Genomic DNA, 72,089 nt, shown 5'->3' with positions numbered 1-72,089 from the left:
TCATAATCCAACCCCTTCAGCTCTGGGATTAACCTAGTGAATCTCCTCTGCACACCCTCCAGCGCCAGTACGTCCTTTCTCAAGTAAGGAGACCAAAACTGAACACAATACTCCAGGTGTGGCCGCACTAACACCTTATACAATTGCAACATAACCTCCCTAGTCTTAAACTCCATCCCTCTAGCAATGAAGGACAAAATTCCATTTGCCTTCTTAATCACCTGTTGCACTTGTAAACCAACCTTCTGTGACTCATGCACTAGCACACCCAAGTCTCTCTGAACAGCGGCATGCTTTAATATTTTATCGTTTAAATAATAATCCCGTTTGCTGTTATTCCTACCAAAATGGATGACCTCACATTTGTCAACATTGTATTCCATCTGCCAGACCCGAGCCCATTCACTTAACCTATCCAAATCCCTCTGCAGACTTCCAGTATCCTCTGCACTTTTCGCTTTACCACTCATCTTAGTGTCACCTGCAAACTTGGACACATTGCCCTTGGTCCCCAACTCCAAATCATCAATGTAAATTGTGAACAATTGTGGGCCCAACACGGATCCCTGAGGGACACCACTAGCTACTGATTGCCAACCAGAGAAACACCCATTTATCCCAACTCTTTGCTTTCTATTAATTAACCAATCCTCTATCCATGCTACTACTTTACCCTTAATGCCATGCATCTTTATCTTATGCAGCAACCTTTTGTGTGGCACCTTGTCAAAGGCTTTCTGGAAATCCAGATATACCACATCCATCGGCTCCCCGTTATCTACTGCACTGGTAATGTCCTCAAAAAATTCCACTAAATTAGTTAGGCACGACCTGCCTTTTACGAACCCATGCTGCGTCTGCCCAATGGGACAATTTCTATCCAGATGCCTCGCAATTTCTTCCTTGATGATAGATTCCAGCATCTTCCCTATTACCGAAGTTAAACTCACTGGCCTATAATTTCCTGCTTTCTGCCTACCTCCTTTTTTAAACAGTGGTGTCACGTTTGCTAATTTCCAATCCACCGGGACCACCCCAGAGTCTAGTGAATTTCGGTAAATTATCACTAGTGCATCTGCAATTTCCCTAGCCATCTCTTTTAGCACTCTGGGATGCATTCCATCAGGGCCAGGAGACTTGTCTACCTTTAGCCCCATTAGCTTGCCCATCACTCCCTCCTTAGTGATAACAATCCTCTCAAGGTCCTCACCTGTCATAGCCTCATTTCTATCAGTCGCTGGCATGTTATTTGTGTCTTCCACTGTGAAGACCGACCCAAAAAACCTGTTCAGTTCCTCAGCCATTTCCTCATTTCCCATTATTAAAACTCCCTTCTCATCCTCTAAAGGACCAATATTTACCTTAGCCACTCTTTTTTGTCTTATATATTTGTAAAAACTTTTACTGTCTGTTTTTATATTCTATATTCTGAGCAACTGAGCACTTAATTGTGATATTCATCAAATACCTTTCTTTTTCGATGAGTACTCAGTTCTGGGTCCTGTGACATTCTTCTCACTCACTTCCTAAACCTACAGCCCTCTTGCACTGTGTGTTACACCTTCAGTAACACCTGTCCGGATTCTCCGGTCCCCCAGGCGGGGGTTCCTCGGTGACACGCCGTTTGCTGGCAGTGGGATTCTCCACTCTTGCCACTTGTCTTTGGCATTTCCCATTGAAATCACCCCACGCTGCCAGGAAACCCGAGGGCAAGGGTGCGCTATTGGCAGGAACAGGGAATCCCCATGGCCGATGAATTCTGATCACCATCTAACAGCTCCCATGTACAAAATTTCACCTGGTAGCTGGGATTGCATTAACAATTGCCACGGGAGACGAGTTGGCAGGGTTTGGGGCAAAGGAACAGAGGGTAAGAAATATCTGGAGGAACTTTGCCCCAAAGATGAGAATCCCACCCGAGATTTCCAATCAGAATGAAATACGTGAGCGATCTGTCGATTTATTTGTGGGAATTCTTGCATGATGAATTCAACAAACAAACCTGAGTGCAAGTAACCTCACACCTGTCAATTAGCATGTTCCTCCAAAATATTCTTTGATGTTTTGCCAATCATTGAACTACCTCAATAAAATTTCAAATTGTGTTAATTGTTCGTAATATCTGACAGTAGCTCAAACCTTAATAACTCCTGGATTATCAAAAATGCTATTCCTTTTGAAAGGAGGTGATAGAGAGGACAGTGCAGTTATAGAGTGCAGAGACTAATGTTAGTTGAGTGAAGATTGTAGATCACTAGAATACTGTTTACTATAGGAGTAAGTGATCGAGCTTTAACAAGTAGTGTAAATAAATGATAGCTTTGTTAATGAACTTAGTTTCTGTGGTCTTTGTGAACAGTACAACATCCATCCTGATAACAAGAATCACAAAGAACACCACACTCTGACATGAGGTGAATGTCCAAACTCCACACAGACAGTTACCTAAGGTTGGAATTGAACCCGGGTCCCTGGCACTGTGAGGCTGCAGTGCTAACCACTATGCCACCCTGCCGCTCCCATGATTTAGTAAATTTTTAAAATATATATATTTTATTCAGGTATTTCCATAAAAAGAAACTGAAGGAAAAGCAAAATTATACAACATTATAAATAGCCAACACTGACTCCCTACCCTGTTCCCTACTCTCGCCACCTTCTCCCGACTTGCCTTCCCCATTTTAACCCCCTTACCCCCTCCCCGCTGCCCCCTCAATCCTCCTTAAAGAAGTCAATGAATGGCTTCCACCTCCGGGCAAACCCATCAACTGAGCCCCTCAGAACGAACTTCACCTCCTCCAGCCTCAGGAATTCTGCCAGGTCACTCACTCATACCCCCGCTTTCGGCGGCTCCGAGTCCCTCCATCCAAGTAAGATCCATCTCCAGGCTATCAGGGAGGCAAAGGCCAAGACATCGGCCTCTCTCGCCCCTTGGACTCCCTGATCTATCGACACGCCGAATGCCGCTACCTCTGGACTGAGGGCCAATTTCACCCCCAACCCCTCGGACATTATGTCTGCAAACACCTGCCAGAACCCCTTTAGCTTCAGATATGCCGAGAACATGTGGAAGTGATTCGCGGGACTACCCGCTCACTGCCCACACCTGTGGGGCTGGTTTAGCTCACTTGGCTAAATCGCTGGCTTTTAAAGCAGACCAAGCAGGCCAGCAGCACGGTTCGATTCCCGTACCAGCCTCCCCGGACAGGCGCCGGAATGTGGCGACTAGGGGCTTTTCACAGTAACTTCATTGAAGCCTACTCGTGACAATAAGCGATTTTCATTTTTCATTTCATCTACCCCCTCAAAAAAAAAATCCCTCAAAAAAACCTACTCATCTGCACTACCGTCATAGGTGTTCTATGAAGTACTTTAAACTGAATGAGACTTAGCCTCGCACACGATGAGGAAGTATTTTTCCTCCGCAGTCCTCAGCCCACGTCCCAGTCACCACCATCCCCTCCCAATTCCTCCTCACACTTACGTTTTATATCTCACACCGGGGCCCCCTCCCAATCCATCAGCTCCTTGTAGATCTCGGACTCCTCCCCTCCCCTATCTCCTCCTCCGACAGCACCTTGTCTTGCAACCCCAAGGGCGCTAACTCAGGAAAAGACGGTACCTCTCTCTTCACAAAATCCCGAACCTGCAGCAATCTGAAACTGTTCCCCCTGGGAAGCTCATATTTTTCCTCCAGGTCCTCCAATTTCACGAAACTGCCGCCTCCAAATAGGTCACCGTATCGCTCAATCCCCGCTATTCCCGAAACCTTGCATCCAGCCCCCCCGGTGCAAACCTATGATTACCACAGATCGGTGCCCACACTGAGATGCACCCCAGTCCCAAATACTGCTTCCACTTCTCCCACACCCTCAAGGCCAACACCACCACTGGGCTCACGGAGTACCTGGCCAGAGAGAATGGCGGAGCGCTGTTCACAATGCCCTTGAGCTCGTTCCCCTACAAGAAGCCGCCTCCATCCGCCCCCATGCCGACCCTCCCCCCACTACCTATTTCCTAATCATGGCAATGTTCCCCGGCCAGTAGTAGTTCGTTATATTTGGCAATGCTAGCCTTCCTGGCCCTGCTCCTCCCTTCCTGGCCCTGCTCCAAAAAAAGCCCTTTTAACCCGTGGGGTCTTCCCTGCCCAAACAAACTCAGTGATCAACGCGTCAACCTTTTAAAAGAACAACTTCGGGACAAAGATCGGGAGGTTCTGAAATCCGAACAGGAACCTTGGCAGCACCGTCATTTTCACTGCCTGCACCCATCCCGCCAATGACAGTGGCAGCACATCCCATCTCTTCAAGTCCCCCTTCATCTGCTCCACCAACTGAGACAAATTTAACTTGTGCAGCTGCGCCAACCCCACATCGCCTGGACGCCCAGGTATCTGAAACTCGCCCCACTATCTTAAACGTAACCACCCTAATCTCATCTCCTGCCCTCTGGTCTCAATCGTGAACACCGCGCTCTTTCCCATGTTCTACTTGTATCCAGAGAACCGGCAAAAGTCCTCCAGAATTCCCATAATGCCCCCAATGCCACAAAGTGGGTCTGAGATATGTAACAGGTCATCCGCGTACCGCGAAACCCTGTGTTCGATGCCCCCCTGCACAGTCCCTCTCCAATCCCTCAACGCTCTAAGCGCCATTGCCAGTGGCCCCATAGCCAAGGCAAAGAGCAACAGGGAGAGCAGTTCTTCCGCACACGTACGACCGGTGCCTTGTACAATAACCGGAGCCAGTCCACAAACCCCTGCCTGAACCCGAACCACCCCAGCACCTCCCACAGATATTCTTGCTCCACTCAGTCAATAGCCTTCTCCGCATCCAACGTCACTGTCACCTCCACCTCCTGCCCCTACGGGGGCATCATAATTACTTTAATCAGCCTCCTCACATTCGCTGCCAACTGTTTCCTTTTCACAAACCTCGTTTGGCCCTTGCCTATCAGCCCCCGGGACGCAGCCCTCAATTTGTGGAGCCAAAACCTTTGGCAGCAACTTGGCGTCTACATTCAATAGCGATGGTAGGACCCACACTGCTTCAGATTCTTGTCCTTTTTCAATTTCAAAGCGATGGATGCCTGCGATAGAGTAGGGGGGAGTACACCCCCCCCCCCTCTCCCTAGCCTCATTATATGTCCTCACCAGGAGTGGCCCCGGTCCTCCCCCATTTAGTACATATTTAAAAAATGAAACAAAAACATTATTTTGTGCAGTCAGGATCATCAAAATCAGATGGAAAATATTTAACAAAATGGTTCCATATGAAACGGTTGATGAATGTTTGTGTTTACTGTGAAAATAAATGTCAGGTAATTCCCTAGTAAATTCCCGAGTAAAGTTTCTTTGAAAGAGCTCTGCCCAGGTTCTATTAAAATCTTTTGATAGTTGAGAATCTTAGGTACAAGTGCCATAGTGACTCCTCAATGTGAATAATTATTTAAGTACCCGAACACTATCAGTACCCAGTTCTTCTGACAAAATAAGTGCCCATAATTGAGCTGAAGACACTTCCAACCCAAGAGTGAAGGAAGCCTCAATTTGCCTAAAACATGAACACTAAGGGTAAATAACATTTACCAATGTAACTGAGACAAAGGGCAGTACGGTGGCGCAATGGTTAGCACTGTTGTCTCATGGCACCGAGGTCCCAGGTTCGATCCCAGCTCTGGGTCACTGCACGTGTGCAGTTTGCACATTCTTCCCATGTTTGCATTGGTTTCGCCCCCACAACCCAAAGATGTGCAGGTTAGGTGGATTGGCCATGCTAAATTGCCCCTTAATTGGAAAAAAATAATTGGGTACTCTAAATTTATTTTTAAAAATGTACCTAAGACACGATTCTAAACTTACAAATGTAGTTACTTTCTTTTCTTTTTCCTATCACCATTTTCTCCTATTTTCTTTTCCAATCACCATTTTCTCCTATTTCCTCTCCTGAAGACAATGGGGTGATATTCAATTTTGGTTGGTCCACAATGCAGGAAGCAACAGATCAATTATCCACTAAACTACTTATGTGTGTATTCACCATGAGTCAATCTTGACTTGGGCTACCATACTAAAGTTGCGTAATTAATGATCTTTAAGTTTATTATTTTCAGGTTGCACACACATTGGCAATGAGTATTAATGAATATTAATGGTACCAGCATACATACTCTCATTTAAGGGAAGACATCTTCAGAATTTTTCTTATATTAACAGATTTAATCAACACATGTCAGCCCTTTAGATTTATTTAGCAAATGGTGGGTGACCTATGCAAGGAGTTGAAAGATTTGAAGCGTCAAACTCACATAAATCACATTGTTCTTCTTAAATGATAAATCTGTTTTACATTTCCGTGGGGAAACTTCCCATTCCTCCTGTTATGTGGCACAGTTCTGATCAGCAGCACTCAAACCATTGAGGTGACCTATTGAGACCGGTGTCACCAGATAGTTGGAAGACACGATGCATTCCAGTGTCTGGCTACAGCTTTAGTTGGTTATTTAGTACCAGATGTTGCTAGCTAGCTCCACATTCATTCTACAAAGGCTTTCATAACCTCTGCCAGAATACTGCATTTCACTATTCCCTTAGAGCGAAAGCAAGATTATCAAATATTTAAGAAACTTCACAGACAATACTTGACCATGAAGATCAAACGCTTCCTGTTGAAGGCAACCATTTTGTGAACCCATTTGTCAGAAATGAAATAAATGATAATAAATAATCTGTGATTTATAGTGAACTCAGTTGAGGGAGGAATGTTTGTCACCACCCCACATGAACACCTAGCTATTCTTCAAATAGCACCATTGATCTAACGCACATCTAAATCACCAGAATAGGCAGATGAGGCCTTGTTTGACTTCCCACCTGAGAAGCACAGCATCTACAATAATGCAGCACTCTCAGTGCTGAACTGAAATGCCAGCAGATTATGTATTAAAGTTCTTGAATGGAACTTGACCCCATGAACTTATTGATTTATCGGCAAGAGTTTTACTAATTGAGTCAAACTATATCCCTCATCCAATCTCTCAAATTCTCAGATATTCTAACTTTCTTCATGCATGGCAAATCTTCCTCCTAATATTGGACTATTGTGCCCATGGGACGGGAAGTGGTACGAGTGGAGTGCAACAGGGGGTGGGGGTGCAGGCAGGCCCGCTGTGAAGATTGACGTGACAGAGTCTCCACATTTATCAAATGTTACATGTTTTAATAGTGAACATTTGATATTTCCATTCTCCCCAGCTACAAATAATGACTCCCTGTGCCCATTCAGTGCTCATCAATCTTTTGTTGTTTTGTGGTCTTCTGCTACGTCTAGGTGTGTCTGCAGGATGCACATCAGAGGTGGAGGCAGCCTGCTGCTTTCCGTGCCCTGTGGCCTTGATGACCTTGGCAGATGTCCTCTGGAGTGCCTGGAGCCAGAGGGTGCCAGCAGAATTACCAGTGCTACAGGCGTCGCCTGCTGCCCTTGAGATGTGCCAGTGCCAGGAGGAGGAGGGGGGGGGGGGGGGGGATGCAGAAGAACTGGAGACTGCTTTAGTCTCCTTTGTTGGAGGCCCCATTTTGGCATCCAGCGCTTCTTCCTCCATGACGGGGACTCCATGAGATGGAGGAGCAGCTCAAGTGAGCTCCAGAGGCCTCGAGTCATCGACCTCTGCCAGTCCTGGCAGCTCCCCATTGTTTGCATCATGCTGCCGACGCCCTCAGTGATGCTCCTCTGTGACTGGGTTATGCTCTGGAGTGCCTCAGCAATGTCCATCTGCATCTGGGACACGTCCCTCAGCGACTGGCACATGCTCTGCAGTGCCTCGGTAATGTCACCTGCATCTGGGATATGTCCTGCAGCAATTGAAATGAAATGAAAATCGCTTATTGTCACGAGTAGACTTCAAATGAAGTTACTGTGAAAAGCCCCTAGTCTCCACATTCTGGCGCCTGTTCGGGGAGGCTGTTACGGGAATTGGGGGATGATGTTGAGGTCCTCAGCCACGGTCATTACAGACTGAGCCAAGCCTTGGGCACCACCACTCAAGACTCGGACGTTGTTGCCCAGGTTCTCATTGCAGTTGCTACCCTAGCATTGTTGGCCTCAGCATGGGCAGCAACATCTCCTGCGAGCAAAGCCTTTGGGCCTCCTCCAATCTGCTACGTAGTCAAAGGAATGCACCTGATATCCCCTCCTGAATGTCACTGATCTGGGAATACTGATGGTCAGTGTGCTGTGTCTGTTCCTATTTAAGATCCATGCCCATTAATTCCCTATATGTTCTGGTCGAAGAGACAGACAGCTGTTTTTGTGTTGCATGTCAACCCTTCTCCCATAGAAGAACATTGTATCGCTCCAGCTTCTTTTGAAGGGCCATTTCCCCATAATCTGCTATTTATTCGATGACTAGAGTCCCCCTTTAGTTCAACGACTACAGTTCTCTGTCGCCTTGGGGTGGCACAGTTGTCAGCACTGCTGCCCCACAGCGCCAGGGACCCACGTTCAAATCCGGTCTTGGGTAACTGTGTGGAGTTTGCACTTTCTCCCCGTATCTGGGCGTTTCCTCCTAAGATCTGGTTTCCTTCCACAGTCCAAAGATGTGCAGGTTAGATAGATTGGCCATGATAAATTGCCCCTTTGTGTCCAGGGATGTACAGGTTAGGTGGGGTTACGGAGATAGGGTGGTTGAATGGGCCTAGGTAAGGTCCTCTTTCAGAGGCTCACTGCAGACTCAATGGGCAGAATGGCCTCACTCTGCACTGTAGAGATTCTATGATTCATTGGAGCTTCATATTGAGAAAACAGAGATAACATTTCCTGTTGCATTCCAATCTTAGCTGTGAAAGACAGAAAGCACTAATTAAAGGTAGCAACATTTCCTGGTTGTATAAGGGAAAAATTATTAAAGTGCCAGCACAATAATATATCTCCTGTTGATGTAAGTCAGAAAGCAGGCTAGTGGCAAAGAGATACAGGACCCAACTGGTACCTGATTTATAGAATGTTGAAACTGTATTTTATGGCATTTAATGGATCCCTGGGCTCTCAACCAAGCTTCATTATGTATGCCTGGCTGAGCACCCAGGTAGTTATTTCACTTGTTGAAACACACGCACCACTGGAAAACATTATTTGTTTGACAGCTCAGGTTCTCTGATCTCTGCTATCAATTTCACAATGTTTATTTACATAATGTTTAGTGGTTTTAAGGGTTTTTGATTTTTATTATTGATACTTTAAAGGTCTGAATGATCAACACTTTTATGGGCTATAGCTTGCAATATATGGCAACATCCATTTGCCTTCTGAATCACTTGTTGTACCTATATACTAACGTTTTGCGATTCATGCATCAGGGCACACAGATCCCTCGGTACCTCAGAGTTCTGCAATCTCTCTCCATCTAAGTAATATGCTGCTATTTTATTCTTCCTGCCAAAGTGGACAAGTTCACAGTTTCCCACATTATACTGCATCAACTAAAATTGTTCCCCTCACTTAACCTATTTATACCCTTTTGCAAATTCCTTATGGCCTCTTCCTACCTATCTTTATGTCATCAATCACTATCTTTGTGTCATCAGCAAATTTGGCAATCATACATTTGGTCCTGTCATCCAAGTCATAACGTAGATTTAAATAGTTGAGGCCCCAGCACTGATTCCTATAGCATTCCAAGTGATACATCTTACCAACCTGAAAATGACTCATTTATGCCTACTCTCTATTTTCTGTTGGCTAACCAATTCTCTATCCATGCTCACATGCCACCACTTGGCCAACATCATGAGCTCTTAATTTATGCAGTAACCTTTGATGTGGCATCTTGCAACACCTTCTGGAAATCCAAGAAACCACATCCATAGGTTCCCCTTTATCCATGTTGCTTGTTACATCTTCAAAAAACTTGAATAAATTAAACACAATTTCCCTTTCACAAAACCATGCGGACTCTGCCTGTTTGTATTGAGATTTTCTAAGTGCCCCACGACAACCTCCTTAGTAATAGATTCCAGCATTTTCTCCATGGCATCGGTTCGGATAATTAGCCTGCAGTTTTCTGCTTTCTGTCTTCCACCTATCGTGAACAGATTTTCCATTCTGACAGGGCCTTTCCAGAATCTAGGAAATTTTAGAAAATTAAAACCAATGCATCAACTATCTCAGCAGCCACTTCTTTTAAGACCCTATGATGAAGCCCTTCAGTATCTGGGGACTTGTAAATTATAGTTCCAACAATGTTTTCAGTGTTATTTCCCTGTTGATAGCAATTGTTTCAGGGTCTTCCCTCAGAGTTTTACAGCACAAACGCTGGCCCTTCAGTCCATCATGGCTGTGTCGGCCATCGAGCACCTATCTATTCTAATCCCATTTTTCAACACTTGGGGCAGGATTCTCCGGCCGCACCTGCCTGGAGACCAGAAATTTGCGCCCAAGGTCAATGGGCCTTTACATAATTCTAACAATAATCTTTATTGTCACAAGTAGGCTTAAATTAACACTGCAATTAAGTTACTATGAAAATTCCCTAGTCACTTAATTCTGGCACCTATTCGGTACACTGAGGGAGAATTCAAAATGTCCAAATTACCTAACAGCACGCCTTTCGGAACTTGTGGGAGGAAACCGGAGCTCATGGAGGAAACCCACACAGACACAGAGAGAACATTCAGTGCACAGACAGTGACCCAAGCGGGAATCTAACCCGGGACCCTGGCACTGTGAAGCAACAGTGCTACCGTGCCGTCCAATACTGAGCATGTGTGTAAAGAGCTTTTTCACAGTGATGCCACTCACTGGCAGAAGATGAGTATAAAGCATTTCAAAAACAAACCCCAGCTATGTCTTGGTCTTATTTAACTTTTATAAATAATTAGCACTTAAATAAATGTTTTTGAACAATAGACCATTGTCTCCAGCAAGATCTCTTCTGAGTAAGAAGCCAGCAAATCCCAAAGTAAACCCGCAATAACAGATTCATGAAAAACAGGTGCGTGTGTGCAAGAGGAAGGAATCTGCCCTGAAGAGGATGCCAAGATCAAATGCACAATGAGAATAGGGACCAGAAACTGGCCTGATCTTGAGGAGCATGTATTGGAATTGTTGTCAATTTAATGGAATACTATAATAATGGTGCTATTTAGAGTCGCCAATATGATACTGAGGCTCTTTTTATGATATGATGTTATGTCCCAATCGCCAATACTGTGGGTGTTTCTATTTCTCTTACTTAACCACAAGGCTTTCCCATATATCGGTCAAATGACCACACAACCAGTTAGTCAGTTCAAGTTCAAAGTATTTACACACAAGGGTTACTTCGACATGCAAGCACAATATGAAAATGAATGAAATGAAAATCGCTTATTGTCACGAGTAGGCTTCAATGAAGTTACTGTGAAAAGCCCCTGTTATGCTTCTTGAAAGAATGCTCGAAGTCGTCTTTAGGTTAAGGATGATTTATTGTGTCCCACAATAAATTACAGATTACACTTGATAAAAGGCTGCTCTTCAATGTTCTGCAACTAGGCCCCAAACAGACTAGCACCCTCCAGCTTCTTGCACCTCTTGCCACTCCAACCCCTCCGGTTCCAAGTGGCGGAGGCGGGCCTTTGGCGTTCCTTTTATGGGTGTCCCCGCGCTGCCCCCTGGTGACTCAGGCGAGGATCACCACATCCCCCTTCTTCACTTTTTTTTTTTTTTTTTTTTTTTTCGTAGTTGCAGAGCTGTAGTAAAACACAAAAGTAAAGAGTTAGGTTTATATATGTATATACACAGAACAGGGCAGGGCGATGCATTTGTCAGTCCATGTTCACAGGTTCAGACGGTCAGGTGCACGTCTGATCCGTGTAGACCTCCTGAGTGGGCTTGGAGATCCAGGGTCGTTTGTGTCCGTGCAGACATCTGCTGCTGGGGTGTCAGGAAGATGTATGACCGTGTCCTGTGGATCCAGTGTGTCCTGCAGATCGAGTGTCGGAAGGACCCGTGGACGAGGTGTGACCTTCAGAAGGTCTCGCCGATTTCGTCGAGCCATTGTTCCATCATCCGACTGCACGACGTAGGACCGTGGCGATGTTAGGCGGAGGACCACCGCCATTTTGGACCAACCCCCAGCTGGGTTTCGCAGCCTCACTGTGTCGCCGATGGCCAACGGTGGCAGTACCTTGGCCTGCTTGTCATAGTGCTGCTTTTGCGCTTGGCGCTGTTGACGCATTTGATCCAGGACAGGCGAGTGATCAGGATTGGTGAAGTGTAGCGCTGGTAAAGTTGTCCGCACATCCCTGTTGAAAAGCATCTGAGCTGGTGATAGTCCCGAGCTCAAAGGTGACGAACGGTACGATAGGAGGGCCAAGTGTACGTCAGATTTGGAGTCCGCAGCCTTGCTGATGAGTTGCTTGACTATGTGGACACCTTTCTCCACCCTGCCATTCGATTGCGGAAAGTGGGGACTCGACGTTATGTGCTGGAAATTGTAAATCTTGGCGAAGTCCGTCCACTCCCAGCTGGCAAAACAAGGACCATTGTCGGACATGACCGTCCGTGGGATGCCATGCCTGGAGAAAGTTTCTCTGCAGGCCTTGATGACGGCTGCTGCTGTGAGATCCGGGAGTTGCAGGACTTCCGGGAAGTTGGAGAAGTAGTCAATGATCAGGACATAGTTGCGGCCCATGGAGTGGAACAAATCAATGCCCACTTTGTCCCATGGTGACGTGGCCATCTCATGCTGCTGCAGTGGCTCCTTGCATTGTGCCGGTCGATGTCTTTGGCACGTGTCACAGGAGAGCACCATGTTGGTGATGTCCTCGTTAATCCCTGGCCAGTAAACAGATTGGCGCGCTCTCCTTTTGCATTTTTCGGCACCAAGGTGCCCTTCGTGAATCCTGTGGAGGATGTCCGCCCGGAGAGCCATTGGAATGACGATCCTGTCGTTCCGCAGTATAATGCCATCGACCACGGATAGTTCAGTCTTGACATTCTGGAACTGTGGGCACCGCCCCTTTGGCCAGCCATGCTGCAGGTTGTGTAGGACTTGAAGGAGGGTGGCGTCCTCCTGTGTCGCCTGACGAATTTGCTGCAGCTTCTCATCCGTTGCCGGGAGCGTCTCCTTGCACCACTGTGCATGAGCTTCCACATCATTGATGGACGCCAGTGGCGGGTTGTCAGCGTCCATGGCTCGTGATAACGTGTCAGCTATCACAAGGTCCTTGCCAGGGGTGTAGACCAGCGTGAAGTCGTACCTGCGCAACTTCATCATCATGCGCTGTAGGCGCGGCGTCATATCATTGAGGTCCTTGTCAATGATATTGACCAGCGGCCTATGATCCGTTTCCACGATGAAAGTGGGGAGACCGTACACATAGTGGTGGAATTTGGTCACTCCTGTTATTAGCCCTAGGCACTCCTTTTCTATCTGTGCATACCTGCACTCTGTGGCGGTCATCGCCCGTGAAGCGTAAGCCACTGGAACCCAGTCCAACTGGTCATCCTGTTGCAGTAGCACAGCACCAATCCCATGTTGACTGGCGTCAGTGGAGATCTTGGTAGGTTTCACCGGGTCAAAAAATGCAAGCGTTGGAGCTGCCATCAGCTGGTATCTTAGATCATCCCATTCAGCCTGGTGAGCCTGGGTCCAGGCAAACTCCGTGTCCTTCCGTGTCACGTTCCTCAACGCCTTTGTCCGTGCTGCCAGGTTGGGTATGAATTTACCAAGGAAGTTGACGAATCCCAGGAACCTTAGAACCGCTTTCTTGTCCTGTGGTCGCTGCATGCTCTGAATTGCAGCGATCTTCTCAGCGTCCGGCTTCACCCCGTGCTCTGAGATTGTGTCGCCCAGGAATGTCAGAGAGGACTGTGCGAAAGTGCACTTGGCCCGGTTGAGCTTGAGTCCAAAGTGGTGTATCCTCTGGAAGACTTGCTTCACCCTCGCAATATGGTCTTTCTCCGTCGCCGACCATATGATGATGTCATCCACATAGACACGTACGCCTTCGATGCCTTCTACCATCTGCTCCATGATTCTGTGGAAGATTTCGGATGCAGATATAATGCCGAAGGGCATCCGATTATAGCAGTACCTTCCAAACGGCGTGTTGAAGGTGCATAGCAGGCGGCTGGACTCATCGAGCTGCATTTGCCAGAAACCCTGTGAGGCATCAAGCTTGGTGAAGATGCGAGCGTTTGCCATTTCGCTCGTGATTTCCTCGCGCTTGGGGATCGGGTAGTGTTCCCTGCGAATGTTCTTATTCAGGTCTTTGGGATCTAGACAGATCCGAAGTTCACCAGACGGCTTCTTGACGCACACCAGCGAGCTGACCCAGTCGGTCGGCTGTGTGACTCTTGAGATGACGCCTTGAGTCTGGAGACGCTGAAGTTCGGCTTTTAGCTTGTCCCGCAATGGAGCCGGGACCCTCCGTGGGGCATGAACAACCGGTATGGCTGTCTCTTTGAGCAAGATTCTGTACGTGTAGGGCAGTGTACCCATGCCCGAGAAAACGTCGGGGTAGTCGGTGAGTAGCAGCTGTATGTCCTCGTAAATGCGTGATGATGCAGCCGTGTGCATGAAAATCCGCTGAATGAGCTGCAAATCCTTGCAGGCTTGAGCGCCGAGCAGCGAGGACCTGTTGTCTTCCACAATCTCAAAGCGTAGGCCTGTTACGACAGTTTTGTTGGCAACTTGTAGGTGGCAGGATCCCTTGGAGATGATCGGGTTGCCGTTGTAGTCAGTGAGCTTGCATGCTGCAGGTAACACCTCGTGCGTCCCTGGGACCGATGCGAGATCTTTGCTCGTTAGCAAGTTTGCTGAGGCTCCCGTGTCCAGTTTGAACGTGATGGGGAAGTCCTGTACGTGCACCGTGGCAGTCCATTCACTTGCAGAGTTGATGGCATGCACGTGTCGAGGTTGTGTCGTCAGCTCCTGTGGTCCCGCTGTGGCATTAATAATGCCAATGCTGTACGTGTGCTCCCAGGAGTTGAATTCTTCATGGTCGGAAAAATTGTCGCCGGGAGCCTGAGTGTTCGTGACATCAACCGTGCGGACTTTCAGGTTGCCATGCCGTTGAGTGGACGAGTGAAATTTAGCTGTGGATTGACATTGGGAGGCAAAGTGATTCATTTTTGAACACTTTCTGCACCTTTTTCCTTGGGCAGGACATTGCCCTTTTAAGTGGGAGGAGCCGCAGTAATGACACGTCATGACGTCATGCGTATGCTGCGTTCGCGCATGCGCATTGCGGTTTTCAGACCAGGGCCGGTATTGCGAGTAGTGCGCATGCGCGGACCGATCACTTCCGGGATCGCGTCTTTCAGGACGGTGCGCATGCGCAGACGGGCCAGAGAACGGAAGAGACGGCCTGGAAAACGGAAGAGACGACCTGTGAGGGGAATTCACCATCTTTATATCGTCCTCGTGGTGGATGTTTTGTAAGGAATGTTTTTCAAATAGCTCCTGTACCTGCTGCATTTTCTGCTCCTGTAACAAGCATTTTTCTATGGTAGTTTTTAGTGTTAAATCGTTTTGCAGTAATAGTGAGTCTCTTAGTTTTTTGTCAGCAAGACCATAGATTAGCTGATCTCTGATGAGTGAGTTTGTTAAATCACCAAAGTTGCAGCCTTGTGCCAGCAAGCGTAACTCTGTGACCAAGTGGGTGATAGTCTCCCCTTGTTTTTGGAGTCTGTGACGGAGGGTGAATCTTTCAATGATTTCATTGGATTGAGACTTATAGTGTTCATCCAATTTTGCCATTATCACTTGAAACTTAGTTTTGTCTTCAGTATCCGCATATGTGAACGAGTTATATGTGTCTACCAGTTGCTGGCCACACGATGTGATTAAAAGTGCAATTTTCTTTCCATCGGTGGCTGTATGTAAGTCCTGAGCTAACAAGTACATTTCAAATTGTTGTTTGAACATTTTCCAATTATAATTTAAATTACCTGTAGCTCTCATTGGCGCTGGAAGTAGCGTGTGTTCCATTGTTGCAGAAAGTCGTCTGAAGTTGAGAGGCTGCAAAGTCTGGTGGCCTGCCTGTTGCTGGTGCTTCTTCTTTGTCTGCTGTCTTTGTCTTTCTTTGTCTTGCTGGTAGCGCTGGTTCCCTCTGTTCAGAGAATCCACTCCTGTACCATGTTATGCTTCTTGAAAGAATGCTCGAAGTCGTCTTTAGGTTAAGGATGATTTATTGTGTCCCACAATAAATTACAGATTACACTTGATAAAAGGCTGCTCTTCAATGTTCTGCAACTAGGCCCCAAACAGACTAGCACCCTCCAGCTTCTTGCACCTCTTGCCACTCCAACCCCTCCGGTTCCAAGTGGCGGAGGCGGGCCTTCGGCGTTCCTTTTATGGGTGTCCCCGCGCTGCCCCCTGGTGACTCAGGCGAGGATCACCACAGCCCCTAGTCGCCACATTCCGGCGCCTGTCCGGGGAGGCTGGTACGGGAATCAAACCGTGCTGCTGGCCTGCTTGGTCTGCTTTAAAAGCCAGCGATTTAGCCCAGTGAGCTAAACCAGCCCCAATATACTACGAGTTAAACTACACCTACCAGCTACAATAACCTATACTTAACTTCAGGCGACCGGCACTGTGCAAGTGGATAAGGCCTTTATCTGGATCACGTGGCTGGTTTGAAGAAGTGGCTCTGTCTCTGCTGGGCTCATCCGTCAGGTAGCGATCGTTGGTCTTGAACTTGGCTGCCTGGTCGTTATGCTGCAGTTGGGCTGGCACAGGCCGGATTCAAAGAGGGCTGGCACAGGCCGGGTCCAAAAGAGGCTGAACACATGGCTGTGTCCCTTTTTATCCTTCTGAGTTTCGCGCTCTTTAGGGCGTTCCTTAATCTTGGACCCAATAATTCGACAGGCTTCGATCACTGCCTTCGATTTTGGCCAATAAAGGGGCGGGTGCCTTGGTGGCTGGGAGGGTCCTTAGCGGTCATTTCCTTGGCAGTTGGGCTTTCTGAGTAAAGGGAGTGGTGCCGATCAGTCTGTGGCTGTATCGGTTTCTTGAGTGCAGTCCTATTGCTCTGGGGAAATGGGCCATTAGAATGCAAACGAGCGGGGGTTTTGATCAGGTCTAGCTATCTGGGTTGCAAATATACACAAGCTCTGTATCTGTCTGAGTCCTGGTTGGCCATAATTCCCATGGTCCTTTGCAGGTGGCCATCTCAGATGGCTACAGAATCGGTCCTCAAAATCATCAGAATGGTTACATTGCCACCAGAAATATAGGGCTGGATTTCCTGTTTGGGAGACTATGGTCCGACCCCTGTAATAGGAGTCCCCCCAGGAACAACTATAATAGGGGGACCCCCCCATAGGGATACCCTACCTAAAGGGCCCTCCGACAGCTCCCCCCCCTCCAGAAAAGAGACCACGTCAGGAAGTTGGAGAGTAGTCCAAACGGGGCAGTGAAAGAAATTACAGCTGTAGCACTTACCTTGAAGTTGCACCTGTAAGTTCCTCCAAGGAGAACAGCTGTGACCTGTGCCTAGTTCCCACAGATCCATTAGCTGCATTCTAATCACTCAAGCGTGTGATTTCACTGCACTTATCTCTCTTTGATGTGGTCAATGTTTACAAACATTGGGGTTTCGTCACTTTAACCACTGAACTGTGAAGGGAGATGAATCAATCAAAGCTGCAGATCAATTGTAGAAACTGTCAATCACAGACAACTACTAGAAAGTTATGAATGGCTTGCAGATAATGGACCTGCAGCTAATGAGGCAGGTCATAGCTGTTATTCTCCTCACTGCACCTGCCCGGACTGCTCCCTAGCTTCCAGTCAGGGATACCTTTTCTGGGGGGGTGGGGCTGGTTTCACTTTAGGCATGGGGTCTCTGTGGGAGCCCCCCTATTACAGGGGTCCCAGGAGGGGGGAGTGGCTCTGGTAGTGGAGGTGTGAGCAGGCAATGCATTATTGGGGGTGGGGGTGACCCTCGGGTGGGCTGGGATGCTCTCTACCAGCGTGGCCATGGTGTAGTGGACCTCGCGGTGGGCCTAGGGGGCTACCAGTGTGTAGTGACCATAGCTTTATAAAACACAATGGTCTGGTATTGCAAAAGAAGATTACGATTGCTCAGAGACGACCAAGAGATTGCGATGACATAATGACCAATTTCCAATGGTTCAGCTTCACAGTGGCAAATGTCAGACACTTTGAGCAATTATTCTGTATCTGTTTTCACAAGAACCATTCCAAGAACAATGGAAAAGCAGGGGGTGGGGGGGGAAGGAGGGAGGAACTTCAAATATCATGATCAATAGCGAAAAAGTACCAGTTAGCTGAAAAGTCCCCATGACCTGACAGCCTGCATCCTAGGGTCTGAAAAGAAGTGGCTGCAGAGAGAGTGGATGCATTTGTTATCAGTCACGATCTATCGGCCACATCTCACCACGCGGTTGGTAGATGCCAGGAGAAACCTCCCGCGGGCTTGCCAGAAGCCAGAACTCCGCAGGAGATCTATACAGACCTTGCTAGGTGCCGCGATCAGTATCCTGCACACAATGGGCGTCACCAAGTCTCAAACGCCTAAATAGGTTTTAAACCCACTTACGTGTGCTCACCTGGGATCTACCGGGCTCCCAGCATCTAATGGCCTGCCCAGAGCATCCCGAACTTGACGCCTATCAACAAATATGGACCAGCCGGAACAGCACCCAGGGGGTCTCCAGGGGCATCAGCCCCCTGGCCCTCCACCTGGAACGTGGGTACCTTGGCTCTGCCAGGCTGGCACCTTGCCATTGTCACCCTGGCACTGCCAAGGTGCCTGGGTGGCACTGAGAAGCTGGCAAGAGCACTGCCAGGGTACCAGGCTAGCAGTTCCAGGATACCTGGGTGGCACCACCCAGAGTCAGGGCCGGGGTGAGTCTTACCTATGAAAGGAGGGTGGAGGGAGTATGATGGATGAGGGGGTTGCAGGATGGACTTGAATGGGCCTCTGGAAGGTTGAGGCGAAGGATGGGGGTCCTGGAAGGAGGAGGGGGAGAAAAGGGGTGTAGGAAGGCCTGAGAAGGGGGGCCTTTCAGCAACCCATAGTGGGGTGTCAGCTCTTGGGTGCGTGCGGGGTAATGTCCATGTAAGGGCAGCATGGTGGTGCAGTGGATAGGACTGCTGTTTCATGACGCCAAGGACCCAGGTTCAATCCCGGCCCCGGGTCACTGTCCGTGTGGAGTTTGCACATTCTCCCCGTGTCTGTGTTGGTCTCACCTCCACAACCCAAAAGGATGTGCAGGCTAGGTGGATTGGCCACGCTAAATTGCCCCTTGATTGGAAACAAAGAATTGGGCACGCAAAATGTATTTAAAAAAAGTAATGCCCATGCGTGTGTGGGGCGACATTTCCCATGGGTTGGGGTTTGGGGACCTACAAGTGATCGGCGCACACCTTCAAAATGGTGGCCCAATCTCTGAGTGGCCAGTCTAACCAGTGAGTTCAGCTCCACAGTGATAAAAATAATTCTAAGTGTGGGCTTGACCAGGGAAAAACTCCCCATGGACCAAAAAAGTGACCAAGTGTCATTGAATAGTAGTGGAAAACTCGCCGATAGAGCCTGCGGGAAATTCCCAGCAAAACCCACCGCAAATGACACTTAGAAACTTTTCCGTTATATCGTGCCTGTAATCTTCAACATTCTAGGTTCTGGAGAAGGTCCAGCAGACTGGAAAACTGAAAATGTAACTGCTGTTAAAGAAAGGAGATAAAAAGCAGGGAACTATAGACCAGTTAGTCCAACATGTGTCATTGGGAAAACACAAGAATACATTTTTACGAGACAATGGAAAGACATTTAGGAAATTATCACAATCAGGCTGCATCAACATGGCAAAAGGGAAATCATGTTTGACAAATTTCTTGGAGTTCTTTGAGGATGCAACAAGCAGGTGGGGAACCGGTAAATGTAGTGTCTTGGACTTCCAAAAGGCATTTGAAAAGGTGTCACATAAAAGGTTGTTGCACAAAGAAAGAACTCATGGTGTTGTCAGTGAAAAGAGGAGTGAGAAACAGGTTAAATGGGTCATTTCTAGATGGACAAGCTGAAGCAACTGGAGCATCAGTGCTGCGGCCTATGTGCAACCTAAATTAATTTCTTGATGAAGTGACTGACTGTCCTGTAGCCAAATTTGCTGATGACATGAGGATGCAAAGAAACTGCAAAAGGATGTAGACAGGCTAAGTAAGTGGGCAGAAAAAACGTTCCACATGGTGTACAATGTGGGAAAACATAAGGTTCACCACTTTAGCGGGAAGAATAGAAAAGCAGAATATTATTTAAATAGAGAGAGACTGCGGAATGCTGCAGTACAGAGGGATCTAGGTGCCCTTGTACATAAACCACAAAAAGTCAGCATACAGGTACAGCAAGTAGTCAGGCAAATCGAATGTTGGCCTTTATTGCCAGAGAGGGTATAAATGTAGGGCAGTCTTGCCATAACTGTCCAGGGCATTGGTGAGACCACATCTAGAGTATTATGGACAGTTTCTGTCTCCTTTCTCCAGGAGGGATATTCTTGCAGTGGAGGCAATTCAGAGAAGATTCACTAGGTTTATTCTTCGGGTTTAACCTTATGAAGAAAGGTTGAATAGATTGGACTCATATTCCCTGGAGCTTATATCTGATTGAAACATGTACAATTCTGGCAGGGTTTGACAGGGTAGATGCTGGGAGGATCTTTCACCTCATTGGGAACATTTTCTTATTCATTCATGGGATCTGGACATTGCTGGCTTGGCCAGATTTATTGTCCATCCCTAATTACCCTTGAGAAGGTAGTGGCATTGTCAACCATTGCTGTCCCTGTGCTGTAGGTACACCCACAGGGCTGTTGGGTAGGGAGTTCCAGGATTTGGCCTAGCGATGGTGAAGAAATATTGATACATTAACCTTAGGTCAGGATGGTGAGTGGCTTGGAGGGGGACCTCCAGATGGCAGTGTTCCCAAGTGGCTGCTGCCCTCGTCCTTCTAGATAGTGGTGTTTGTGAGTTTGAAAGATGCTGCCTAAGGAGCCTTGGTGAGATCCTGCAGTGCATCTTGTAGATGGTACACACTGCTGCTAATGTGCACTAGTGGTGAAGGGAGTGAATGTTTATGGATGGGGTGTCAATCAAGCGGGCTACTTTGTCCTGAATGGTGTCAAATTTCTTGAGTGTTGTTGGAGCTGCACTCATCCAGGAAGCAAAATAGGAGGTACAGTTTAAAAATAAAGGGGTCTCCCATTTAAGATGGAGATGAGGAGGAATCGCTTCTGTTAGAAGGCTATTACTCTTCCACAGGGAGCAGTGGAGGCTGGGTCACAGAATATATTCAAAGCTGTGGTGAACAGATTTTTGATTGACAAGGGAGTTAAGGGATATAGGGGACAAGCAGGCAAATGGAATCGAAGCTAAAATCAGATCAGCCCACGCCATTGCAATTTTTTTACATGTCAGCCCGAGACTGGTGCCAAGTGAGAAGCCCAGCAGCTTTCATGGCTCAGGCTGTGGGAAAAGGAGGAGGTTACCTTCTTTACAGGCATTTTTGGAGGCAATTCTCACTCCTGGCTCGTCTACCTTAGCCCCCCCCCCCCACCACCCTAACCCTTGTCAGAGCCTGATGATGTCCTCCACTCCCCATTTAGCTTGGTGTCTGGCTCGTGAAGATTGCTGTTGGAGACTAGATACAATCTCAGCAATGGCCACTGTTCCTGGTGATGGTGCTGTGGCCAAAGGGCTGCTGTCCATTTAATTGCCTGGCAGCTTTCAGAGGTGGGACATCCTACCTAGATAGGGGAGCAGAAGTCTCACCTCCAGTTAATTAATGGCTTGCTGATTGTTAAATTACAGTGGTAGAAGCTGCCAGCGCGGGCACGAGGTGGTATGTGCTCAGCGTTGACATTTAAGCCATGGCCGGGGGAGCAGGGGCCCTACCCAACCATAAAATTCCACTATGGGCTAGACTTTCTGCTCCTTGCTGGTAGGGGATAGAGGGGTCTTTCAATTCCAGCATGTGGTCTTCCAGAAACCTACTGCCCATCCAGACCTTAATGAAATTTTAGTCGAGGCGATCCACCTGCCCCTGGTCCTATTAAAGCCTTTAAAGGGACAAATAATGGCCACTTGAAGGCTTCATTCCACCCCTACCGCTATTTTACCCATGGCAGGGGTAAGCACACATCAAACATGTAGCCTGGCATCTTTAGTTGCACGGGCTGGTGTCAGGCAAAGATTGGGATCTCCTTTGTGAGTTTCCTGTGCCATGGGAGGTTCCTCCCAAGATCATACTTCCCCCAGACACACCCCGTCCTCCCAACCCGGCCTCTCAAACCCAGTCTTCCAGCCCCCATCCGGTACCGGGCCTGCCTGTTTGACCCTGGCGAAATCCCCACATTTACCTTGGTGTGTGGTGGCCCCAACAACGATCTCCATTGATGACTGCCTGTAGTCTCAGCCGTGGCCACCATTCCCACCTGGCATTCCTGGGAATTCAGAGCTGCTGGCTATCTGATTGGTCGGCAGCTCCTCTCTGAGGCGGGACTTCCTGTCCTGAGAGCAGCAAATCTTGCCTCCAGTCTATTGGGACCATTGTGCCCCATGAAATCCACCCCAATGAAATGGTTCAGTATAGTTTTTTTAAAAGTCATTTTCAGTTATTTTAAATCAAGTTATTCACAAGCGGAGCTCTGGACTCCTTATTAAAATGCTTATGATTGGTGATAAACTCATTTTCAGCTGTATTAATAAATTTGCACCAAGTTACCCTTCTTAATACAAGAAGGAATACATTTTAATCGCAAGAGAGAAAAGGAAATAATTAAATTCTATTCCACTGCCCAATCATGCTGGTTTGAAGGTTGTGATTATGCAAATTAACTTGCCTGAAGCTCGAGTTGTAATTCAACCAGTACAATTTTTGACTAATTTTAAATGCAATTTCCCAGTTGAGCCCATTGCAAAAACTCTACTCTGGTGTTTTAATGTATTATATGTTCTGTTAGGATAGACACTATGAGGTCTATACCTTCTTCAATTTCCAAAGACCAGGTGGATTATTTTTAAATTCTGCCTGCCATGTGATTTTAGTCAGGTCCCTGAAGTGGGCAGTTATTTTTTTATTTTTTTAAATAATTTTTATTAAGGTTTTCACAAAATATAAACAACAAAACAATATTAACAAACAGCCATGGTAAAAACCCAAGAACAACACCCACCCAACTACAAAAGCAACTACAAAAACAAAAAAAAGCAAACATGAAGTGGGCAGTTATTATAATACAGTATTAAAGTATGTATACTAAGGCCATGTGCTGGGTGTAGACCCCCAGTATCATGAATGTTCCTTAGTTCCACAAAAATGTTTGGGCCCAACTAATGGCCTCCCGCTGCTTTTTTCTCACCACTGGCTTAACTTTGGCTGGATTCCATGGAGGAGCCACTAGATCTTTTGCCAGCTACCTCTGTCGTCCCATGAATCATCACCATAAACGGTTCCAGAGTGGGTTTAATATAGACCACAGGAAGCAAGGCTTCCATGAACTTTCAAACATTTATTAACTATATCCAGCTATGTACAGGAATTGATCCTCATGAGGCTCCTACCAGAAGCATCTCTCTCTGAGTTACAGTGTCACGTGATCGAACATTGAGATCAAAAAGGAGGTGGTGTTGAGTGTCTTGATAAACACTAGGGTAGATAAGTCCCGATGGCTTGGTGCAACCTGCCACAGAATACTGAGGGAGGCAAGGGAGGAAATTTCTGGGGCCTTGACATATATCTTTGTATCCTCACTGGCTACAGGTGAGGTCCCAGAGGAATGGAGAATAGCTAATGTTGTTCCTTTGTTTAAGAAGGATAGCAAACCCTGAGTAGGGTAAATTCGACCGCGACATGTGCTAGGCTCGGGCTGATCCAATTTAAGGTCGTTCACCGGGCCCATATGACGGTGGCTCGGATGAGCAAATTTTTCGGGATAGAGGACAAATGCGCTATGTGCGCGGGAGGACCAGCGAACCATGTTCACATGTTTTGGGCATGCCCTGAGCTGAGGGGGTACTGGGAGGGATTTGCGGGGGTCATGTCCCAGGTGCTAAAAACAAGGGTGGTGATGAATCCAGGGGTGGCAATTTTTGGGGTTTCGGAAGACCCGGGGGTCCAGGGGGAGAAAGAGGCCGATGTGCTGGCCTTTGCTTCCCTGATAGCCCGGCGACGAATATTATTGGCGTGGAGGGACTCAAAGCCCCCGAAGACGGAGTGGTGGTTTGCGGACATGTCGAGTTTCCTGGGGATGGAAAAAATTAAGTTCGCCTTGAGGGGATTTGTGCAGGGGTTCACCCAGAGGTGGCAACCATTTATTGACTTCTTTGCGGGAGAGTGAGCGTCAGCAGGGGGGTGGGGGGAGGGGGGTGGGGGGTAGAGTAGAGTAGGAGGGAAAATATGGCGGGTAGTACCGGTGGGAGGGGAGCGGGCTTGTGCAATATGTTACGATGGAAGTATTGAAAGTACGTGGATGTTTGCACATTTTTGCCTTTTTTGCTTCCTTTCTGATGATGTCTGTAACTGTTTATAAAGCCAAAAACTACCTCAATAAAACTGTTTATTAAAAAAAAAGAAGGATAGCAAAGATAATCCAGCAAATTACAGCCGGTGAGCCTTATGTCAGTGGTAGGGAAATTCCACAGGGATCAGTGCTGGGACTCTTGCTGTTTGTATTATATATAAATGATTTGGAGGAAAATGTAACTGGTCTGATTGGTAAGTTTTTTTTTTAAATTTAGAGTACCCAATTATTTTTTCCAATTAAGGGGCAATTTAGTGCGGCCAATCCACCTAACCTGCACATCTTTTGGGATGTGGGGGTGAAACCCACGCAGACACGGGGAGAATGTGCAAACTCCTCACGGACAGTGACCCAGTGCCGGGATTCGAACCCGGGTCCTCAGCGCCGTAGGCAGCAATGCTAACCACTGTGCCACCGTGCTGCCCCGTCTGATTGGCAAGTTTGCAGACGACACAAAGGTTGGTGGAATTGCGGATAGCGATGAGGACTGTCAGAGGATACAGCAGGGTATTGATTAGTTGCAGATTTGGGCGAAGAAATGGCAGATGGATTTTAACCAGACAAATGTAGGTTAATGCATTTTGGAAGGTTTAATACAGGTGAGAAGTATACAGTAAATGGAAGAACCCTTAAGAGCATTGACAGGCAGAGGGATCTGAGTGTACAGGTCCACAGGTGACTGAAAGTGGCAACACAGGTGGAGAAGGTAGTCAAGAAGGCATACGGCATGCTTGCCTTCATCAGTTGGGGCATTGAGTATAAAAATTGGCAAGTCATGGTACAGCTGTATAGAACCTTAGTTAGGCCACATTTGGAATTTAGGACGGAATTCTCCAACCCCCCCGCAGGGTCGGGGAATCGTCCGGGGCTGGCGTAAATCCCACCCCCGCTGTGGCCGGAATTCTCCGCCACCTCGGAACTGGCGGGAGCGGGAATTGTGCCCCGCCGATCGGCGTGCCCCCCACGGCGATTCTCCGGCCCACGACGGGCCGAAGTCCCGCCGCTGTCAGGCCTTTCCCGCCGACGTGATTTAAACCACCTCTGTGCCGGCTGGATTGGCGGTGCGAGGGGGCCCCCGTGGTCCTGAGGGGGTGCCCCCACGGTGGCCTGGCCCGCGATCGGGGCCTACCGATCGGCGGGCGGGCCAGTGCCGTCGGCGCTCTCTTCTTCTGCCGCCTCCACGGCCTCCACCATGGCGGAGGCGGAAGTGACCCCCTCCACCGCGCATGTGCCGGTGGTGGCGTCAGCAGCTGCTGACGCTCCGGCGCATGCGTGGACTCACGCCGACCGGCAAATGCCTTTTGGCCAGCGCCGACGCCGGCCGGCGTAGCGCCAAAGGCCGTTGGCATCAGTTTTGGCGCCAGTTGGCAGAGCAGGAGTCACTCCGGCGCGGGCTTAGCCCCTAAAGATGCAGAGAATTCCGCACCTTTGGAGAAGGCCCGATGCCGGAGTGGTTGCCGCCACTCCACTACACTAGGACCCCCCGCCCTGCCGGGTAGGGGAGAATTTCACCCATAGTGTTCAATTCTATTCACCACACTACCAGAAGGATGTGGAGGCTTTGGAGAGGGTACAGAAGAGGTTGACCAGGATGTTGCTTGGCAGGAGGGCATTAGTTATGAGGAGAGGTTAGATTGAGTTCATTCTTTAGAGCCCCATGCTCGCAACTAACAGCCAAATTATACCGATCACTGATGAAAAAGTTAATACTTTCTTTGGGTTCCTGAGTGCATCTGTTAAACCTCACCTCGTCTATAATAATGTTCCTTTGAAGATTGAGACACAAATCAGATGCCTTAATACACTTTTTATACGTTGCTGTGTCCACATTAACACCCTGCCTTATGAAAATGTAATCTGCAGTCCTGCCAATAGAATAGAGGAATGTGCTAATCTGTTCTTTATCAGACTTCTATGCCAACCCTGATGTACCTGTTGAATCTGCAATGTCAGATTTGCCATTGTGCTTCTCAGGATTTGGGTAGTGTCATGATATGCAAACATGCAGCTAATGAACACATAGAATACGACACGACCAATGAGCAGTCAGGACACTCAGGGGTGGTATCTCACGATAGAAGGAATGAAGCACTCACACCCCACCTCTTTCCACAGACCAACATCTACAGAGTGAGACAGGATGTATCCTCAGCATCACACCCCAGCACGTGGCTTAGAGCAAGGCTGGTTCAGTTCGACTGAGTTACTACATTTAGATTAGCAGAGAGTCGAACTCATTGAGAACTGTGTGGATAGTTCAATAAACACATTGAACTCACTTCAAATTCTGGAGAATCTTTTACTCAAAACTGCATCAAGTGGCAGCTAGTGTTATTCCAAATTACATAACACAACAGGTAAAGATAGGAATTTTTCAATGATTGTCTGTTAATTTTATTCATCTGTCTTGGGACCCTATTGGTACATTTCCTTCAGATTCTCTGCCACAGTTGTTCCCTGGTTCATTTAAGAACATAGAACATACAGTGCAGAAGGAGGCCATTCAGCCCATCGAGTCTGCACCAACCCATTTAAGCCCTCACTTCCACCCTATCCCCGGAACCCAATAACCCCATCTAACCTTTTTTTTGGTCACTAAGGGCAATTTATCATGGCCAATCCACCTAACCTGCACGTCTTTGGACTGTGGGAGGAAACCGGAGCACCTGGAGGAAACCCACGCAGACACGGGGAGAACGTGCAAACTCCTCACAGACAATGACTCAGCGGGGAATTTATTATGATAGCTTTCACTTTCTCCCATCAGTTTGGTCAGGGATTCTTATCATTCAGCTGGGTTTACTGCTGTCACCATGAAGTGCCATCATAAATGGTCCCAGGGTGTGCTTAATATAGATAACTGGAAACAAGGCCTCCAGGAACTTTCAATAATTTATTAACTATATACAGCTATGTGCAAGGATAGATAAGCATGAGACTCCTTCCAGAAGTATCATTCTCTGTGTTCCAGTGACACCTGATGTTGTGTATGAGCTATTAGCATAATAGCTATTAACCATTTATACTACATCCCCCACCATAAACCCCCCAAAAAATATTAAATTGAAGCCCAACCTTTAAACTAGTTTGTGCTTCATTTAAATTATGGGACAGACATATCAGGTCTTCGAATCACCACTCACCCAATGCCCAGTTGAAAGTAGCACCCCACTTTCCAAATTCTCCTGAACAGGTCTCTGTCTCATTGTAATATGTTAAAACATGGGGATTTTGCATCCTGATATTATTCATGAGTTTTGCTTTTAAACAAGGGGGTGTTGAGGCTGTGTTATCTGTGTTATCTGACACATAGCAATTCTTTCCCGCTGTTCATCCTCTCTTTAACCACTGTATGTATAGTCATTTGCATAACCCTGGAATTTTAATTTCTAATGCCTTACTACTTCCTTTTCAACACTTCCGTCAGCACAGCTTCTTTTTCACAGGCAGACACAACTTTCCATCATGGGGCACATATGTCCAATGCTGCAATATTGCAGCAATATTCAAGCATGACTTTAAATAATTGAATTCTTAACCCAACTCCTGCCAGATCATTTTAACTCTTGAAGTGATGCATCCTCCTCAGCCGACTTGGGACAGCCTAACCTGGTGTTGTAAGACTTCTTACTGTACTTGGGACAGGTCCCTGCACACCAATAACATTATTTGATGTACTATTGCAGCAGCCACAAGATCTTGCAATGTATCATTGGCAAAGATGCCATTCCTTTTCCTCCCCTAGTCATTCCCGGTCACAAATCTGCATTCCACAACTGCAAAAATAAGATCATGTTGGCTAAGTGGGACCTCAGTTGCTTGAGATGACCATCACTGTCAATGCATGATGATAATCTGATATCTCTTGCAAACGTAGTAATATTGAGCCCGCAGTTCATAAATTATTCCTTCCTGATGGGTTCCTTACCACAATAACATAATCCCGTGTTTCAAAATTGAACAGCTATTTTCCATTAAAAGTTTGAAGCACATGGAATTTTCAGTGGTCCTTGGAAATTGATTGCACCTCTCTGCTTGTCTTCGCCACATTGTGAGTTGCTCAGAATGGCAGAGGTCAGACACTCTCCGCAGAGTGAGATCCTGACCTCAGCAAAAACTGCTGCAGGGGGGGGTGCTGATCGAAGACCTGTGCTTCCCAATGGGATGGGACCTGGAATCAACACACAAACATTTATGCACTTCCCCCACTGGCAGGTTAGAGAGCGCCTGAGAGCGGGCCATTACCTTGTCCCTCGGTGAAGTGGTCCTGTGGCACGAGCACTGGAGTGACTCACGCAGCTCCAGCTGCCGATACCGGCGTCAAATAAATGTATGGAAGGGGTGGGAGGTGAGGAGGGGGAACTTAAAAAACAAGGGGCAGCCCAAGGTAACCACAAGGAATAGACAACCCCGCATGTCCTTACTCTCACGGTGGCCAGTATTGGGGCGCCCATTTGCTGAGGCTGTTACCTGCGATGGAGCTAAAACTAAAGATGACGCTAGCCTCATACCTAATCTGCCTTCTCACTTCCCACCCCATTATCCTACACTCCCCGCTGGTTTACAAAATGCAGATGATATCAGCCCGCACCTGTTCTTTCCTCCACCCTCCCCTCCCCCATCCCACACCATCCATGCGCCACAACCTTCAACCTGTGTCTTTCTCTGTCAGATACCCAGGGTGTGCAGCCTGACCAGGCACTGGATGAACAGCAAGAAGAGGGATGAAAAATATGCACCAACACTTAGGGCGGGATTTACTGGCTGTTCCCGCCAGCAGGAAATTCTGCACCCACACCGGACATGGATTTCCCGGTGATAAGGGGTGCAGTCAACGGGAAATCCCATTGACAACGGTGGGACCGATGGATCCCGTTGGCGGGCTGACTCCGCTGCCGAAAAACATGCGGCGAGGTGGGCGGTAAATCCCGCCCTTAATACCCCACCGGCAGTGATTTGTTCAGAAACTGACACTGTGGTTAATTTAGAGGATAACACAGAGATGGGATCTGTAAGTAAGACTATAAGAAATAGGAGCAGGGATAGGCCATTTGGGGTAGCTGATCTGATCCTTAACTCCACTTCCCTGCCTCCACCCCACCCCCCCCCACCCCCCATAATTCTGGACCCCCTTCTTGATCAAAAATCTGAATGCTCTACAGAAAGGGCAAGGGACAAGTATAATACACGTGCCAGCTCACTGGAGGGTGTGATTGCACACACCTTCTGCTGCAGAACACTTCAGTGGGGATGCGGACAGACAAGATCATTGATGGGCCTGCAGAGTGAAGTGTTTGATGCATTGGGAAGTCTGCCTACACGTCTGAGGTCAATGTGAAGGAATATGGAGGTGTTCAGCACCAACTTGGCATTTGGCTTTGCGCAGAGCATGAAGCCCATTTTCCCGCCATTGAAGTGACTGCCAACTTGGCTCACACACTTGTGAACCTGAACGTGATGCATCCTCTGATGGTCAATAGCATAGCTTCCATTGCTGCACACACAGCAGCCGTCCAATGGCCAAGTGCTACAGCAGAAGTTCAGACTGCATCTCATTAGGGGCTTGCAAGGGTCCTCCGCCAGCTAACTATGTTTGCGATGGAAGGGCTCATGGGAATAGCGATGCTCCTTTTTTTGAAAAATATTTTATTGAGGCATTTATATATTAACACAACAGACATAATCACAAATCACAAAGCCAACAGGGCTGCAAATAACCAACTCAACAAAATACCCCATAAATAGCGTTGCTTCGAGGGCAGTACGGTATCACAACGGTCAGCACAGTTGCTTCACAGCGCTAGGGTCCCAGGTTCGATTCCCGGCTTGGGTCACTGTCTGTGTGGAGTCTGCACGTTCTCCCCGTGTGTGCGTGGGTTTCCTCTGGGTGCTCCAGTTTTCTCCCACAGTCCAAAGATGTGCAGGTTAGGTGGATTGACCATGCTAAATTGCCCTTAGTACCAGAAACGTTAGGTGGGGTCCGGGAATTGGGTGGAAGCGTGGGCTTAAATAGGGTGCTCTTTCCAAGGGCTGGTGCAGACTCGATGGGCCGAATTGCCTCCTTCTGCACTGTAAATTCTATGATTCTACGATCTATGATTCTATGAAGCTCGAAACTACTGTCCTGTCTCAGTAAGACAGCATTAATTCTCCACTACTGCCACTCTGTCAATGCACTTCCTGATGCCTCTCAGTCAGCTGGTGCAGAATGTGTAGTCTGCAGTGGGAGATTCTGGGTACAGAGCTGCTGGAGGGCATCCTCAAAGGCCATCTGCAATATCCTCCACTGAAGGTCAGCAGCCTTCCACCAGCCACTGGGTAGCAGTAGTGCATTGGTACAAAAGGCCAGGCAAAGATACATAGATGACATGCAGCAAGAGAATGCACAAGGGTGATAAGCTGACCTTTACATGCAATATGGATTGATTTAATTTAGAAGAGTGGTGTGGAATGTTTATTTTGTGAAGGTATTTAGTTTTGCATTGTGGCCAAGTGGGCACTGTGATGGTTGTGACAGAAGGTAAGGTCCAGGACTATTGGTGAATGAGGAATTGAAGTTGTGGTTACCAACATCACATTTGGGTGAGTTCTTCACAGACAGCCCAAACATAAAGGAACTGTCTAGGCTGCCTTATCCCTTCTTCTTCTTCCTCCTCCTCTTCCTCATGTTCCAACTCCTCAGCTGCAAGTCTAGCTGGTGGGAAGGGCTGTCAGATGAACATAGGGGTAGGTCATTTGGCCCTTTGTGCCTGCTCCACCATTCAATAAATCATGGCTGATCTGGTTGTGGTCTCAGCTTCATTTTTCTGTCTGCCCTCCTTAACCCTTAACTCCCTTGTCCAACAAAAATCTGTCTAACTTTGCCTTGAATAAATTCAAAGACCCGGGCCAGGATTCTCTAATCCTGCAGCCAAGTTCTGACGCCGGTGTGAAAAGCAGCGTGAACCACTCCGGCATCAACGGTCCTCAATTGTCCGGTATGCCCCCCTTCCTAAGGGGCGTGGTTGACGCCAGAGTGGGCCCCGCAGCTCCAGCTGGCACGGATTCGCGCATGCGTGCTACGGCTGCCGTGATTCCGCGCATGCTCGCTGTGGCCAGCGTAATTCCGCGCATGGGTTCCCGTCTCCACACCGGCCTCACGGGCAATATGGCGGAGCCCTACAGGGGCCCGGCGGGGAGAAACATATGCCCCCACAGAACCAGCCCGCCCGCCAATCGGTAGGACCCGATTGCGGGCCAGGCCACCGTGGAGGCCCCCCCCCTCCGGGGGTCGGATCCCCCTGCTCCCCCCCACTATGACGGCCCCTGCAGACACGACTTCCAGGTCCCGCCGTGTGGGACCATATGTGACCCACGCCTGTGGGACTCGGCCGAACTCGGCGAGCACTTGGCCCTTCGTAGCCCAGAAAATCGCCGGGGTGGGACGCTTTCAACGGTCTCCGACCAGCGCGGCAGCGATCCCATGGGCGCCCGAGAATCGGCGAACCGGCGTCGGGGCGGCGTGGCACAATTCTCATGCCCCCACCGGGGATTCTCCTACCTGGCACGGGGTCGGAGAATTCCAGCCCCAGTCTACACTACTTTCTGGGAAAGACAATTCCCACCTACCAGTGACCCTTTTGGAAAAACATATTTCTCCTCATCTCTCGCTTGAAAGGGAGATCTCTTCTTTTTAAACGGTGTCCCCTAGTTTTAGTCCCTCCCACACGAGGAAACATCCTGGGTAGCCAAGCTATCAAGTCCCCTCAAGATCTTATGGGGGCGATTCTCCCATGCCGCGCCATCTGGCAGAATCGCTGTGCGCCCACACCACTTTGTTTGGGGGGGGGGGGGGGGGGGGAGGGGTTTTTTTGGGGGGGAGGGGGTTTTGCGGGGAGGGGATTTCGGGAGAAGGGGAGGGAGTGTTTGGTGGGAGAGGGGGTTTGGTGGGGAGGATGTGTGTGGTGATCTCTACCACTGTATATATGTGTGTGCTTGCATTAGGGGATGTATGACAGTACCTGTATTACAGGTTTTCCGGTAAGCCCCTGCCGACTAGCTCCGCCCACAGGGAGCAGTATAAATATTCATAAGTTTCCCTGAGAAGCCATTCTACAGCTGCAGCCGAAGGAATAGCGGGCGAGATTCTCCGCAAATGCGGAGAGTCGTAAAGGCAGCCGTGAAACTGGCTGTGTTTCACGGCAGCCTTCACGCCCGTTCCTGGGACCCGATTCTCCCCCCCCCATCGGGACTAGGAGCGGGACCCCGGGAATTACGACCGTCGTTAAGGCCGCGCGCCAAGCCGGCTCCAACCCACGCAGGCGCGGGTGACGTCATCATGCCATTGACGGAACCCGAGCATGCGCGGTTCCGCATTTCTCCACCGCCGCCCGACAAGATGTGGCGGCTTGATCTTGTCGGTGGCAGAGGGGAAATAGTGCGTCCCTTTTGGACGCAGGCCCGACGATCGGTGGTGTGTTTTCTGCCATGAAAAAACGGGCGTAAAGGCACGGCCGCTCGGCCCATCTGCCGCGGAGAATCACCGCTCGCTGTAAAAAACGGCGAGCGGCGATTCGTGACGTGGGTCGGGCGAGGGTGGGGGGAGAGAATAGCGGGAGGGCATGAAAAATGTCGGGAGGCCCTCCCGCTATTCTCCCAACCGGCGTGGGCAGCGGAGAATCGCGCCCAGCATCTCACTGTAATAAAGCCTCTCTTGTACCGTATCAAGTCTTTTGTGTGCAATTGTTAGCGCCACAATGTGTTTGCGGGGGGGGAGGGTTTTTTGGGGGAAGGGTTTTTGGGGACGGTGTGTTTGGGGGGGTGTCGGGGGAGGGGTGGTTGAAAGGGTGAGGACAGCGCTAAAGGGGATGGGGTGCTGAAAGAAGTAGAGGGAAGGGGAGGGGGAAGGGGGAGGGGTGGGGAAATGGGGTGGGGAAATGAGAAGGGGGAAGGAGGAGGGGCTGGTGCAAATGATGCCACCATCCTGTGGGGTGGGGGTGGCCCTCCACGGTTACCCGCGGGACCGAGACCCCTAGCTGGAGTGCCATGGCAGGAAGATGGCAAAGACACCCTCCCAATTCGAGGGCATGGTGATGGGCTGTGGCCGCTGGCGCTGCAATGAAGAGGGACGCGGTGAACTGTGCGGGAAACGGATACCGTGGGCTGGTTAACGGTGCGTGCGTGAATGAACCGTGACCAGGCAGCCGGGACACCCATTCATCGAAATGCCCTGGCTGCCTACGTGCCAAAGCGTCCTCCAAACAAATGTTGTTGCCTCTCCCTCCCAAACCTCCCCCCCCCTTCAAGTTCCTGATGTTTTCACAACAGCCATCGATGTTCACCGCCTTGGCGGCAGCGGCTGCCATGCAGATTGTCATTCGGCGCTGGCAAGCCGGGGGCATAGTGAGGGTGCTGCAGAGGCAGATGCAGCAAAGGGAGTGGCTGCGGAGGGCCCCGTGCCAGGTGCTCCTGCTGCAGGCCATCACACCCGACAGGTCCAACAGGAGGCGGAGTGTGAAAATGACCCCCACGTTGTCGGCCAGGAAGAGGTCGACGACTCAGATCCTGATGGGGCAGCAGGGGAGGAGCATGAGCAGGTGGTCGTGCCAAGGCGGCGGAGGCGTCCCATGTGTCATCCTGTCTACCGGGACCGCATTTCTTTCGAGGACCTCAGGGAAGCGGCATGCAGGTGGAGACTCAGATTGAGCCATGAGACGGTGGGCCATATATGCGCACCTGGCACCACGTGGAACGGGGGGAGGACATGCCATTCCTGTGAGAGTGAAGGTCGCGGTCGACCTAAATTTTTTCGCGAACAGCTCCTTCCAGGCGCCGAGCGGGGACCTATGTGGATTCTCTCAGGCACCGGTGCATCCAGGCCGTTACCGATGGTCTGTATGCCGTCGCGGGACAATACGTATATTTCCCGGAGGACCACGCACACCAGGCTGCCAGGGCAGCGCAATTCACCTCAGTGGCCGGGATCCCGATGGTCCAAGGTGTCGTTGATGGGGTGCACGTCAACCTGCGTGCACCGTCGTGGAATGGGGACGTCTTCCTGAACAGGAAGGGAAACTACTCAATGAACGTCCAGGTGGTCTGCGACCACCGAATGCGAATAATGCACGTATGTGCCCAATACCCGGGCAGCATGCATGACGCCTTTATACTGGCGCAGTCCTTCATACCCACTATTTTCGAGGGTCACCCGCCCCCCCCCCCAGATGAGGGGCTGGTTGCTGGGCGACAGCGGTTATCCTTTGCGGCCGTAGCTGATGACGCCTATACGGAGGCCACAGACCAACGCGGAGGTCCGCTACAATGAGGCCCATGCTGCAACCAGGGGTGTCATGGAGAGGTGCTTCAGCCTCCTTGAAATGAGATTCCGATGCCTAGACCGCTCTGGAGGCACTCTGCAGTATGACCCCGATAGGGTTGGAAGAATCGTAGTCGTATGCTGCGTCTTGCACAACAATGCCCAACAGAGGGGCGATGTCATGGAGGAGGATGAAGCAGGTGAGCCCAATGAGGGTGATGCCTCTGAACATGAGGATGAGGAGGAGGAGGATGAGGATGAGGAGGAGGATGAGGAGGATGAGGAGGAGATTGAGGATGAGGAGGGTGAGGATGGGAGGGCGGCGGGGCACAGACACCACCGGGGTGCGGGATATGGCGGGGAGGCCACACGACGCCACCGGCTGGGACAGCAAGCACGCGTGGCGTTGGTCGCCGCACGTTTTCCACACTAGGGGGAGGGCATCGTTGTGCAGGGCGCTTGCACCATTGATCGTGCGCAGAGGCACTGCCACCCCCACCTCCTGCACCATCGCACAACCCTACCACACATGGCACCACTCTCACGCAACCCTACAGCTGTGGCACCTGGTTATTCTTGTTACACTTTTACTTCCGTAAGCGGGTGTGAACAGTGCAATGTTGGATGATGACAACCCGCTCTGTGATGAGCTGTGAGCTACAGATTGTCATAATATACACAGAGGTATATGATGGTGCACAGACAGGCAGTGATTGACACACAGGATGACCAGTGAACACCCAGAACACAGCAGCCACTCACCAGAGAGGACACGACCACTATAAAGGCAGAGGGCACTAGGTTTCCCGCTCCCTTGGGATCCAGCCTCTGAGACAGTCAGAGCCCGTGAGCAACAACTAGAACATACACCATGTGGTAGTCAGTTAGTCTGGTCAGGTTAGCCTCAGGTCTCCAGTCAACTCAGCATAGTGTCAACCCACAGTTAAAGCATGTATGATAGTTAAGAGTTCAATAAAATAGAGTTGCATTTTTCAAGTGTTGGAAGCCTGTCTCTCTCACTGCTGCAGCAAACACAGTCCTCGCAGACCCAGCTTACCCAACACATCATGGTACCAGTGAGTCATGCTCGAGTTTGACGGACCTACCGTGAGATAGCCAACTCTCACTGCTGGCACACTGTCTCAGCTGACGTGCAAAACATAGTGAAGGGAGAACTGATGAACATGACACCAATTGGGTAGAGTCTTCCCTGACAAAGGTGATGGCCAGGGTGGAAGGATTCCATGTGGCTCAAATGACCATCATGCTCTGGACCAAAGGGGTGGCATGGTGGCGCAGTGGTTAGCACTGTTGCCTCATGGCGCCGAGGTCCCGGGTTCGATCCCGGGCCCGGGTCATTGTCTGTGTGGAGTTTTCACATTATCCCTGTGTCTGGATGGGTCCCACTTCCACAACCCAAAGATGTGCAGGGCCCACCCCTACAACCCAAAGGTGTGCAGGGTAGGTGGATTGGCCACGTTAAATTGCCCCTTAATTGGATTAAAAAAATGTTTTAAATTAACACAAAATGTTCTGGACCAAAGACACACCACACGTATATTGTATGGACTATGGTTGTAGGTATGGATAAAATAGCAAGGGTAGAAAGGCCCTTCAAGCCTTGGTCAGCAACCATTTCAGAGAGGGAAACTCTGAATCCAAACCTATAGCCTGAGGACCTCACAGTTACCATACTATTTCGCTGGGCCACATTACATGAGCTTCAGACTTAAAGGGTGGGGCCAGTCAGTGCAGACTATTCCAACTTAAAGCTCCACTGTACAGGCAGAAGAGGAAAAATGTCCACCCTAACTGCTATCTGACAAGAAAGGCCTGTAGCGATGGGGAAGGGGTTGAAACAGCAGGTGTAAGATGGCAATTGCAGCCACAGTTCCAATCCTGCATTCAGGCGGCTCAGGATATTGTTTGCTTTGATGGTGATCCAGAGATGACATCATTAGCGCCCCGAGCGACCAAACAGCCTTTTTGAAGGACTGTACGGTTGTTCCTGAATTGGAGAGGAGCCTAGAAAAAGTGGCCTAAACAAATGCCCGCCGCCCTGCCACGCAGTTGGCTTCCTGCGGTCAACAGGCAGCTTTTAATGTGGCAAAACTGTGGCAGGGAAGGAAATGCGTACTCCAAACCTCACTTCAAAAGATGGGAAAAGAAAAGATTCTAAAACCAGCCTGCTGGAATGCGAGAACGATGGTCGATTCTGGTGATCTCCCAGCAGCGACTACATCTTCACTTGCACCTGCTGTCGGAGAATTTGCCGGTTGCTCATAGGCCTGACTCACCATCAGCAGGCCTGCAATGATTGAGAATAGAAATACAACCTTCCGAGCAATCTTCATCTGCAAAGAAATGCCAAAAATCCATTGAATGCAGAGTATCAGTGGCTCCCTTACACTCCAGGGAATGACAGACTGCAATATCTTCAGCTCCAGCCTGGAAAGACATTCATTGCCACAATCACCTTCACAGCCATTGGCAATGCTGTCCTTGCCCTGCTCGAATTTTGCAGTTGTGGCAGCAGTTAGTGGCAGTTCTCCGTGAGGACGTCCTTGTTGAAGCACATATGTTAGACTCATGGCTTCTTGCTGAAGGTCGGGCAGGGGAAATCGCTCCTACCACGGGTGGAACTGCCCTCCTGCTGAGAATCCTTACTCTTCCCCCCCCCCCCCCCCCCCCTCCACCCCCTTCCAGCAGCATTTCCATGTTCTGACTATCTGCCTCCGTCATTCTCTAATCGTATTCCAAGGGGAATGCCTGCTCGTACACCCATGAAGGAACAGGTTTGTGCGGAAGTCAGCAAACATTTCTTCAGCAACAGCCACATCACTCAGATTTTCACAATTTCAAACAACTATGGAAAGCAGCAAATGCATGAAGAGGTTAAATAGCACTGTTGGGGGTCTCCTTCTTGCTGCCGAACTTGTGTCCAGCCATATAAAGTTGAGAGACAACGCTAGCTGTAGCCTTGAGCTCTAAAATGACATAGCTGACCTCAGATCAGTGTTCCCAGCTGATTGATGGCATGATCTGCCTGCTCTCCCGAGTTCTGTATTCACTGCACACACACACTAATGCTGACACTAATATGCCTTTGATTTTTCCCAGAAATGTACAGCCTGTTTCTTTTTAGCTCATAGTGCCCCAGAAAGAGGTGCGACCAAGTCCAATGTTTGCCAACCGTGCGCAACCGTCTACACTGTAAAACAACATAGATAGTTTTGCTGGCTGACTGTGCTCTTGTCTCCAACAAATAAAAGGAAAGATTCTTAGATGCAATGTGAGCACAGAGTGGAGACTCCCCAGAGATCCTAAAAGAGAGGAAACAGAAAGGAAGGAAATCCCTATTTTCATAATGAAGGAAACAGAGGTGCCTTGAGAATAACATCAAGAGTTGGCAAAACTTGATACATGTGAAATTCAATCTGATGGCTAATGCTCTTTGAATGTGGAAATTCACAATTTATACCACCTGTGGGGATAATATAAACAAGCTGAGGTAACTACAGCACAAGCCAGACCTTAAGACTACAGAGAAGGTTCGAGCTTATATTTTCCAATTACACCTTAGAGAATCTGGATTTCATTCCAGGGTATCTAATGTGTATTTCAACTTTTCCATTCTCTCACTCCATATGTAACATAAATGTCAGGGTTGATGTACATTGGCATATTGTCACAATAAATTATAGCTTTGTCACATGCAAGTATTACCCACTTTCTACCAGCAAGAATCTAAAAGTTTCTTTGGAAACATATTTAATTTGACAGTGTGACGTGTCGGAATGTTGCAGCCTGGACTGGGAGGATGCAATTTTCACCATTGCAGAAATACATATGCAGCAAGTTCCCGACCTAAGCCAATTTACAAAACATATCGGGATGGCCTGTAACTTCCTCAGAGTGGCAATCTCCGGCAAATTGCCACTCTTGATGGGTCTACCCATATTGAAATTGCAAAACCCTTGTCTCACCCAGTCTGGATCACGGGGCGGGGGGACGATTGTGGGTCAGACTGGAGGGGTGTGGGTAGGTCAGACCAGAAGAGGGGTGCGGGTCGTACCAGTCAGGAATCTGGTTCTGAGTGTTTGAATAGTTACTCTGGAGTTCCAACTGTTTTTTTTCTTTCTAACTCTTTCAGAGTATCCATCAGGGTAAAACTGGCAGAGCCATCCAAAGTTAATGACTTAAATTGCTTCAGTCGGATGGGGAAGTTAGCACTTCTGGACAATAGCCAGGTAAACCTATGTGTGGGAACTTCCGAGAGGAATTCCCAAGCGAATCAGTGGGATACCTCCCAAACATGACGCTGGGGAACCAGGAAGCTATGGGCCGATTAAGTAGAAGCACGGTGCTTGCTAAGAAAGTGCTACAAGGGAGCAAGCCATTCTTAGATGTCTTTTACAAACTGGCTCAGAATACCATTGGCAGGGGACCCAGTACCTGCCACTTGTCTGACAAAGACCTTCAGAAAATATTGCATGAGGAGGGAAAAGGAATTGGGCAGGATTTTCCGGACCTTCCCCCTCGTGGGATCTTCCAGAGGCATCCACCCTGTGGAGATTTGGAGAGGGGGATTTGGAAGACTGCTGGCGTACGCGTATCCAGACCTGTTCCACCTTCTCCTGCTTGTCCCATGCAGATTCAGTGCACTCAACCGCCCACCCACCTGGCAGTGGCGGAAAGCCCGGTGAATCTCTCGAGAGCCTCTCTGGCTATAGATGTGGTGCCTGTAGACTGCAAGAAGACAGCTAATATCTATTACTTCATAATGGAGAAAAGAATAGACCAAATAGTTACAGGTCAGTTTGAAATTCTGAAAGGCAGGATAAATCTTTATTTTGGAAAAAAAAGAACGAATCAAAGACAGTCAGCACAGATTTGTTGTCTGACGAAGATGATCACATTTTTTGAGCAGGTAACAAGGAGGGTCGTTGAGGGTATTGAATTTAATGTAGTCTCAATGGATTGTAGCAAGGCTTTCGTTATGGACCTGCCTGGCAGACTGGTCATAAAAGTAAGTCTCCCCGCGGGATCCAAGGGGAAGTGTCTAGCTGGATCTAAAATTGGCTCAGAAGAAGTAAAGAGTAAAGGTCGATGGGTGCTTTTCTGACTGGAAGTCTATTTCCAGTGGGGTTCTGAAAACCCACTCCTAGATTCCCTGTCTTTGTGGTCTATTGAAGTGATTTGGCCTTGAATGTCGGGGTTATGATTATGAAGTTTGCAGATGATACAAAAATTGGGAAAAATATGGTTGTTAAAGAAGAAAACTATATACTGTGGGAAGATAGCAATGGACTAATAATTGGGAGGAAAGGTGACAGAGATCCATGCCAGGTTGGTTTAAGAAGTTGTGCTCATTGTCATCGGAGTGCTCACTTTACTTGCATTTCCTCAGCTGGAGATCCAGGTATGAGTGACAGACCCTCCCAGGCCTGTCCACCATCCCTGATGTTAAAGCTGCCTAAGGCAGTCACAGTCTGATACTAAGCTCTGATGAATACTGGAGTACCTTGCCTTTAATAAAAAATCCCCCATCGACAAAATGGCATGTGATCCTGCCTCCGCTCAACCCCCCCCACCCAAACCTTGATTGGTGGGTCGCCCAGGGGTAGATTCTTAATTGGTTTGCTCCAGGAAAGAGCAAGCAAGAGGCCTGAAACTGTAGCAAACGGTTTGCGACCCAGAAATGGTCCTGACGACTGGGAGAAAATGGTATTGTGGGAACACTCAATCCATAAGGCCCGAAATATGCTGATGCATGAACCCATTCCTTACTCTTCAACAATGTTCCCTCTAACATTTCTTTGTTACGCACCACCTGTTTGTTGCGCTGCGCAGATCCTTTAAGATTATTGCATGGCCGCACTCAAGAACACTCAAGGGCAGCACGGTAGCATGGTGGTTAGCATCAATGCTTCACAGCTCCAGGGTCCCAGGTTCGATTCCCGGCTGGGTCACTGTCTGTGCGGAGTCTGCACGTCCTCCCCGTGTGTGCGTGGGTTTCCTCCGGGTGCTCCGGTTTCCTCCCACAGTCCAAAGATGTGCGGGTTAGGTGGATTGGCCATGGTAAATTGCCCGTAGTGTCCTAAAAAGTAAGGTTGGGGGGGGGGGGGGGTTGTTGGGTTACGGGTATAGGGTGGATACGTGGGTTTGAGTAGGGTGATCATTGCTCGGCACAACATCGAGGGCCGAAGGGCCTGTTCTGTGCTGTACTGTTCTATGTTCTATGTTCTATCACCTTAAAGGGAACGTTGGTTAATGCGCAGCTTGTTTACACTGTGCCCTACATTGCGGATTGCTGGTCAGCCACACACCCTGGCAGCTTGGAAGGAACATTGTACTTTACCCGGCAGCTGTCGGTGCTGGGGGATAACGAGGTCAACAGGGTAACTGCTGGGGATCATGGGTGAATTATGGGGCCAATTGTCTACCTCACTATCCAATGAAATTTAAGGATAGAGAAAAGAACAGGACTGAGGACGAAATATGAATTATAGTCAAATCAGACGCAGGAAGAAAATAATGGGAGTAAGAAAGAAATTGGATTGAGAGAAAAGTGAAAGGAAATGTAATTAAAAAAAATTAAATTAAAAATTTTTATATTTTGCAATACATATCACTTTCTCCCCGTCAATTTCTGAGTTCTTTACAGACTAATAATGCAGTATGCATTATTTAATGCCATTATTTTCTTTGTAAATTCTGGGCCAATATGAACTGTAATAACCTTGGTATACTCCTCAACTCTCACGTTGTTAAACACAGATTATCTGTGGATTCAATACTGATGAGTCCGTACGTTTATGGTGGAATCTCTCTGCCTCCAGCCACTTTTCCAGGGACCTCCCATGTGGAGCTGAAGTGTCTGCCTGTTTCAGACACTAGGCATCTTTTAGTAAGCACATTTGTTTTTCTACGTAACACAGAACTGCTTGGGGAATGGACCAATTTCACAGGGGATAGAGTAAAATACATTTTAGATGATCTTTGGACAGCCAGGAGAAGCAGACTTCCTCCAGGCTCCTCAAAAATTATTTAGACTATTGCAAGCACCGGCCCCTGGAACTCACCCCTCTTCTACAATTGAGAGGTTGTTCATTGGATCTAACATCATCCGTAAGTTTATGGAATGAAGAGAGATTGGTTCGACTGGGCCTGTATTCACTCGAGTTTAGAATGACGAAAGGAGATTTGACAGAAACGTATAAAATTATATCAGGTCTGGGCAGACTAAATGCAGGTAGGGGGCGGGATTCTGTGATCCTGAGGCTAAGTGTTGACGGCGTCAGAAAAGTCGTCGCGTTTCTCGACGGCGTCAACACGGCCTCAGGATCAGCAATTCTGGCCCCTGCAGGGGGCCAGCACGGCACTGGAGCAGTTCAAGCCGTTCCAGCTGTTGATCCTGGCGTGAACTGGGCGCCGCGGGATCCGCGCATGTGCAGTGGCTTCCTTCAACGCGCGGCCCCGACGCAACATAAGAACATAAGAACTAGGAGCAGGAGTAGGCCATCTGGCCCCTCGAGCCTGCTCCGCCATTCAATTAGATCATGGCTGATCTTTTGTGGACTCAGCTCCACTTTCCGGCCCGAACACCATAACCCTTAATCCCTTTATTCTTCAAAAAACTATCTATCTTTACCTTAAAAACATGTAATGAAGGAGCCTCAACTGCTTCACTGGGCAAGGAATTCCATAGATTCACAACCCTTTGGGTTAAGAAGTTCCTCCTAAACTCAGTCCTAAATCTACTTGCCCTTATTTTGAGGCTATGCCCCCTAGTTCTGCTGTCACCCGCCAGTGGAAACAACCTGCCCGCATCTATCCTATCTATTCCCTTCATAATTTTAAATGTTTCTATAAGATCCCCCCTCATCCTTCTAAATTCCAACGAGTACAGTCCCAGTCTACTCAACCTCTCCTCATAATCCAACCCCTTCAGCTCTGGGATTAACCTAGTGAATCTCCTCTGCACACCCTCCAGCGCCAGTATGTCCTTTCTCAAGTAAGGAGACCAAAACTGAACACAATACTCCAGGTGTGGGCGCACTAACACCTTATACAATTGCAACATAACCTCCCTAGTCTTAAACTCCATCCCTCTAGCAATGAAGGACAACATTCCATTTGCCTTCTTAATCACCTGTTGCACTTGTAAACCAACCTTCTGTGACTCATGCACTAGCACACCCAAGTCTCTCTGAACAGCGGCATGCTTTAATATTTTATCGTTTAAATAATAATCCCGTTTGCTGTTATTCCTACCAAAATGGATAACCTCACATTTGTCAACATTGTATTCCATCTGCCAGACCCGAGCCCATTCACTTAACCTATCCAAATCCCTCTGCAGACTTCCAGTATCCTCTGCACTTTTCGCTTTACCACTCATCTTAGTGTCATCTGCAAACTTGGACACATTGCCCTTGGTCCCCAACTCCAAATCATCAATGTAAATTGTGAACAATTGTGGGCCCAACACGGATCCCTGAGGGACACCACTAGCTACTGATTGCCAACCAGAGAAACCCCCATTTATCCCAACTCTTTGCTTTCTATTAATTAACCAATCCTCTATCCATGCTACTACTTTACCCTTAATGCCATGCATCTTTATCTTATGCAGCAACCTTTTGTGTGGCACCTTGTCAAAGGCTTTCTGGAAATCCAGATATACCACATCCATCGGCTCCCCGTTATCCACTGCACTGGTAATGTCCTCAAAAAATTCCACTAAATTAGTTAGGCATGACCTGCCTTTAACGAACCCATGCTGCGTCTGCCCAATGGGACAATTTCTATCCAGATGCCTCGCAATTTCTTCCTTGATGATAGATTCCAGCATCTTCCCTATTACCGAAGTTAAACTCACTGGCCTATAATTTCCTGCTTTCTGCCTACCTCCTTTTTTAAACAGTGGTGTCACGTTTGCTAATTTCCAATCCACCGGGACCACCCCAGAGACTAGTGAATTTCGGTAAATTATCACTAGTGCATCTGCAATTTCCCTAGCCATCTCTTTTAGCACTCTGGGATGCATTCCATCAGGGCCAGGAGACTTGTCTACCTTTAGCCCCATTAGCTTGCCCATCACTCCCTCCTTAGTGATAACAATCCTCTCAAGGTCCTCACCTGTCATAGCCTCATTTCTATCAGTCGCTGGCATGTTATTTGTGTCTTCCACTGTGAAGACCGACCCAAAAAACCTGTTCAGTTCCTCAGCCATTTCCTCATTTCCCATTATTAAAACTCCCTTCTCATCCTCTAAAGGACCAATATTTACCTTAGCCACTCTTTTTTGTCTTATATTTGTAAAAACTTTACTGTCTGTTTTTATATTCTGAGCAAGTTTACTCTCATACTCTATCTTACTCTTCTTTATAGCTTTTTTAGTAGCTTTCTGTTGCCCCCTAAAGATTTCCCAGTCCTCTAATCTCCCAGCAATCTTTGCCACTTTATATGCTTTTTCCTTCAATTTGATACTCTCCCTTATTTCCTTAGATATCCACGGTCGATTTTCCCTCTTTCTTCCGTCCTTCCTTTTTGTTGGTATAAACCTTTGCTGAGCACTGTGAAAAATCGCTTGGAAGGTTCTCCACTGTTCCTCAACTGTTCCACCATAAAGTCTTAGCTCCCAGTCTACCTTAGCTAGTTCTTCTCTCATCCCCTTGTAATCTCCTTTGTTTAAACACAAAACACTAGTATTTGATTTTACTTTCTCACCCTCCATCTGTATTTTAAATTCCACCATATTGTGATCGCTCCTTCCGAGAGGATCCCTAACTATGAGATCATGAATCAATCCTGTCTCATTACACAGGACAAGATCTAGGACCGCTTGTTCCCTCGTAGGTTCCATTACATACTGTTCTAGGAAACTATCGCGGATACATTCTATAAACTCCTCCTCACGGTTGCCTTGACCGACCTGGTTAAACCAATCGACATGTAGATTAAAATCCCCCATGATAACTGCTGTACCATTTCTACATGCATCAGTTATTTCTTTGTTTATTGCCTGCCCCACCATCTCGTTACTATTTGGTGGCCGATAGACTACTCCTATCAGTGACTTTTTCGCCTTACTATTCCTGATTTCCACCCAAATGGATTCAACCTTATCCTCCATAGCACCGATGTCATCCCTTACTATTGCCCGGATGTCATCCTTAAATAACAGAGCAACACCACCTCCCTTACCATCCACTCTGTCCTTCCGAATAGTTTGATACCCTCGGATATTTAACTCCCAGTCGTGACCATCCTTTAACCATGTTTCAGTAATGGCCACTAAATCATAGTCATTTACGATGATTTGTGCCACCAACTCATTTACTTTATTCCGAATACTACGAGCATTCAGGTAAAGTACACTTATGTTGGTTTTTTTACCTCTGTTTTGAATCTTAACATCTCCAGTTTTATTCCTTTTGTTATTACTGGGCCTATTCACTGTGCTCCCCTCAGTCACTGTACCTTGTACTGCCGCCCTTATGGATTTCTGACTATGTCTTCTCTGCCTTGCACTTTTCCCCTTACTTCCTTTTGTTTCTGTCCCTGTTTTACTACCTTCCAACTTCCAGCATTGGTTCCCATCCCCCTGCCACATGGCACAGGCACATGGCACAGGGGTACAGGGGCCGACGCGGAAGGAAGGAGGCTGCCAGCCAGAGAGAACTGCGTGCCGGCGTCAGGGTGGCATGGCGCGATTCGTGCTGTTCGCGGGGATTCTCCAGGCCGGTCCCGGGCTGAGAGAATACCGCCCAGGATGTTTTCCCCCATTTGGGGAATCTAGAACCAGGGGATACAGTCTCAGGATACAGGGTAAACTATTTAGGACCGAGATGAAGAAAAATGTCTTCATTCAAAGGGTGGTTAACGTGTGGCATTCCCTACCACAGAAGACTGTGGAGGCCAACTCACTGAATGTATTCAAGAAAGAGATAGATAATGTTTTCGAATTTAATGGCATCAAGGGGTATGGGGAGAAAACGGGAGATCTTGATAGCTGCAAATTGTAAAGTATCACTGAGGTTTTGCATTGTAGGAAAGAATGCTTGACAAACTGCTGCACCTTATGTTTTTACTGCCTTTCCATAAGGAACGTGAAATATTTCCTCAGGTAACTACTGAAGCACTTGTGGGCCAAAATCTGAATAACATGGTTTGCATTAACACTGCTGCCTTCACAAGGCACTAATTGGTAAGGAAGTATCGCTTCCATCGTGGACAACACCACACTCTCTCCCATTCCTGATTCTAAATGGTTTTAACCTCTAATGTACGATTCCATTCCAAGTATTAACTAATCCCCACAGGAAGAGCTTCCTGATTTCAATCCTAAAATTACCCTTCATTGGTTTTAGAAGCTGAATTCCACATTCCTCATCTAACTAGAGCAAACTTCCAAATTAAACTTTTCCATACAACTTATATTCCTCGATAAGGTTACCCCTCAGAGCCGTCCTTTGCATAATGTAATAACCAAGTCTGAAATGAATTGAAGACAGGCCTCCCAGTCATGGCCAAGTAGGTGTCTCTGGGCTGGAAAACATTCATGGGCTGATTGCAGATAGGCACCAGATGCAATGCAACTGTCTTTCTATCCTCTGCATGAACTCTTCTTCTTTCTGCATTGGCTGCCTGATGGAATGTTCCTACACAGCACTGTGGTTAGAGCCAAAGTTGGCAGCCGCTCTTAGCAACAATGTTGTGGTTAGAGGTCAGTGGAGAGGTTCTTCGGAGTACAAAAAATATCTGCAGCACTACAAAAACAATTGCTAAAGCAATGCTGCAGAAGCCGCAGTTTGACAAATAAAAAAAATTAAAGCAGCAATAAACAGCTTCGCAAAATCTTGTCAGTTCCAGTTTTATGGAGAAGTGCACAGCCTCCAGTGAATACTGGAGTCTCCCAACAACAACAACTGCTTAAGTTGATATAGCATCTTTGACGTAGTAAAATATCCTGGGCGCGATTCTCCGCACCCGCGGCCGACTTTTGCGACTGCCCGACACAGCCCCGTTCCCGACGTATTCACATCCGGGAAATGGGCGAGGAACGGGGCCGCGTCAATCACGTGCGCGATGATGACGGAACGCGGCGACGACACGAACACGCCCACGTGAGGCCGCCCGACGCCGTAAAAAGGCGCGGGCGAGCACAGAAACTGTAGGCCAGGATGTCGGAGCAAAGGAGAGCAGCCCCGCGATTCTTGGAGGCTGACGTCGAGACGCTGCTGGATTCAATCGAGCAGAGGAGGGGCATCATCTGCCCGCGTAGAGGGCATCGCCATCCTGCCAGGGTGGTGCGCCAGGCCTGGCGTGAGGTGGCTGCTGCCGTCAGTGCTGTGGGGCAGTCCCCTCGCTCTGCAGAGCAGTGTCGGAAGAAGATGCATGACCTCACCAGGGCAAGTGCCAAGAGGGTGCCCCCAGGTCACAACCATCCCTCCCCCCTTTACTTAATCACCCACCTCCCCCCTTCCTGGCACGGGGGGTGGAGGGGGATTGGGGCAGAGTGAGTTGAGGGTGGTTCACAAAGTTGTCACAGACCCAGCACTCTGGCCCCCGTGGAGAGATGCAATGGTCTTATGACAACTTGACCCCCAAACTGTGCCAGTATCTGAACGGACTGCTGATACCTGCCGTATTGTAATGATCTACCTATGCCCCCTCCCCCAACAGGACAAGACCGCTCACAACACTCGTGAGCGGAACAAGACTGGAGGGGGTTCGTCCATCCTGCACCCCCTCACCACGTTTGAGCAGAGGGCACTGGACCTTGTTGGGGGATCTGCCACCCGGGAGATCGCGCAATGCGAGGTTGGCGGAGCTGCAACAAGTGAGACAACCCTACATGACAAACACCCCCCCCCTCCCCCATCCTCTGTCCCTTCACACACCCTGCCCACTTGGACACCTCCCCCATCCTGTCCCTTCACACACCCTGCCCACTTGGACACCTCCCCCATCCTCTGCCCCTTCACACACCCTGCCCACTTGGACACCTCCCCCATCCTCTGTCCCTTCACACACCCTGCCCACTTGGACACCTCCCCATCCTCTGTCCCTTCGCACCCTGCCCACTGGAACACCTCCCCCATCCTCTGTCCCTTCACACACCCTGCCCACTTGGACACCTCCCCATCCTCTGTCCCTTCACACACCCTGCCCACTGGAACACCTCCCCCATCCTCTGTCCCTTCGCACCCTGCCCACTGGAACACCTCCCACATCCTCTGTCCCTTCACACACCCTGCCCACTTGGACACCTCCCCATCCTCTGTCCCTTCACACACCCTGCCCACTGGGACACCTCCCCCATCCTCTGTCCCTTCACACCCTGCCCACTGGGACCGTCCAGCGCCCGGTCGAGCGTCTCTAAATAACCCATTTCATTCTCTTCCCTAGGACGTGATGCCGAATGACTAGGGCCGTCTGCCTCCAGGCGGACACAGGCATCTGCCCCCACCTCACCCAGGGCCGCACGACAGAGGGTGCCCGATCAGCGGGGAGTCCCATCCTCCCCAACTGAATCTGTGGAGCAGAACGCTCAGAGGGCGGCGAGAGAGCAAGAGAGAGAAATGGCCCGCGAACGCCCTGCGGCCTCTCAGCGGGCCGATGACATAGAGGAGGCGTCCACCCAAGACGACCTCGAGCTTGCGGCACAACTATCTCCCACACCATCCACCATCCCAGAGACACTCACCCAGGTTGGGCTATTTAGTGATGAGGTTCCTGGGTCACAGTCTGGGTCGCACATCACAGCTGAGCAGGTATAGCAGGTGGAGGTCGGAGCAGCCGAGGGCCCGGACTGGCGGAGGGCAGGCCAGGCCCAGCATCCACCTGGCTCCCAGACGTTTTCCGAGTTCCTGGAGTTTCTCAACCCACCCGCACAGCCGATGCATCAAGAAACCCAGGGACACAATGACAGGATGAGGGCTGTCTTCCAGACTCTGCAGACGCTGTTAGAGGAATCGAACCGCGTCCATGAGCAGGGAGTGGTGCCGCTCATGGCAGCAACCCAGGCCCACACCGCACGGGTGGCATCCGCGGTGGAGGCAATGGGTCAGGTTATGCAAGGCGTTGGGCTTAATGTGCACGCGTCATCCTCGGCCCTGGACAGGGTTGCCCTCTCACAGGCAGCAATGCGCCAGAGCCAACACGACATTGCCGGCGCGCTGCGGGCCTTGGCCAAGTCTCAGCAGGTCATGGCCCAGTTGCAGCACACCATGGCACAGTCACAGCAGTCGATGGCACAGTCCCAGCAGTCAGTCGCGGAGAGCATCAACCACCTGACACATGTGCTGGATGGCGTCGTGCACTCACAGGTTGAGATCGCACAGTCCCTGGCGGGAATGTCTAACTCCCTGGACTCCATCTCTGCAAACCTTCGGATCCTGGTGGATACCGTTGCAGGCCTCCAGGACTGGCAGCGCCAGGTGTCGGTGGCGCAATGGGGCACCTCCCCGCTCGCACCTCTGTCCCAAAGTGAGGCCCGGGGGCCACCGGGCTCCCCGAGGGAGGTTTCGGGGCCCGTCCCATTAACTCCATCACGGGACGTCCCAGAATTCTCGGCCTCCCCCCGTCCCATCCCTGGTGCATCGGGTGGGCAGCAGGCAGAGCAGGGTGGCACAACGTCACCCGAGATGCCCGCAGAGCAGCCTGGCCTATCAAGGCCGGGTCGCCCCAGGAAACGCTTAGCCAAGGAGAAACGAGTCGAGGGGGGCGATTCACAGCAATCCTCCTCCACTCCTGCTGTATCATCTGGGGATTCACTTAGACGTAGTGGCAGGGCCCGTAAGGCAACAAAGATAGACACTGAGTAAGTTGGCATGGGTGAAAGGCACAGTTTAGTTGAAGGGGCTAGGGCACCTGTAAATTATTGTTAATATTAAACGCACTGTTCCACCTTACTTGTAATACTGTGTGATTGTTCCACAGCCACAGGAATCGTGATGGTGACCGAGTGTTGCTGGGGTTGACGAGCGGTGAAACTTCGGTGCCGGGTGTGCAGTCCCTTCCCCCCCCCACCCCCTCCCACAGCTAGCCCACGCGGGCACGTGATGAAGTGTCCGTGACAAACTCAGCGGCCACCAAGGTGGATGGTTCAGCTATTGCCATGGGTCAGACTCTCTCTAACGATTCTGAGCTCACAGCTCATCGCAGAGCGGGCTGTCATCATTCCACATGGCACTGATCACACCCGCTGACACAGCCATCAATGTTGTGCCATACCGTCTGGACCCAGTGGTAAGGGTGATGTCGAAGTGGAGCAGTGTACACTGAGGGGGGGGGGGGGGGGGGTTGTGGTGGTGGCAGTTGTGTGTTGACCCTCTGCCCGACTAGCGATGCAGGTGGTGGTTTGGTGTTCAGCGGGGACGTCGCATGCGACGCGTGAACCGTGCTGCCACCAAGGCATCGCGTGCCCGCCGTCCTTGCCGGGTCCGTCGTGCCGCCTCCTGGACATCACCAGCATCTGGGTCGTGTCTGCGTGCTGCGCCCGCCACTCTGCCAGCCTCCTCCTCCTCCTCCCTCTCCTCCTCCTCTGTGCTGGCACCACTGCCACTGGCTTCTCCCTCTGCCTCCTGCAGCAGGTCATCTCCCCTCTGCATCGCGATGTTGTGCAGCGCACAGCAGACCAAAACAATGCGAGCGACCCTGTCGGCCTGGTACTGCAGGGCCCCTCCGGAGCGGTCCAGGCACCTGAATCTCATCTTCAGGAGGCCAAGGCAGCGCTCCACCACACCCCTGGTTGCTGCATGGGCCTCGTTGTATCGGGTTTCCGCATTGGTCTGAGGCCTCCGTATAGGCGTCATCAGCCAAGACCTCAGCGGATAACCCCTGTCGCCTAGCAACCAGGCCCTCAGCCGCGGGGGACGTCCCTCAAACATCACAGGGATGTACGACTACGCCAGTATGCAGGAGTCATGCACACTCCCTGGGAACCTTGCACAGACGTTTATGAACGTCATGTGGGGTCGCATACCACCTGGATATTCATGGAGTATGTCCCCCTCCTGTTTGTGGACACCTCCCTGTCCTCTGCAGGAGGGCGCAAGGGGACGTGAACACAATCGATTGCCCCCTGCACCATCGGTATCCCGGCCACGCTGGCAAATCCACGAGTTCGTGAGTCTTGAGTTGCTCGGTCCTCGGGAAAGGTGATGTAGAGGTCCGCAATGGCATAGAGGGCGTCGGTCACATCCCGGATGCACCTGTGGACCGATGACTGGGAGATCCCGGAGAGGTCCCCGCTCGGAGACTGGAAGGAGCCGGTCGCATAGAACTTCAGAGCGACCGTCACCTTGATGGCAACCGGGATCGCGTGTCCACCCCCCGTTCCACGTGGGGCGAGATGCGCCACGAGGTGACAGATATGTATCACCGTGCCCCTACTCAGCCGGAGTCTCCTCCTGCAGGTGATGTCCGTCATTGTCTGGAAAGAGACCCGGACACGGTACACCCTCGGCCTTGGTCGTCGCCTCTGGTGCCGTGGCTGCACCCTCACTCTCTCCTCTTCCACTTCCTCCTCCTCCTCCTCCTCCCCATGCTGCTTGACGACTGGCAACTCCTCGGCCCTTCCCTCTGCTGCTGCAGCTGGCCCTGCATCCACTGCGGGTTGTGGCTGTGGATGCTGCTGCATCTCCAAATGCAGTGCAGCGGCCCCAACCACTGCGCAGAACATAGGCGTTCTGTTCGCAGACATTGTGCTAACCTACAGAAGGGTGGTGGGGGGCAGAGAAACGGGACATGTTAGACGGAGGTTAGTCGACACCTCGGCAGCCGCCTGCCACGGGATACCTGTGTGTCCCGGTGGCCTGGCCGCGCTGCTGACACGCGGGCAGCCTAACCCCTGGTCACTTTCTGCATCCAACGGGCAGTTAACTACATCCTCTTCATCGGTGCGTCAGTGGCCTGTGGCCGTAAGCCACAGGGGAACCAGCGGCCGTGTCCTCGTCACCTGCACACCATGGCATGGTGGCAGACATTTTGTAACCGGGGTTGGACGAGTCACTCGCTCACTCTCTACCTACCCCCCCCCCCCCACTCAGTCTCCCTCTCCCCCCCCCACTCAGTCTCCCTCTCCCCCCCCACTCAGTTTCCCTCTCCCCCCCCACTCAGTCTCCCTCTCCCCCCCCACTCAGTCTCCCTCTCCCCCCCCACTCAGTCTCCCTCCCCCCCCCACTCAGTCTCCCTCTCCCCCCCACTCAGTCTCCCTCTCCCCCCCCACTCAGTCTCCCTCTCCCCCCCCACTCAGTCTCCCTCTCCCCCCCCACTCAGTCTCCCTCTCCCCCCCCACTCAGTCTCCCTCCCCCCCCACTCAGTCTCCCTCTCCCCCCCACTCAGTCTCCCTCTCCCCCCCCCCTCAGTCTCCCTCTCCCCCCCACTCAGTCTCCCTCTCCCCCCCCCCACTCAGTCTCCCTCTCCCCCCCCACTCAGTCTCCCTCTCCCCCCCACTCAGTCTCCCTCTCCCCCCCCACTCAGTCTCCCTCTCCCCCCCCACTCCGTCTCCCTCTCCCCCCCCACTCCGTCTCCCTCTCCCCCCCCACTCAGTCTCCCTCTCCCCCCCCACTCAGTCTCCCTCTCCCCCCCCACTCAGTCTCCCTCTCCCCCCCCCCACTCAGTCTCCCTCTCCCCCCCCACTCAGTCCTCCCTCTCCCCCCCACTCAGTCTCCCTCTCCCCCCCCACTCAGTCTCCCTCTCCCCCCACTCAGTCTCCCTCTCCCCCCCCCACTCAGTCTCCCTCTCCCCCCCCACTCAGTCTCCCTCTCCCCCCCCCCCCTCAGTCTCCCTCTCCCCCCCCACTCAGTCTCCCTCCCCCCCCACTCAGTCTCCCTCTCCCCCCCACTCAGTCTCCCCCTCCCCCCCCCACTCAGTCTCCCTCTCCCCCCCACTCAGTCTCCCTCTCCCCCCCCACTCAGTCTCCCTCTCCCCCCCACTCAGTCTCCCTCTCCCCCCCCCCCACTCAGTCTCCCTCTCCCCCCCCCACTCAGTCTCCCTCTCCCCCCCCACTCAGTCTCCCTCTCCCCCCCCCCACTCAGTCTCCCTCTCCCCCCCCACGCAGTCTCCCTCTCCCCCCCACTCAGTCTCCCTCTCCCCCCCCACTCAGTCTCCCTCTCCCCCCCCACTCAGTCTCCCTCTCCCCCCCCCACTCAGTCTCCCTCTCCCCCCCCCACTCAGTCTCCCTCTCCCCCCCCACTCAGTCTCCTCCCTCCCCCCCCCCCCCCCACTCAGTCTCCTCCCCCCCCACTCAGTCTCCTCCCCCCCCACTCAGTCTCCTCCCCCCCCACTCAGTCTCCTCCCCCCCCACTCAGTCTCCCCCCCCCCCCCCCACTCAGTCTCCCCCACTCCCCCCCAGCTCTGGACCCCCACCCGTTCTCGGGGATGCCTTCCCCGTTGTGGCCAGACTCCAGCAGTGCGCTGAGCTGTGCGCTGAGCGGTGAGCTCACCTCCTCGAAGCTCTCGTCAGCCAGCACGACTTATTGACGAACTTCAAAAGCAGGTGTGTTGGCCGGCGTTAAAACATGGCGTGAGGACTTCGGCCCATCCGGGCCGGATGAATAGCGGGGGGCCAATAAGTCGGGATTCTAGTCGTGTCGGGGGGTCTTTCGAGGCCTTTGCCGGGAATGCCGACATGTAGCTTGTGCGGGGTTCGGAGAATAGCGGGAGGGCGTCGGACCGACGTCGCCGTGAAAATATGCGCGGCTCGCTATTCTCCGAACCGGCGTGAGAGCGGAGAATCACGCCCCCCATGTTGGTTCACAACAGGATCAACAGGCAAGATTCACAAAGCCACATAATCGTCTGGGGTGTAAGAGTGAGGAAGGCTTGCAGCAATTGTATAGGGAATTGGTGAGATGACACCTATCATCCTGTGCACATTTATGGTCTCCATATCTAAGAGAGGATATACTTTCCTTAGAAGGTGTGGAATAAAAGTTAACTGGGACCGGAAGGCTGTCCTTTAGGGAGGTATTGAGTTGAATGGGCTTATGTTGCCTGAAGTTTAGAAATACGAGATGAGATCTGACTAAATGTGTAAAATTCTAAAAGGACTTGACAGGGTTAATTGGAGGGGCTATTTCTCTTAACTGGGGAGTCTAGCACTGGGTCTCAGGGTAAGGGCATTTAGGACTGAGGTGTGGAGAAATCTCTTCACGCAGAGGGTTGTGAACCATGTGGTGATATGATCTGCATACCTGTCTGCCATTGGGCCAGAACGTCGGCTTACCATTGGCCCTGGTTGGTCATGTGCCTCTCGACCGATTGGCTGAGCGGCTGAGTTAACCACGCCTCTATTAACGAGGTATAAATGGTCAGACGCCTGACGATCGTCCTTTCCATTGTAGACGATCGCAGAGCTGTGTTCTAGTCAATTAAAGCCAGACTTTGGTAAATCACTCGCCTCGCGTACAATTGATGGTACATCAATTTAATTGACTACGACTTTGAAGATGGAGTTCCGCATCAAGCCCGAATGCCTCCGCATCAGCCCGCAAACTCCGAACTCTGCAGAACTTTTCCAACTCTGGCTGACTTGCCTCGAAGGGTTCCTAGCATCTACAACCACCCCCCCCCCCCCCCCCCCCCCACCGGGGCACAGAAGCTGCACGTCCTCCACTCCAGCGTGGGTATCGACGCTTACGCAATAATCAAAGAGGAAACGGATTATGATGACGCTATACAAAAGCTAAAAGGACAATTCATCAAACCGGTCAACAGGGTATTCGCTCGACATCTGCTGGCCACCAGAAGGCAGGTTCCCGGTGAGTCTCTAAGCCAATACGCCCGGGCCCTCTATGCCCTGGGGAGAAGTTGCTCCTGTGTAGCGGTCTCGGCTACAGAGCACATGGAGCTACTGATCAGAGACGCTTACGTGGCTGGGATATTTACTTCCTGGCGGTTATCGATGAATACTCCTGCTTCCCCTTCGCCATTCCCTGTCCCGACATGACCACATCGACCGTCATTAAGGCCCTACTCTCCATCTGTTCGGCTACCCCGCGTACATACACAGTGATCGGGGGTCCTCATTTATGAGCGACGAGCTGCGTCAATTCCTGCTCGACAGGGGCATCGCCTCTAGCAGGACGACCAGCTATAACCCTCGGGGTAACGGACAGGTCGAGCGGGAGAATGGTACCATCTGGAAGACCATACTATTGGGCCTCCGGTCCAGAAATCTCCCTATTTCCCGATGGCAAGAGTTGATCCCCGATGCCCTACACTCTATCCGCTCACTCCTCTATACCGCAACTAATCAGACACCTCATGAACGTCTTCTTGTTTTCCCCAGGAAGTCATCCTCCGGATCCCCTCTCCCGACTTGGCTGGTCACCCCCGGGCCCATCTTGCTCCGGAAGCATGTGCGGGTGCACAAGTCCAACCCGTTGGTGGAGCATGTCCAGTTACTCCACGCTAACCCGCAGTACGCGTATGTGGAGTACCCTGACGGTCGGCAGGACACGGTCTCCCTCCGGGACCTGGCACCCGCCGGCGTGCGCCCCCCCCCCCCCCCCACCTCAGACCCCCCCCTCCCCTTTTTCACCCCAGCACCCCACTCAGCTTCCCCATCCCTCATCAATGGCGTCTCCGCGGCCAGCTCAGGTGACGGAGACTACTCGAAGTTCATCGCTCCCGGACTCCAGGACATCAGCAGGACCATCGGCCGATCCGACGTCAACTCCTCCACTGCGGCGCTCTGCCAGGACATAAAGGACCACCAAAAGACTGATCGAATCCTTCTAGAGTTCTACAGCCCCATGGACTTTCTTTTTGTAAATATCGTTATGTCTGGGCCAGTGGGAAGCCCCTAAATTCGATAAGGGTAAGGAGAGAAAATTTATTCTCCCGACGGCTACTCATATCACCAGTTCTTCCCCCCCCCCCCCCCCCCCCGCCCTGGGTCGCGTTCACACCCCCCCCCCCCCCGCCTTCCTTCTCCGCAAGGGGTGAATGTGGTGATATGATCTGCATACCTGTCTGCCATTGGGCCAGAACGTCGGCTTACCATTGGCCCTGGTCGGTCATGTGCCTCTCGACCGATTGGCCGAGAGGCTGAGTTAACCACGCCTCTATTAACGAGGTATAAATGGTCAGATGCCTGACGATCGTCCTTTCCATTGTAGACGATCGCAGAGCTGTGTTCTAGTCAATTAAAGCCAGACTTTGGTAAATCACTCGCCTCGCGTACAATTGATGGTACATCAAACCACTGGGATTCTCTACTCCAAAGAGTTCAGTCATTTTGGTCTATTTAGAGCAGCGATTAATAGATTTTTGGACAGGAATCAAGGGATGTGGGAATAAGGCCGGAAGCTGGAGTTATATTGAATCTTGCTCCTAATTCTTATGTTCCTATAAGGAGATATTAGGACTAGTGATACTTGTTGAAAGAGGTAGATTTTAAGGAATGTTTTAAGGGGGACTGAGTGTTAGACAGCCAGAGAAGATTTGGGAGAAATTTCTAGAATTTAGTTTCCAGATTACTGAAGGTGATTGTCGAGCGCTGGAGGCCAGAATTGGAGGAAAGCAGAATTAATGGAGGAATAGAGAAGGCTACAGTGAACGGAATGGTTAAGGTTGAATGCAAGAATGATAATTTTAAATTAAAATGGCTGAATGGACTCGATGTAGCAAAGGCCAAAGGTCTGAACAACATCCCAACTATAGTGCTGAAAACCTGACTTACAAAGTAAGCTGTGCCTCTAGCCAAGCTGTTTCAGTACAGCTACAATACTGGCATCAACCCAATAAAGTGGATAATTGCCCAGATACGTCCTGTCAATGGAAAATAGGTCAAATCTAATGTGACCAATTACTGCCCGATCAATCTGCTCAAAGTCAACAAAGTGCTGAAAGTTGTCAATCACAGAGCTATCAAGCATCACTTACTTACTAATAACATGCTAACTGATGCCCACTTGGAGTTCCACTGGGATCACTTGGATCCTGACCTCACACTAACATACAAATTAGGAGCAGGAGTAGGCCACTCGGCCCCTCGAGGCTGCTCTGCCCTTCAATGCGATCATGGCTGATCTGATTGTGACCTCAACTCCATTTTCCTTCCTAACGCCTTACCCTTTGACTCCCTTGTCAGCCAAGAATTCTTCTAATTCAGCCTTAAAAATATTCAAACTTATTACAGTAACCTTAATCCAAATGTGAACAAAAGAACTGAATTCCAGAGGTGAGATAAGAGTGGCTGCCCTTGAAGTTAGGCAGCATTTGACCAATAGCGCCAGCAAAGAGCCCCAAAAATACTTAGGATATTGAGGACCGAGTGAAAGATCTTCACTGATTGGAATCATACCCAGCACAAAGAAGGATGATTGTAGTTCTTGGTTGCCAATTGTCTCAGCCCCAGAACTTTGCTGTAGGGGTTCTTTAAGGTTGTGGCCTAATCCAACCGTTTTTAAATGCTTTATCTAAGGCCTTCTTTCCACCAAAAGGATAACACTGGGAATGTTTGCTGATGATTGCAGTGTTCCATTCCATTCATTATTCCTCAGATCATGAAGCAGTTTGTGTCTGCACTCCATAAGACCTGGATAATATTCAGTCTTTGCCGGTTAAGTGGCAAATATAATTTGTGTAATGGAAGTGCCAGGCAATGACCATCTCCAACAAGAGAGAATCTAACCACCCCCCCCCCCCCCCCCCGCCCTTAAACATTCAATGCCATTAACATTGTTGAATTCCCAACCATCAACATCCCAACCATCAACAACACTCAAGACAAAGCAATCCAAAACAAAGAAATCTGCTTGATTGGAACCCCATCCATCACATTAAACATAACTCCATCCACCGTCGACACACCATGGCTGCAGTATGTACCATCTACAAGATATACTGCAGCAACTTGTCAAGACTTTGTTTACAGCACCTTCCAAAACTTTCAACTTCTACCAAGTAGAAGGACCCCGCCAACAGATGCATGGGAACACCACCACCTCCAAGTCCTCCTCCAAGTCACACACAACCCTGATTTGGATGAGTGTTTCTATTCCTTCAATGTTGCTGGGTCAAATTCTTGGATCACCACCGCCTTATCACGGGCAAGTTGTGATGGCCGAAAAAATGCCCGATTCAGTGATGCCCAAATCCTGTGAATAAATATAAATGAAGAAATATATTGAATAAGGCTTGTATTGATATTGCACAGAAATAATCAAATCCTTTTACGAACAATGTTACTTTTTGATGTACAATTGCTGTGGGCACATTATCAGTATTCCATTTTAAGCTTGTTGTCAAGAGCTTGTCTTTAAAAGTAGACAAAGGATTTCACATGGCTGAGTGTAGGCCATATTTACACAGCAGCACCAGACTACTTTTCCCATTGAAGAACATGTATGATTTTGCATGTTGTTTGTGAACGTATCCACTAGAGGGTACTACTTTGTCATTTGGTGTTAGTTGCTGAGCTGCATGATCATCAAAATCTCAGGTTTTGTGTTTTGCATTTTCCAATTTCCCCGAGGACTTTATTATATATTGCTTTCATTTCCAGTTTCATTATTTGTCTGTAAAATCCAGCTGAACCTTTCTTCCCTCTAATTCAGTACCTAAAAATTTGTTAAGAGACCAAGTAAATCACATGGTAGTCTGAGACAACCACTAAAGCGTATGCACCAGTAAAGCTGGAGAGGTAGTGTCACACACACGGAATCGCCAAAGCCCATTCCAAGAAAGGTGAGCTCACTGTGAGGGCTCCAGAATGAGGCAAAATCCAGAACCACAACATCTCAAAGGAAAAGAAAACAATATGAATCATTTGCCTGGCTGCTTCAATCATGCCTTGCAGGTAGAAGCCAGAGCCGATTGTACATTCCAGCTGACTTGAATCGGTTTAGCTGGGCCAATTTGGTAATTAAGCCAATTTGAACATTTTCAGTTTTTCCCTTCAAAATGATAAGTCGAGTAAGCACTGCTAAATTTCCTTAGTCAAGTGGAGGACAATTACCCACTGTCGACAGTGATTGTTTTTGTTTGCTAAGTATTTAAAAAGTACCATGTTTGACAGCTGGACTTTGCAAAGCAGGCAGCAAAAGCTTCCAATCGCTCCATCTAATTTCTTTTATGTTTTTTTTTTAGTTGCATGAGGAGGGATTCTGTGCCCTGACTTGACAGTGGTTGTGATAAATGCTCATGGCAATGGAATGAAAGTTCTTACCTCAATTTCTTAACAAAAGGCAAAGCAATCTTTAAACTGTTAGATGTTTTCACCAGTAAAGTAAATATAGTCCCAGATGACCATAGGCTGCTTTCCCTTTGAGGGGGGAGAGCTGACTGGTGGTGATTTAACTTGAGGGTCACCATACCTCAGGCAGGGGCAAGGTTGAGAAGACGGGCGTTCATGAATAAACTCAAGCCGGTCAGGGAATTACATAGAACAGTACAGCACAGAACAGGCCCTTCAGCCCTCAATGTTGTGCCGAGCAATGATCACCCTACTCAAACCCACGTATCCACCCTATACCCGTAACCCAACAACCCCCCCCCCCCCCTTACTTTTTTAGGACACTACGGGCAATTTAGCATGGCCAATCCACCTAACCCGCACATCTTTGGACTGTGGGAGGAAACCGGAGCACCCGGAGGAAACCCACGCACACACGGGGAGGACGTGCAGACTCCGCACAGACAGTGACCCAGCCCCGAGCTGACTAGCCAACTGAGCTAAGCCAGCCTCCACACAAGTGCTAAGTAGTATAACAGCACTAATATTTTGACTTTTAATTCTTGTAGATTCTTCTAGACATATACTATGCAAGATTTCTTGACACTCTCATGAATTGGCAGCACGGTAGCATAGTGGTTAGCATCAATGCTTCACAGCTCCAGGGTCCCAGGTTCGGTTCCCGGCTGGGTCACTGTCTGTGCGGAGTCTGCACGTCCTCCCCGTGTGTGCGTGGGTTTCCTCCGGGTGCTCCGGTTTCCTCCCACAGTCCAAAGATGTGTGGGTTAGGTGGATTGGCCATGCTAAATTGCCCGTAGTGTCCTATAAAGTAAGGTTAAAGGGGAGTTGTTGGGTTACGGGTATAGGGTGGATACGTGAGTTTGAGTAGGGTGATCATTGCTCGGCACAACATCGAGGGCCGAAGGGCCTGTTCTGTGCTGTACTGTTCTAAATTCTAACCCATTTACCTACTGTTTAAGAAAGGCGTTTTCTCCTCATATCTTGCACACTCATTGTTCTGGGTTTTTGATTTCTGATTTGGAACAGCAGAATTTTGGAATTGAGTCAAATATTAAATTCAAACTCTGAAATGCTTAACCGCACAATTGGTCTACTCCAGAGACACAGTATTAATCTGACAACTATCCCCCCCCCCCCGCAAAAGAATCGAGAATAGCTCGACTCAAACTGAACTTAGAACTGAACCATTTGTGGTGCATTATCCTGATCTCAATCTGGAGCCAATTACCATGGAACTGCCTGTCTCAATTTATTTAAGGATTGGCATGATGCAATACTTTGTACTAATGACAATGACGACAGCACACATGCCAGCGATGCAGACGCCTAGTTATACATAGCAATTCACACGGTTGGGAATTAACCTGCCATAGTTCAGCAAAAATCCATTTTCCTATATTCAAATAGATTGGGAATCTTATATCTCAATGTGCTTTACCTTTTCTAACCCAACAGGACTTTCCATTCTTGTCAGCACTACTTTATTCATCAGTTTCAGAGGAATAAAAGTTGAAAATGATTTATTGACTTGAAGTGGCATATACAGACATATTTCTCCAAGGATCTTAAATAGTTATTTTCAAGTAAAAGTAAAATGCTCGAAACCTTTATGGCATATCTGGTTTGAATATACACTCAATTTTCTTTTAAGGCCTGAAAGGATTCACGGCAGCCATACAGATGCTTATGTGCATCTGAATACAAAAGAAAGAGGAATCTTCACTACAGTGGCTTCAATTTTAGAATCTGTCAAAGCAAAACATTAATATTTTTGTTTAGTGTCTATTGCACTGAACACATTGCTGTTCTCATTGATCTGAACAATACTGGAAATATTTTATTGCACATTTACATTTGGTTTCACTGGGATTTTCACAGCCAATAGGAATTATAGGAAACACTAACAATAAAGACCTGATCAGAATTATTGCTGAGAGAATAGTAATTCCAAAACAACTCCAAACTTCTAATCTATTCAGGCAATGAAACCCATGTCTCAACAGAAGATAGCAGCAGGATGGCAGAACAGTTTGATGCCTCTGATAAAGTGGTTACATTCAGTGGGATATCACATCTATCAGTCGCAGCTCACAGTCTTTCAGTTGTCTGCTTCATCCACTTGCAATTTTACTGCCTGTAACAAACACAACTAACTGAAAAATAATGAAGATGATACTAGGGGCACACATACTAAAAAAGGATTAATGCACACAAGTAAAATTAATATCGCTTCAGTTTTACTTTCGCCCAACCTATTTAAATAACCTGTCCCAAACCAGTTTAGATGGATAGAGAAATACAGCTCAGAACAGGCCCTTCGGCCCACGATGTTGCGCCGAACTTTTGTCCTAGGTTAATCATAGAATTTTGGACAATTTTTCATGGCCAATCCACCCAACCTGCACATCTTTGGACTGTGGGAGGAAACCGGAGTACCCAGAGGAAACCCACGCAGTCACGGGGAGGATGTGCAGACTCCACACAGACAGCGACCCAAGTCGAAATCGAACTTGGGATCCTGGAGCTGTGAAGCAATTGTGCTATCCACAATGCTACCGTGCTGCCCTTAAGAAGTTAACCTACACCCAGCGGCGTGCAGAGGGGGGGGCCGACGGGGCGCTGGCCCCGGGCAGCGACTGGATGGGGGCAGCACCGCGGTCGGCCCGAGCGCGCCTGCGCACCGCGGTCGGCCCGAGCGCGCCTGCGCACCGCGGTCGGCCCGAGCGCGCCTGCGCACCGCGGTCGGCCCGAGCGCGCCTGCGCACCACGGTCCGCGGTCGGCCCGAGCGCGCCTGCGCACCGCGGTCGGCCCGAGCGCGCCTGCGCACTGCAGAGGCTGGAGAGGGAGCAGAAAGGGCGAGAATTTTCCAGAATGGACGGCATTGCCACCATGGGTGAGTTTTATTTATTCATTTATTTATTTTATTTATTTGATCTATTTTAAAACTCTTCTCTGCACCCTCTTTGTAGCTGTCAACTTTTAAACTGTCGTGCCCAGAATTTGACATTTGGGCCAGGGGCACCCATTTGGGACAGAACCAGTATTTTATAAAAATTCATCATGGCCTCTTAACTTTTGCCCTCTTACCCTTTATACTTAAAGCCCAGGGTCAGCAGGGTGCAGGGGAGATTCTCAGAGACTTGACTGCAAGCTGCTGGAGCTCGGATCTTGAACAGAGCTTTTATATCTGGATTTGGGGACCCTTTATGCACTGGCATAGTGCACAAACAGGCCCCACATGACCAGGGTTTTGTGAAGAAGAAGGGATCTGGAAATGTGTTGACTGTGAAAATTATATTTGTGGAAATTGGGTGAAGTAGTTTGATGAGACTTGGTGCTAAAGCTTTAGAGAAATGAAGATGGAATTTGATTTGAAGAAGTTCAACGTTTTGAAGGATATTGTGGCTGAAATGAATGCGATACGTGCTGAATGAGCTGACCGAAATGTGTGAGATATGTCTTTGTATCTGCTATGTGTAATTTATCGGTCATATTATTGCAATTTTCCTGTTAATTCATGTTTAATTTACGTTGATTTTGGTGTGATTGCTAATATAAAAGTGAAGTCTTGTATATTGGTCTTAGTTGGGTTGTTTGTAGTTGTTTCCACAAGGGTCATAACAGTATTTCCATGACGTTCTGCTCATATCCTTCTCCATGGGGGTTGCAGAGGAGGGAGGCGCAACTTTTGAGACATAACATCTCACCCATTGATTTAGATTTAGAACAGTACAGCACAGAGCAGGCCCTTCGGCCCTCGATGTTGTGCCGAGCAATGATCACCCTACTCAAACTCACGTATCCACCCTATACCCGTAACCCAACAACTCCCCCTTAACCTTACTTTTTAGGACACTACGGGCAACTTAGTATGGCCAATCCACCTAACCCGCACATCTTTGGACTGTGGGAGGAAACCGGAGCACCCGGAGGAAACCCACGCACACACGAGGAGGACGTGCAGACTCCGCACAGACAGTGACCCAGCTGGGAACCAAACCTGGGACCCTGGAGCTGTGAAGCATTGATGCTAACCACTATGCTACCGTGTTGCAAAGCAAAATGACTGAAGAAGAGAACAATATCCCTAGAATTCCAGCGCTAAGGGGAAATTGACTAACTTACAGCGCAATTTAACCTCAGGCAGCCGTCCTATACCTTAGAGATGGCAAAGATAAAGAGGTCAGTGAATAGCTCTAGAACGGGTGCAACTACGTTTTTTATAGGTTTTTTGGTGATATTTAATGAAATATTTACGTGGGATGTAGTAAGAGTGAAGCCTGGATGATCAGAGGACTGCTATGGCATTTAATCTCGGAATAGGAGACATTTATTCCTTAACATGCTAATATTTGAATACAGATACCACTAATTTGCAAGTCTATGATATAAATTGCACAAAATTATCAGTGGAGATGAACAAGAAAGAGAGAAATTAAAAAAGGAATGTTCAGACTTTGCAAATTATTATGACAATGATGTGGTTGCAATTCAGTTATATGACGAAATTATTGATTTTGTGATGCTCCTTCGAGCTGGAGGGACTAGAGTTCCCCCTGATCCTAAAGATGCTCTGGAGTCTTTACTGCAGTATGGGAGGGATGTCTTTCCGACGCTGTGTGTTTCATACAGATTACTGCTTACAATTGCATTTTCAGTCGCAAGCTGTGAAAGGTCATTTTCAAAACTGAAATTAATAAAAACATATCTGAGGTCTTCTATGTCACAGGAGCGACTGACCAACCTGGCTTTAAATAAGCATTGAAAAAGAATTTCTCACAGCTGATGTAAAAAATGAAGTAGTTCAGGTGTTTTGTGACAGGAGGTATCATTTGGGGAAAAGAACTTAATAAATTTGATTGATTAATATTAAAATCGAATAAATCAGGGTAGCATGGTGGTTAGCATAAATGCTTCACAGCTCCAGGGTCCCAGGTTCGATTCCCGGCTGGGTCACTGTCTGTGTGGAGTCTGCACGTCCTCCCCCTGTGTGCGTGGGTTTCCTCCGGGTGCTCCGGTTTCCTCCCACAGTCCAAAGATGTGCGGGTTAGGTGGATTGGCCATGCTAAATTGCCCGTAGTGTCCTAATAAAAGTAAGGTTAAGGGGGGGGGTTGTTGGGTTACGGGTATAGGGTGGATACGTGGGTTTGAGTAGGGTGATCATGGCTCAGCACAACATTGAGGGCCGAAGGGCCTGTTCTGTGCTGTACTGTTCTATGTTTAAAGCGTTTATTTCATGTTTCATCTGTGTTTATATATTCAAAATGTTTCCCTTTCTCATAATATTTCTCAGTATATTAGGCCTTATACTTGAGTCTTTGGGGGCATATAATCAAGATTTGCCCCGGGCATCACCAGACCTCTGCACGCCGCTGCCTACACCCCATATTCAACCCTAATCCATGTACCTATCCAATAGCCGTTTGAAGGCCCCTAACTTTTCCGACTCAACTACTTCCACAGGCAATGCATTCCATGCCCCCACTACTCTCTGGGTAAAGAACCTACCTCTGACATCCCCTCTATATCTTCCACCATTTATCTTAAATTTATGTCCCCTTGTAATGGTATGTTCCACCCGGGGAAAAAGTCTCTGACTGTCTACTCTATCTATTCCCCTAATGGTCTTATAAACCTCTATCAAGTCGCCCCTCATCCTTCTCCGTTCTAATGAGAAAAGGCCTAGCACCCTCAACCTTTCCTCGTATGACCTACTCTCCATTCCAGGCAACATCCTGGTAAATCTCCTTTGCACCTTTTCCAAAGCTTCCACACCTTCCTAAAATGAGGTGACCAGAACTGCACGCAGTACTCCAAATGTGGCCTGACCAAGGTTTTGTACAGCTGCATCATCACCTCACGTTTGGCTGGATGTGACTGACATTGCAATTGGTGCTACAGGACGTGCATTAAAGAGTTGCCAGATAATGCAAAGACCAGTTTATGCTCCATGTGACACTGCAGCCTTGCTCAAGTAGTGCGACTACTTGGGGGCTAGGAAAGAGGGAAATCATAGAACATGCAACATGTGAAAGTCATTGCTCGAATTTACAAAGAAGAATGTGACAACCTAAAAGGAACAGCGGGCGAAATTCTCCCAAAACGGGAGTAATCGTAAAACTGCCGTAAAACCCGGGTGGGTTTTACGGCAGCGCACCCCTTCCCGACGGGGGACCGATTCTGGTCCCCGGTCGGGGCTAGCAGCCCGACGTCGGAGGCTCCGACAAGTCGGGCTTAATGAAAATCGTTAAGCCCGCTTGCCGGAGTTAGCGCCGGCTGACGCGTCACATGACGTCAGCCGCGCATGCGCAGGTGGGAAGACTCCACCCGCGCATGCGCGGGTGACGTCATCGCGTTTTTGCGCGAAACCCGCGCATGCGCGGGCCGGGTTGCCCCTCAGCCGCCCCGCGTATTGATACTGCGGGGCGGCGGAAGGACAAATAGTGCGCGGGCATCGGGCCCGCTGCCCGCGATCGGTGCCCACCGATCGCGGGCCCATGGCACCCTTGGCACGGCCGTGGTACTGCCGTGCCAATCGGTGCCATGGTTATTTTTTGCGAGTTTGTCACGACGTTTTTACGAACGGCAGGACCAGGTGTGTTTGCCGTTCGTAAAAAGGTCGTAAAGGGCTGGGACTTCGGCCCTTCTAACAGCTGAGAATCGCTGCCGGCCGTAAAAAAACGGCGGCAGCGATTCTTGTCGGGATTTCGGCGGGGGGGGGGGGGGGGGAGAATAGCGAGAGGGCGTCAAAAAAGTCGGGAAGGCCCTCCCCCTATTCTCCCACCCGTCGTGGGGGGGGGGGGGGGGGGGGGGGGGGGGGGGGAATTTCGCCCATCATATCTGGGTATAGAAAAAAAACGACAAATCTTTCTAAAGGCTCAAAGATAATAGCAAAGATAATTGGGCAGCTTTTTCCAAAAGCAGTGGGAGGGAAAAAGTGACACGCACAGTTGGATTGATGGAAAAGTCAACATGGAGGCACAGAATGTTTGCAGATAAGTGGCAGGAAAAAGCACTCCAAATTCTCATCTTGTTCTGATTACATGTCCATGAAATTCCGCAGGATGTTTCCCGAAATTAAATATGTTATGTAAATGCTAGTTATTGCTACGACCAATCCCCAGGCAAGTTCTTCCAATTTGTTATCATTCCGGTCGAGATACCCCAAATTCTTACGCTCCCAGGTGAGGAGGCATGAACGGCCACCCCTTTTTTCTTCAACCCTCCTGGTTGGTCACAGAAAGGTTAATTTAAAAAGCATTCCTTCCCTCATGGATAGGTCCTAATGTCCCTAGTCCAAATGTATTTATGTTTTAAAAGGAGCTAATTTAACCAGGCGATCTTGATGTTAAAGAAAAAGTGAGTTTATTGGTTACTAAAACACAAGAAATTAAATAATAAAATGCAACACGCATACACACAGATGAGAAATTAGTCCAAAAGTAAAAGACAAAAAGATACACAAATTCTTTTTTGGCTTGTCTGAGAGGAGTAGATAGTGAAATGTTGCAGCCATTAAGTTGGGCGATTCTGGTAGCTCTGATTCTGGCCGTTGAACAGTTGGTTTGGAGATTCTTGGTTCTGCAGGTTAGCTGAAGGGAGTTGTCCAATTTCCTTTTCAATACTGGCTTGCGACTTACTTCAGCAATCAAGCGAGAGAGAGACACATTTTTTTTACATGCAAGCGCACGGATGCCTAGTGGACCTTCTTCAGCTGTGACCTTCATATCGCACACTAACACAGCAGAACTAGAATTCCATGCTCGCACATGGAGACCAAGGTTGCAGTATTCTTGAAAGGGGAAAAACACAAGCATGTCTTTTACCCAGGACAGCTTTTTTCAACTCAAATCATGTCCACAGCCTGTGATATAACTCACAGGAGATCAGCCGCTGTTATCACTACAGGAGACTACGGTTCAGTTTTTGCATTGCATCTCTTCCTTTGAAGTGTCTCTATCCAAAAAAGTTGCAACATTCTGTTCTCTCTGAGCAAGTTGGTCAAGTGTAACCCCCATCAGACTTTCAGAAAGTGGTTCATAGAATTTACAGTGCAGTAAGAGACCATTCGGCCCATCGAATATGCACTGGCCCTTGGACAGAGCACTCTACCTAAGCCCACACCCCAACCTATCCCTACACCTCCACCCTATCCCCGTAACCCCACCTAACCTTTTTGGACACTAGGGGCAATTTAGTATAGCCAATCCACCTGACCTGCACATCTTTGGACTGTGGGAGGAAACCGGAGCACCCGGAGGAAACCCACGCAGCCACAGGGAGAACAGGAGTTACTTTACAGTCTCATCAATTTTGTTTCTTTTTAAAATAGAAGTCTTACTTAAAAGTTCAACATGTCTGTAAGTAATTTGGAGCTCTGATCCATTGTCAGGACATTATTAATATTGTTTTGATGCCTGATCAAGTCTATACTGCATGAGATGACTGCAAACAAAAATCTTTTTTGGCTCTCCAGAAGCCCCATGGCCAGAGGATAGCAGAGAGCATTGGGATGGAGCTTTTAGGGGGACAGATTACAAGCAACTCCTGACTAGAAAGAGGCCTTGGGATCTAATCCCTTCACCTTGGAGACCTCAGGCAAGGGCCGTCCAGTACTGGTTCCCACAAACGGGGACCAGATGGAACGGCACTTGGGAGGTATCCCAGGGGATCGGAGGCCCCCAAGTGGTTTCTTTCTGGGAAGGGTAGCACCCAGGTACTGCTAGTGCCACCTGGTCACATTGGCAGTGCCAGCCTGGCATCCTGGCACTGCTACCTGGGTGCCAGTCTGGCACAGCCGAAGTACCCAGATGGCACTGTCAGGGTGCTAGGCTGTCATTTTCCCTGTGCTAGGGATTGGGCCCAGAAGTGCCCTGCCCATATGAGGTGGGATGGGGGGTTCGGAGGACCCCCGTATAGATGAGTTGGGGCTTTGGGAGGTTTTGTGGGTTGCATCAGGGGGTTGAGAAATCGGGGTGCCTCCTGACCCTCTTAGAGCTGATTAAAATTGCTGACCACTACCACCTCCCCAACCAGAGGAAACGTTCATTCATTATGCTCCCTTTGAAACCTCTGCGTAATTTCAAGCCCCAGTGAAGTCTCCTTTTAATCTTCTCAGCTCCAATATAAAAAAAAATCAATTCCAGACATCACAGCATAATTATAATTTCTTTTTGATGGCATCCTTGTGAATTGACACTATAGGAACACTGAGCATTACTGCAATTTCTATAACGGGGCACTGAAGCTGCATATATTTGCCTTAGATACTCACAGTAATCTCTTTTAAATGTTGCTATGGAATCAGTCTTTATCAAAGCTGAGATTATTTAAATCTTCCTCCAATAGGAAACTCTTCCAATATCAATTTCTGGTGCAATATTCGTTACTGTTTGCAGTCCTGGTTTAAATAAATGAGCCAAAAATATGTATGCTTGTCTCACTTACATTGTTGATCCAGTCCATTCCATCAATTTTATATCCACTCTAAATACACAGGGAATTGTTATAGAATTTTTCAATCAATTTTACAAGTTTCTCAAGAACTTGAACATGTCCTCAAAACATGCCAGATAATTATATACCTTCACACCATATATTGTCAAAGGGCTGTTTGACGCCTATGTAGTTGTTGGAACAACTGTCCATGTTCTATAAGTGTCTCCAAAATCTGTCCTATCACAAATGTAAATCAATTTGTTCTTCATTAGGTTGGACATCGAAGAAGTCCGATCTGAAACAAGGGTCCTAAATCTAAACAAAAGAAACCATAAAGCTGTGAGGCAGGAGTTGGCTAAAATAAATGGAGGAACTTCATTAAAAGGCATAATGGTGGATAGGTAATGGCTAATATTTGGCCAATTAATGCATGCATTGCAACAGTTATACGTTCCTTTCTGGTGCAAAAAACACAAGAAAAGCAGCCCATGGCTAACAGAAGTAATTAGATCCAAAGATAAGTCATATAAAGTTGCTAGAAAAAGAAGCAAGGCTGTGAATTGGGAGCAGTTCAGAATTCAGCAAAAGAGGACCAAAAGGTTGATTAAGAGGGAAAGAGTGAGAGTAAACTTACAAGTGACATAAAAGCGGACGTTAAAAGCTTCCATAAGCATGTAAAAAGAAAAGGATTAACAAATAACTTCCCAGAAATGCTGGCGAACCAAGGATCTAATGAGAAGGAGGAGTTGAAGAAAATTAGGATCACTAAAAAAAAAGTGCTGGAGAAATTAATGGGTTTGAAAGCCAATAAATCCCCAAGGCCTGATAATCCACATCACTGGGTACTAAATAGGTGACCATGGAAATAGTGAATGTGTTGGTTGTCATTCTGTAGATTCTGGAACAGTCCTGGCAGATTGGAGGGTGAAAAATGTACCCCCCCCCCCATTTAAAAAGAGTGAGGGAGAAAACAGGAAAACAGCATTGGTTAGCCTAACGTCAGTCGCAGGGAAAATGCTGGAGTGTATTATAAAGGATGTGATAACAGGACACTGAGAAAATAACAATGGGATTAGACAAAGTTAACATGGATTTATGAAAGGGAAATCATGTTTGACAAACCTATTGGAGTTTTTTGAGCATCCAACTGGTAGAATAGATAAGGGATGTGGTGTATTTGGATTTTCAGACAGCTTTTGATGAAGTTCCACATCAGAGATTACTTTGCAAAATGAAAGCACATGGGACTGGGGGGGTAATATATTGGCATGGATTGAGAATTGGTTAGCAGATAGGAAACAGTAGAAATAAATGGGTCTCTTTTGGAGTGGAAGACACTGATTAGTAGGGTCCTGCAGGGATCAGCACTTGGAGCCCCAACTATTCACGATATATTGTACATCAATGATTTGGATAAGGGAACCAAATGTAATGTTTCCAAGTTTGCTGACCACACAAACTAGGTGGGAATGTGAGTAGTGAGGAGGATGTCAAGAGGCTTCAAGATAATTCAGATACGTTGAGTGGGAAAATGCCCGACAGATGCAGCATAACATATAAATATCCACTTTGTACAGAAAACAGAATGGCAGAGTATTATTTAAATGGTGATAGATTAGGAAATGTTAACATACAAAGGGACCTTAGGTGTCCTTGTTCACCGGTCGCTGAGAGCAAACATGCAGGCACACCAATTACAAAGACAAATGGTATGTTAGACTTCATGGGCAGCACGGTGGCCAAGTGGTTAGCACAACCGCCTCACGGCGCTGAGGTCCCAGGTTCGATCCCGGCTCTGGGTCACTGTCCGTGTGGAGTTTGCACATTCTCCCCGTGTCTGCGTGGGTTTCACCCCCACAACCCAAAAATGTGCAGAGTAGGTGGATTGGCCACGCTAAATTGCCCCTTAATTGGAAAAAATAATTGGGTAATCAAAATTTTAAAAAAAAAATGTTAGACTTCATTGCAAGAGGACTTGAGTACAGGAATAAGAATGCCTTACTGCAGTTGCACAGGGCCTTGGTGAAACCAGACCTGGGGTATTGTGCACAGTTTTGGTCTCCTTATCTAATAAAGGATACTTGCCATAGAGAGAATGCAGCAAAGGTTCACCAGCTGACTCCTGGTATGACGGGAGATTGAGTCGGCTGGGTCTGTATTCACTGGAATTTAGAAGAATGAGAGGGATCTAAATGAAACGTATATCACTCTGATCGGGCTCACATACTGGAAGTAGGGATGCGGTTTCCCCTGGCTGGCAGGTCAAGAACAAGGGGTCATAATCTCAAGATTAAGGGTAGGCTATTTAGGGCTGAGACAAAGAAAAGAAATTTCACTCAAAGGGTGCTGAACTTGTGGAATTCTCAACTACAGAAGGCTGTGGAGGCCAAGTCACTGAATATATTGAAGATGGAAATAGATAGATTTCTAACTCGAAAGACATCAAGGGGCATGGGCAGAACATGGGAGTGTGGCTCTGAGTTAGACGATCACCAATAATTGGTTCAATCATATTGAACTGCGGAGCAGGTTCGTAGGGTCAAATGGCCTTCTCGTCCTCCTATTTTCTGTTTCTATGTTGTATGTTTCTTCGCTGTGGAGATGCCGCCGTTGGACTGGGGTGAGCACAGTAAGAAGTCTTACAACACCAGGTTAAAGTCCAACATGTTTGTTTCAAACACTAGCTTTCGGAGCACTGCTCCTTCCTCATGTGATTCACCTGAGAAAGGAGCAGTGCTCCGAAAGCTAGTGTTTGAAACAAGCATGTTGGACTTTAACCTGGTGTTGTAAGACTTCTTATTATGTTTCTTCATGCAATAAGAAATGTAGCAGGTCTGGCAGCATATGTGGCGTGAGTAACAGAGTTAACATTTCAAGTCAATTATGACTCTTCTTTGGAATTGAAAAAGAGTTATATTGGACTCATAGTTAACTCTGTTTCTCTCTCCATGGATGTTGCCAGACCTGCTGATGTTTTCCATCACTTTCTTTTGTTAACTACAGATCTCCAGCATCCACACTATTTTGGTATTCTTCTTCCAGTATTTGATACCTATCTCTTCATTCTCATCTGCAATGTCTTACTCAATACTTTGCCAAGTGTATTCAGTAAGCATTTTCGTCTCTAATTGCAGCATTAGGTCTTGCTCCTTTCTTGAAGATTAGTAATATTATTATCGTCTTTCCCCAGTCTTCAGGTAATTGCTCTTCTTCACAAATGTTGTTAAACAGCATTTTGTATCATAAATAAAAATTTATAATGGGAAGGAACTAAGATTATGACAACAGTAAGCATGGGTAAGATTTTTAATATGTTATTGAGATCTTTAACATGCTTTCATACTTCAAAACTAGGTTTCTTCTAGTTCTATCCTTCCTTTATCTAGTATTTTACGATTGAATGCCTTTATATAAAACCTTGTTTAATTTCATGTTATTTGCCAGTCTCTTATTAGTCATATAGTTTTCCTCCACTCTACACTTTCGATAATCACATGATTTGATTTCACATTTTTACCATTTGTCCCGTTTGAATTTCACTTTACTTTTAATCTTTCTATTTATCCATGGAAGTCCATTGTCTGATGCAACATATATTGGAATACTATACAGTCA

Source organism: Scyliorhinus canicula, chromosome 2, assembly GCF_902713615.1.
Source record: "Scyliorhinus canicula chromosome 2, sScyCan1.1, whole genome shotgun sequence".
In the NCBI taxonomy this organism is placed as follows: Eukaryota; Metazoa; Chordata; class Chondrichthyes; order Carcharhiniformes; family Scyliorhinidae; genus Scyliorhinus; species Scyliorhinus canicula.
Note: the sequence above shows the minus strand (reverse complement) of the source record.